This window comes from Tauraco erythrolophus, chromosome 2 (genome assembly GCF_009769465.1).
Source record: "Tauraco erythrolophus isolate bTauEry1 chromosome 2, bTauEry1.pri, whole genome shotgun sequence".
Taxonomy (NCBI): domain Eukaryota; kingdom Metazoa; phylum Chordata; class Aves; order Musophagiformes; family Musophagidae; genus Tauraco; species Tauraco erythrolophus.
The window spans coordinates 91,653,612-91,725,700 of NC_141466.1; the positions used below are offsets into that span (position 1 = coordinate 91,653,612).

At 39.5% G+C, this 72,089-nt stretch overlaps 1 protein-coding gene across 1 annotated transcript; it reads right to left on the reverse strand.

The window, feature by feature from the left end:
• Nucleotides 1–19,752: 19,752 nt before the first annotated feature.
• ADSS2 (adenylosuccinate synthase 2) lies at nucleotides 19,753–56,484 on the reverse strand. The gene is made up of 13 exons (XM_086627934.1): nucleotides 56,317–56,484; nucleotides 41,780–41,882; nucleotides 39,182–39,250; nucleotides 38,367–38,417; nucleotides 36,086–36,152; nucleotides 32,833–32,940; nucleotides 32,462–32,543; nucleotides 30,551–30,677; nucleotides 27,390–27,544; nucleotides 26,837–26,961; nucleotides 26,269–26,366; nucleotides 21,302–21,451; nucleotides 19,753–20,533 (listed from the first exon to the last, which is right to left on the reverse strand). Exons 1-13 carry the CDS (start codon nucleotides 56,482–56,484, stop codon nucleotides 20,481–20,483), a joined length of 1,356 nt encoding a protein of 451 aa, XP_086484060.1. The 3' UTR covers nucleotides 19,753–20,480.
• Between the last annotated feature and the right edge of the window lie 15,605 nt (nucleotides 56,485–72,089).

Sequence of the window (72,089 nt, forward strand, 5' to 3'; positions counted from 1 at the left end):
GAGGAGAGGCAGAATTGTGCGTGCCAATGCCATTGCACCCCGATCAATCTCCTCACAATATACAGAAAGGTGCAGACATGCACACGTGGCCACCTCTGAGCCGAGCTGTACAGTCTAAGTTATGCAGAGTCCTTATGTCCTCCCTGCCATGGCAGCCATGCTGGACCCACAGTCCTCACAGCCTGAAAAACATCATCTTAAACACAGGCAGCATGACGGCTTCCAGGGCTGAAAGCTGCTGGAGACTCTTTGGGGATGCTGGTGGTTCTGGGGCAATGTCCAGCAGCTTCTGCGATGAGGCCCTGTGGGACCAGCAAGGGACAGGCAGGGGGACAGGCAGGGGGACTGTGTGCAGGGCCGTACTTGTGGTGGAGCTAATAGACCATCCCCAAATCAACAATGCCAAAAACTGGGAGGCCCCATCAGCTGAGCGGTGGAGGAGGCACAAGCAAGAAGGCAGAAGTGTGGGAGGGGCACGGATTGGATCATGGCACCAATGCCATGATCCAAAAAGTTTGCATGGGAGACTGGGTGAATTGGGAGAACAAAATAAGTCACTGAAGGGTTGATCTATGCAAAGTAACCACCTCTGGCGCCTTCCCCGAGCTGCCAAGGAGTGTGCTTAGGGGAAGCATTGCATAGAATCATAGAATCATACAATCTTAGAGTGGTTTGGGTTGGAAGGGACCTTAAAGATCATCTAGTTCCAATCTCCCTGCCATGGGCAGGGACACCCTCCACTAGACCAGATTGCTTAAAGCCTCATTCAACCTGGCCTTGAACACTTCCAGGGATGGGGCAGCCACAACTTCTCTGGGCAACCTCTTCCAGTGCCTCACCACCTTCATTGTAAAAAGCAAGGCGGGTGCTTGCCACCTGTCTCCCGGCATCGGAGGGACAGGCTGGAAAGCCGGATGGACCAGCAGAGCGGCCTTCTCCTGGCTGGGTGCCACACCACCTTACAAACCCCAGGACTGTGGTCAGGAGGAGCAGGGAAACAGCGTCACTTGAGACGAGCGGAGCCAGACTGCAGGGGAAATGGCAGCGGGTGAGGCTCAGTCTGTGTCGTGAGGGGATGGTGCTGGGCTCCTCGTTAGCTCCACGTTTTCCTTTCCTCTCCCTGCTGGTGTGAGAAAACGCACGCTGCATTTGTTCGGCTGCCAGGAGTATGGCAGCTCAAGCACCATCTTGTTAGATTTGCTGTGTGTCTTTTCCCACAGCGTTGCTTTAAATAATGAAGGGAGTCATGATCCACCAGCTGGATTAGACGTTATGAACTTATCTGGCTCAAATCCAATGGTGATATATTTGGTCTCATTATTTTATGCACAAATGCCACAAAACAGCACAAGATTTTTATTTTTTTTTTCCCTAAATACTCTTTTTCTTTTAGCACTGACATTTCTCTTATTTGCATTAAGATTTGCACCGAACAGTCTGTGCCAGACCAAATTTGTCAGATACTTCTGCTTTTATGGCTGGTTTGTTCCAGGAAATCAAGGTTGGAAGTTGTATCCCCTGACCTCAGGGATGGACCAGCGAGTGCTCCCAGGGTGGGGAACATCTCCTCACTCTCAGGGACCTGCTGTGTGAAGAAATGGGAGAACCGGTGAATACATCGTGGTGCCGTGGCCAGGGCATCGGTTCAGGAAAATAGAAACCAAGGTCTTCATGCAGTGTGACTTTTAGCAAGCACCTGAGTTGTAGCTTCCCCAGCTGTATGGGGAAGACAATAATATTCAGCCTGCTTTATAAAGTACTTGGAGGTTTACAAGACTTTTACTAAATGGAGATCTAGATAGAAGCGGTGGGCAGTGCTGTCATGTGAGCTGCACCCAGCTCATGCTGTTTCCACCCAACACGGTGCATGCAGGGTGATGGATGCAATGGGGCAGGAAAGCAGCCGCGCTCGCTGGGGAGTGCAAGACTTCCCGTCCCCTGCGGTGGGAATCAGCCTCCCTGTCATCTGGGACACAGAGACCGGAAAGGTTTTGTGAGAGAGGGCAGCTCACTGCCCGCAAAAGCCAGAGGTACCAAGGGGATCAGAGGTCGGGGATGGATAAGAAATGCTTTGAGCACAGAAAGATTAGAGGGCAGAAGCCTTCACTGTGGATGCTTTGCTCTCGCAGCACCACAGATCCAACAGAGTTTGGCCCTACCTGAGAAACATGAAATTGCCTCGGACCAGGCTCTCACGTCCTGCTATTCCAACAAAGTCAAATAAAAAATTCACAAAGAGAGGTGAGCCGCCTGGGATGGTAATGCCCATCAGCTTCAAAATTATGATTTCTTAGTGATAAAAGTGCGAGAAACGAGGGTGTTGTACGGGATGCTTTACCTAGCTGTCCTGGCAAGATCATGCCGTGTTACAATTCGATTCAGCCTTCAGGCAACGCGCTCCCTCTCTTCTTCCGGAACCAGTCAATCTCCGCTCTGGGTATTTCATCTGACAGCCCAGAGAGTAAGGGAGACTAGAGAAGCAGAAACGTAAAAAAAAAAAAAAGTCTTTTTTTTTTTCTTCTCCTTTTGTTTTGTGTTTCATAGAGTCTTAGGCCAGTACATGCCGTTGTGCTGAGTCTGTTATTTCAAGTAGTTGCTGAAAAGTCAAGACCAAGTTCGGGAGCATCTGGAGGAAACGTGAACGCGATAAATCTGAAAAGCAAAATCCCCGTTATTTTTTTTCGTTAAGCAGAGAAAGGGAAGAGAATGCTCCATGTACTCAGCCGTTCAAGTGCAATGTACTTGGATACCGTCTGGGTGAGCCCAAGCATCGCTCTGCAAACATTGACAGTCTCTTCATTTAAGCAAGAGCTCTCGGAGTCTAATTTTAAGTGTTCATTTTGTGTATTCCTCAATAAAAGTCAGGTAATCAGGAGAAGAACAAGCCTGAGTGTGGTCAGTGCCTCTTCCAGACATTTCCACCTTATGCCACAAAGCACTGACTCATGACACGACTGCACCGTTGCTGTTGTCAGAGCCGAGCCTCCTCCCCAGCAGTTCAGCTCCTACATGGATGTTTTAATCTTTCATATGAATCAAATGATTTAAGGTGAAGCTTAAAAAAGCGCATTCAGTTTTTTTAGGCGGTTGGGGTTTTTTTTGGCTAATATTTTGGTCTTTAGTAGACTTGGGGATGTTTTACAGCCTCATAAAAATGCCTGCAGGACTGAAGAGCTCTGCTCAAGGCAGTAAGTGCCGTTTCCAGGCACTTCACAGACTGAAATGACACGTTTGGATCTCCTGAATTCACAGCGGAAACACTTCCAGCTCTGGGACAACATGCAGTAACTATTTGATTGCCTACAGTTTCATAACGTTACAGGAAAACTCAGGGCAGGAAGGAGATAATGCCTCTTGCAATTTAGTCAGGAAGTAGGATTTAGGAAGCTGGAGTGTATTTCCACCTGCACACATACCTCCTCTCTCCAAATGCACTCAGGACATGGCTTTTAGTCTGGCAAAAAGCACCGCTGGATCTTTAATGGCCACAGGTAGCCAGGATTTTGACTAGACATCATTCGCAGACAGTTCAATAAAAGAAAGGCTAGTGAGCTTTCTCTGCCGGGACGCTCCCTAACCCCATGGCTCCTGATGTAAATCACAGGCCATCTGTGCATTAAGATGGCCCTCTCTCTTTTCCTGGGCTATAGACATGAGAAACAATAATTGGATCCTCCAAGCTGAAAGGACACAGTGCCAGTGCTTACTCCTTAATGCAATTATATGAGGCGACAGATAAAGGTTTCAGGAGCATTTAAAAACCGTCAGATAATCAATACAGAGGCTGAGTAGCAATGATGGGATTCACAGCTAAACAGATAAGGTGTCACATCATGTTTGACCTATTTCACAGCATAAACATCACTTCTGCCCTAGTTGTCTTTTAAAAGATACTACTGGATGCTGCTACTGCTGAAGAACAAGAGGTAAGCATCACTGTCCTCCACCGAGGTGTTAAATGGGCTCCATCAAAGGTTAAATTAGCAATCCCCAGTGTAATTCTTGTGTAATATTTCTTTAACATTTAAAACAAAAATGAATGGTCCAACAATTGGGTGGGGCAGACTGTCAGTGAGATCCTGGCTTTCACATACCCATGGGTACACCCAGCCAGCATCAAGCGCATTCAGGTCCCTCTCAGGCAGCCTCACCCCTATGAGGGAACGAGGCAGCATCTCCCATTCCCACCCTTCTGCAGTTGCTACAGGCTGACTATTGCCGAATCTGGGACCCTGTCAACCTGCCAGGCTGGAGCAGGCAGGCAAAGCCAGCAGGCACAACACTAGGAGTGCAGTCATCCTAGTTCACCCTGTAAAATGAGTCCATGCTACTGGAAGAACAAAGCCATGCTGATCAGAAGCTGTTTGCATGTTAGAGGTCTTGCCCCAAAGAGGTGCATTGGCTCGCAAACCTCCCGTCCCACCACCTATGAGAGGTCAGCCCCAAATGCCGTCACATGCCGTGGGGCAGAAGTTGCTAGATGGGGAGACTCCTGCCAGTACCCTGCAAAAGCGCTGTGCTGGAGGTGTAAGGCCACTAGGTCAATGAAGGGGTAGGCAACGAGGAGCTGGTCCAGGTGGATCAGAGGAGAAGGAAACAGCAGCCCCGTAGGACATTTTTCCAGGCTGCCCCAGTACCTGAACGTCTGGCACTCCAGCATGTGACTGCCCTTGGTTTTGGATGTTTCAGTGTACAGAGCACACGGCTGCTAGATGGTTCTTGTTCCCCATGAGGGCACAGGTCTGCCTTGGATGAAATCTAGGCGCGTGCAAGAGCGGGACCATCCCTGACACAGCACAAAGTGTTTTTCACCACTGGGACTCCATACACCAAATAATTTCCTCCTCAGGAAGCTGATCTTATACTGTGCTTCCAGGATCTCTTGCTGATCATTTAGGCCTAATTTCCACATGAAATAAGGCTAAAGAAAACCCCACAAATTCAAATTTTTGGAGATCTCTTTCAGCCTTAGGAGGGTCCTTTTGCCTGTCATCCCCAATATGGCCAATTGGTGCTCTCGCCCTTCCTCTTCTTCACACAAGTGTGCCCGACACCAAGACTCTCCGAGCACCATCTCTCAGCACTAAAATAGCCTCAGTATTTAGACTTCCCCCCAGCCATCTTGTGTTCTCAAGGGGACCATCATCTTATTTTACAGTTACAGACCAATTCGATCTGGTTTTCAAGTTGCTTCCAGTTTCCTGGTCCTTTCCCCTGGCTGCCACAACCAGGAAGCCAGACAGGTTTCTCCGGGGTGGGAGCTGTCTTCTTGCACCCCTCGTTCGCTCCTGCTTCTGCCTGGCTGATCCTCCTCCAGCATGCAGCTATTATCCTAGCATTTTTCTTTTCTGTGATAAGGGCAGCATATGTCTGGATCTGTAATTACAAGTTGTATCTTTGTGAATCGCCAAGAAATGGAATACTCCTTCATCCAGCCCATGTGTTGCTTCTCCCCCCTGGTGCCAGAGCATATGATTTGAACAAGGCACCCATCCTACCTCTGCAGAGGAGAGCTCTGCTCGAAGTTACACTTGTGCACGAGCGCTCAGAGGCACGCAGCGCTGCTCCTCTTTCTCTCTCTTCGTGTTAAACAGATCCAGGCTGTCAAACTCCTGCGCGTTTTTGCTATTGCAGGGTAGCCCCCTCGCAGCAGCGGGAGCTCGTCCCGGGCGTGAGGAGAGGCTGTGGGTAGCATCATCTCCAGGTGCTGTTGGGTGGCTGCTGGTGGCAGCCGATGCAGAGCTGCGGGACCGTTCTGCCTGGGTGAGCCTGTGAGAGCAGTTTTCCCAGAGCCGCTGTTTACGTTAAACTACTCACTCTGTTATCTTTCAGGGGGAAATTATTTTCTTTTTTTCCCAGCTGAAGAACATTAATGCCATTAAAATAATAAGAGATTTAGAGCATTCCTTTGTTTATACAGTGACATGCCACAGTGACAGGCACAATATAAATAGCTAAACACTGAGATAACCACACACTTAGGCTGATGAAAAACCCCCAGCATTTTTCCCATTCCAAATACGTTAGAGTAATCTGATTTGACCTCCAGCACAATGCATGCTTTAATGATGCCTGAATAATGACTAGGCAAGGAATTAACTCCCACAGTGGGTTAACGCACTCACTTTCACCCAGAAGACCTAGGCTCAAATCCCGAATAAATCAAATGGATTTGGTGATCTCATTTCAGCTCCTCACGGCCCTTTGTTCACACCCTGCGATCCCCCCGCCTGCCTCCTGCAGAGAGGGGCTGGCGTTTGGGTAACTGAGATGGTGTGGGTCGGGGAGAAGGAGGTGCATTAGCAAAAACCAGCAAGTCTCTCTAATCCAGGGCTCTCAGCTGCTGAAACAACAGGGGAAGGGCAGGGAGGGCTTTCACAGACCGGCAGTGTTGCCACACCACCTCCCAGGTGTCGGACATTCGCTGCTGTCAAACACCTTGATGTCAGAGAAAACATTTTTAACTGTGTAACAGATGCTCAAATGTTAACTGCCTAAGTGTGACCAACCGCGGATTTGTCTCTCTGGGTTTATAAGTGGAAAAGCAAACACTATTCACTTAGCCTATGGCAAGGTCGAGGGAGGTCTTCAGCAGGTGACTGTGCTGATAGTGTTTTATGTGTCCTATGAAGATGGCGGTGTCAGTAGGGTGGGATGAAACCCTGCACCTATCAAACGGGGAACTTGGAAAAAAAATCATTCTTCCAGTGTCTCATATTTTCTGCATTTTTTTTGTGCTTGTTGCTAAGGACACTTGGACAGCAATGGGAACCTGAGTGGCGTTTCCAAATCCTGTTACCGAAAGCTAGATGCCTGACACCCATACTGGAGCCCACAAATGATGTCGGTGAAAGCTGGAGTGCTCAGCACCTGTGAAAATCACATCACTGCTGCCTAGGCGCTCCACTTCAGTTAAACAAATTGAAAGGCTGCTTTGTTTTCTTCTATTTTTTTAATTTTATTTCTCCTCCTAAGACCATACTCAAAGCACAGCCAGTAACACCACAGAGAAGTGCTGTGGAAATAACCGAGTCAGAATGTTCTATTATTTTACCTTTAAACACGTGGGCAGCAAAACACAAAGGTCAATGAAACAAAGCACATGTATTCATGCAAATATAACCGGTACTAAACACATCATGTGGGTAGAAATCAATCCCAAAGAAGACAAAGAAAAATGTACTTCTAAAGTTTTCCATGAAGCCCCATTCAGCATGTGAACCTACCAAGACTAAGTGGTTTTTAAGAGATTAGTACAGACAAGTTTTAACAAGTTTTAACTGTGTTTTTCTTTTCCTCAAAAGTGCCGTTGACTGCAATCCGGAGGCCTGCAGCGTGATGTGAAGATAGCTTGTGACAGCTGAGTAGCGGTGGTTGATGAAATTCCTGTCATGCCAGTGTCCCCGGGAGCTTGTGCCGTCATTTAAATAGCGATGGGATGTCACCCTGTATTTTCAAACCCTTGATGTGCATATTAGTAAGCTGGTATTCTTTGACATCATGCAGTACTGAAATACTTGCAAAATGGTTTAGGATTCTGCTGGGAAACCAGAGGAGTATTGCCGGTACTGCGCAGGGTATCCTTCCTGTGCTGGCTTGATAGAAAGCAGCTTTATTTCACATGTGAAACATACAGCACAAACCAACGCAGCTGAGTTACGGAGCCCAAATGATGCCAACCAACTTCAGCAGGTGCAGTCCTTAGCCTCTGCAGCATCAATCCTATTTATTAGCAGTGCTGGGGGTCTCACGGCTCCTTCCAAGCTGCAGCTCAGCAGTAAGCATGTTCTGGGCTCAGCTCAGTATTTGTGAGCTGTATGTACCTGAGGCACAGATGCTGTGTGCCTGGGTCAAGTGAATCCTCTGAGCCCATTACTGGTGGGTAAGCTGAGGCACACAGGGATAACATGGCTTCTCAACATTATCTCCAGGAGGAGTCGCTGTCAGGAAGCAGAGCTGGAAGGTCTCAGTGGACGAGCACCCTCTTCCTACCTACTAAACACCCGCAGCTCTTGCCTTGGAAGAACAGGGAACCTCATGCCGTCTCTCCAGGTATGGAAAAAACATGTCCATCCCATCACAACTCACTGCCCTAAGCCAGCACAACCAGTCACCAAGTCCTAGTTACGGGTAGGAAGCAGGATCAGGTTGGAAAGGTGGCAAAATCCAGGTGGATCTGCAAACACCACCATTTCCTTGGTGCCTCAGGAGGGAAAACTTGTCCATCTCAGAAACCCATAGCAGCTCCCAGGAGATGAGCCATGGCAGCCAGAGAAGGCTGCAGCAGCAAAACGTGCAAGAGCTTCAAAACATGGCACAGATCTGGAGTAGCTGGACGGGGTCAGCCCGCGTCCTGGCAGCGCCGCCATGGAGGGGACAGAGGGGAAAGAGGCCGGCAGAGCACGCGTGGCTGCCGTCCCTTTGCTCCGTTTGCTTCCGCCAGCCAAGAGCCATGAAGCCATGAAAGCACATGGCCAGTGACCAAGGGAAATTAATCTCGCCCCATACACCTTTCTGCCCATGTGACGGGAGCTCGCACTCCGATGGAGGCCAGGAGTCAGGAGTAAGCAGCTCCTTAAAAACGCTTCAGTGTCAGGAGGCCTTCGCGGCACGGGGCAGTGTTCAGGGATTCGCTTCAGGATTCGGGGGTGGGCGGTGTGTCGGGTTCCGCATGGCGGTCGGTTGGTATTGTTCTTGCGTTTGTACGTTTATGGTTGATTACCCTGTTCTTTCCTTTTTCCTGATACTGTTGTATTAAATTGCCCTTATCCCAACCTACTGGTTTCCCCCCTCTTGTTCTGATTTTCTCCTCCCATCCCATCGGGGGCAAGCCGAGGGGGAGGCAGAACGCCTGAAAACCCTTGGGCGATAGGTCCATAGCGGCGTTTCCAAAAGCCCTCTGCCCCACTGAGGGATTTCCAGAGGTGGCTCTGGCCAGGCAGGCCAGTGGCCAGCGTGCCCTGGCCCTGTGCCCCTGGGGCTGCCCGGCGCACCCCCGCAGTCACGCACGCCACGCTCTTTGCTCTCGCGCTGTTTACACACACGAATTTAAAGCATCTCCCCCGGTTTCTCCGCAAATTGCTGCATTCAGATGAAGTGGCAGCTGCTGTAATTAAGACACAGTTAATTACATATCCCCTTAATTGCAATGATAGGATTTTGTCAATTTGGTAAATAAGAACTGTTAGGTTTCTTCCGGCGAGCGCAGCCTCGTCACGGCTCAGACATGGCTCCTTTTGTCTCCTGGCAAACGGCGAGCTGCCCGGCACCGGTGCAGGACGGTGGCTCTCAGGTGGCAAAGGTGCTGGCTTCCAGCTTGCCGGCAAACCTCAGCTCTCCAGTTGCCTCCGACCAAAAGGCCTTTGCAGAGAGCAGCATCTGAAGGGAAACGCTTAGCGTGAGCTTCAATGCAAGTGCAGCATCGGGAAACTTCTGGTGGGGATAAGTCAACAGGAAAGAGGCAAATCTTCTCAATCGTTTCTTTTTCTTTATTAAAAAAAAAATAAAATAATGGGAATGAGTTGGATTTCTTAGAATAAGGAATGAAATCTCCCACTTGCCTGCTACCAGGCACAGATTGTGGCTGTAAGCAGGACCGATGTCACAGCCAAGGGGCTCTTAAATTCCAGCTCTGTCCTTAAGAATGACTACAAAACCAACTTTGCAGGTTTCTTTATTTGCAGTGTCCAATTTTCTCCGTTACTGACTGTGCTGAATTGGGAAATTGCTCTTTCTTCTTCTGCCAAGCGGGAGCCAGCTCGGGGACGTGCTCTCTGCCACTATCACTTTCTGCTTCTCCTCTTCTGTGCAGCCCCACTGCTTGCAGGCTGCTCTTCCAGGGTCAAGTCTCCACCTGTGCCAAGATTACCGGCTTGACATGGTTTTGTCTGAGGGGAGAAAATGGGGAGACAGGACTGAATCCGACTGTCGTTGCCTGTCTCTGGATGAGAGCTGAACTGGGCTCCCGCAGGGATGGACGGAGCCTGGAGCAAGCTAAGTGGCTGCTGTGAAGAAAACCCCTCTTTCCATCCTGCTTTAGAGGCAGCTTGATACCAAGGTGAGTGAGAGAGAACACGTGTGAGACATGTATGTCCTTTTCGGAACTGCTTTTCAGTGACTCAGTACGCAGAGCTGTCATCTATATTAATTAAGGAGTTGTGGTTGACTGAACAAGTGGCACAAAAAATCATCTGATTAAAGAAGATTACCTAAGATTCCCTTAGACTTAATCATTAGTTATGATTAAGTTACGATTAGCTAGAAATGAATGAAAATATGGTTTGCATTTGCCTCCCAATTCTCTATCCAACAGTCAAACTCAACCTTTCTCCTCACGGCAAGCAGGGAACACCACCTCCCGGCTTCGGCAAGGCCTTAACACTGGCTCAGTGTGAAGTTACGCATTGTGGTTGAGTGCCATCCCCTCCCTGGTGGCACCTCCGCTGCTGCCTGGACTCTTCGCTGGGCCAAGTCAATCTGCTGAACTTCTTCACTTATTTTTCACTACTTTGTTTTCTGCCTATTTAGCAAGGCAAACTGGTTTGGCACAAGGTGCAGCAACTACAAGGTGAAGATCAGAAAGTTTTCTTCGCAGCATTAGCAAGCTGCTGGTATCAGCCTAAAAGGTGACATGTTCAGATTCGCAGGATGCTTTCATAAGCAAATGAAGGAATGTGGTCTGGATAAAACTGCCTTGGGGTAGGTGCAGAATTGGTCAGGGGGAAAAATCACTCCCTGGAAAGTGGTTCACCATCAAAACAGCAAAACGTATTCAGTGAATGGGTCCTGCTTCCATACAATTCCGATTCTCATTGGTGAAGTCAGCAATGGGATAGTGTATTTAGTACATGTGCTGGTGATGCAAAGCTGAGAGGAACTGAAAGTACATTAGAAAACTCAAAATTATTTTAAAAAATTGGAGAAATGGTCTGAGAAAAATAGGCTGCAGTGCAGTAAGGCTGTGGGAAAGTTTCTACTTGTAGGGAAAAAAAGTATCAATAGAGCAAATGCATAATGGACCAAAACATGAATCAGCAAAGCTATGCCATTGGAAAGATGGGAAATATCATATTAGAATCCATAACTAGATTTCCTGATGCAAGATACATGATATCATCCATTCCTTCCACTCAGCACTGCGAACATCAGTGAACGAACCATGACCACTTTCAGGTCCCAACTCCCCAGTGACAGAGCAAAAAACCAGACAGCCAGCCTTGAAGATCTCTAAAAATGACCTCCAAGCAGAGCTTCAGACAATCGATCAGCCTGAGGAACAAACAACTAGGATGTAGCAAACACCCAAAATACTGCTGCATAGAAAAAGGGAATAATCTGTCCTCCCTGTCCATAGCAGACAGACCACCGAAGAGCAAGATTAAATTGCTGCAGGAGGGATCTGAGTGGATAGTAGAAGAAACTTTCTAAGGGTGAAATGTCAGAGCAGATCATCGAGGAGGGCTGTGAAGTCTCAGGGTAGGAGGTCAGACAAGTGACTGTCTGGATCAGCGAAGGTAGAGACCCTCCTCCCATTCCAGGCCCCACTGACTCGAGGCCTCTCATGGTCCCTCCTGGCTCCCGGGGTCCGCGTCTCAGAAGCAAACAAAGCTCTTCTTTCTTCCCTGCCCCACATCATCTTTCTCAAAGTCTCTCTATTTCAGTGCCAAGATGTAGGTTGTAGCTCAGATGACAGAAGGGTGTATAAAAAAATCCAGACTCAAATTACGCCTACATTTCTAATTCCAGAAAGGTTAAAGAAAGCTTTACCTTCTGTCTACAGCAAGAAAGACGTACTGGAGAGCATGTCCAATAAACCATCAGAAAAGGTTTACCCTTAAAGATCCAACCCTGGACTCCGTCCTGTGTCAGATCATCTTTTTTGTTTTCTCACCCTTTGACTTTTTTCTTTAAGCTTCGTCACTGTCAGGAGATGCTCCCACGCTCAGATCTAGGAGCAACTCGAGGAGAATGCAACCTGAGGACTAGCAGACACTACAGTCTAATTTACCAAAGTGCAGCAGCACTCAGGATGGTGGCTCGGGTGTGCAGGGGCACAAATTTCCAAGCCATTTGCTGACACGATTAGCTTTTCCCCCTCCCTTGTCTAGCTCTTAAGCCTTCTTAGATCCTCATCTTCAGCATGACACCCCTCCGTTTTGCTGTGTATATAGTCAACCGCAACACTGCTAGCAAATTGGCTCCACAGCACTCAGAAACACACTGGCAAGGCTGACACTGGTGGGACTGCTCCCATTGCCCCCAGTCTGAGGGGCACTTCCCTCCAATGCCAGTAAGGAAAGGAGGAACCCTCACAAAGCCAGGCTTAATGAGGTAGAGGGACTTGCTCACACCAGTGTAGCAAGGGAAAAGGAACTCAGGCAGATGGCCCCCATGACTGCGCCTGCAAACTTTCCTGATCTTCATTCCATGATTTATCTTAGTCTGTAAACCCGCTGCATGAACCAGGAAAGGTAAGCTCACATGGCAGCCTCAGTCTTCACCCAGTCTGTAGGCAGAAATGCCACTTAGTTAACTAAACTTTATTGGTATGGACTTTCTCGGTCTCCAAAAGCAGAATGGATTTCATCCTGGAAAAAGAATCCTTTTTCAGTGTGTTAAAACTTCAAAACCAAGATTAGGGTATTTTTAAATGGATGATTATTACCTAGCACAGGCAGGTAGGCTACAGATGGTCCTGCAATTTAAATTGTATAGCTGTAGCATTTGGACATAGTGCTTTCCCTTATCGGTCACAGACTTCCTGCAGGCCCCTACATGAACCATTTCACCTCCTTCTTAGGCTCTCTCCTTCCTATTGGGCTTTACGTCCTTTGTCCATTAAGACCAAAGCCACTTCAGTTCACAGCATGATGAGTTTTTAAATACATCAGGTCTCAAAAGCTTCTGAGACTTGTAACTAAAAGAAGTGTGAAGTTACAAGAGAAAGCTGTAACCTACACATTCAAATGGCAAATTTAAAAAATATTCCTGGATGTATCCAGGATGGAAGATAACTTCTGACATGAGGGTCTTTGAAGCGCACACCAGGAGACAGGTAAGCAACTGACGGTTTGGAATAAAGCTTGTCAATTCTATGGTAGGACACAGTCGCTATTGGCACCATCTCAGGTAGCTGGGTTGGCAACCTGAATACACGATTTCTGCTGGAGGAGGGAAGATGCAGTATCCCCCATTTCCCAAAGACGAGGAACACTTCCTGCTGAAGCCACACTAAGGGTAAAACTGGAGAAGGAGAATCACCCCAGGGAGGAGCCAGGGAGAGGAGAGGAATCTCTGTTGGTGCTGCTGACTATGATGAGGACAACAGTTGTGCAGAACTGGCTGACAGGGATATGGAAATGTTGGTAAATATAACAGTGATTCTCAACAGCTCATATTGTGTGTGAGTGTTGGAGTTGTCACTTTTGTATGTTGTATAGCTACATTTTCCAAGATTGACTGAAATTATCTAAAGCATGAAAATACATTCTTTTGTAGGCTGAATTGGATAAGGAGTTTTTACATCGTGCTCTACAACTAAGAGGAAGATGGAATGGTCTTAGTTTTAGGAAAAAAAAAAAATCGAACTGTGGATGTATTCAAGGAATTCCTAACACAGCCGTGCCACAATACTATTCAAAACAATAGTCTGACTAAGATCTCTGATGAGAACCGATTTTAACATCAGACTCCTGGAGATGCAATATTAAATCACACTCCAGAGAACTAGTTGCCATGGAGTGGCCAAAAACATAATTCACTGGCTCTGATGGGCAACAAAACACAGAAAACATCTACTTTGTTTTCCAAATACTGGTGAGTCAGTGTTTTATAGACAGCAGCCAAATTTCATTCCTCGAGAGGTAGAATAAATTATTACTTAATTGTGACAAACGAGCAGACTATCCGACCCACTGATACAACGATCAGTCTGCAAAGAAATTCTGCTGTGCGTCACAGAACAGCATGCTGCTGTCCTGAATTATAAAATACTGTTTAAATAAGTTAACTGGTTCCTGCGTTTCTTTCAACTCTAAGATCTGCCACTAATATCATGTAATTCATTTTAGAAACACCCACATCTCTGTAAAATTTAATGATGTGTAGAACCTTTACTTTTACACGCATATACTGGTTCTTTTCTTTCTGGGAGATCCCTAATAGGTATGCTATTCCATAGCTGGGATTTTGCTACCAAAACGAAGATTAAAACATTCAAGACACGTAAACAAGTTCTTTTAGGTCCATCAGAAGCTGCTTAACCAAAAAAAAAATTAACATTTTACATCATTGTTTGTAGGAATTTAGCATGCCATACTCCACAAAGAAACTAATGGAGTTTATGGATCCTGCATCCGTCTTGCTACCAGGGCAAGCCTCTCGAAGCACACAGCACACATTACGTGCACAGGCCAGGCTATCAGTTATTTGTATAAAAAAATCTGCTTAAGGCTCCCAGCATTTCAGAAGGGTACTTTGAGGGGTGCACAGAGGAAAAGAAGTCTGCTCAGCTTTTATTTCTTAAATTAGAAAAAAAAAAAAGGTGCACTCATCTGCACAAACTCACATTTTTTCAAAAGATGCAAGGTTTTGTCTTCTTATCACTGTCATTCACTTGTAAACTCTGCACTGGGACAAAAATACTATTTTTCCATAACCGCCATATAAAAAAAATTGCTTTTCCATAGCTTGGATGGGATCCCTGCTCTCTAGTCTCCTGCTTTTACCTTCACTATCTATTTGCTTGCTTCATCAGCTCAGTTGTTCATACTGGAAAGGATATCTGTGGTTTCTATACCAGGAAAATAGGATGGGTCCACATGGCACATGCATCTGCAGGAGCTCCAAGGTAAGCTTGTGCATCTAAGTAAACCCCTAAGACCTGTGGAATAAGCCTTTCCCTTTATGCCTATGGTGGGCAACGCTGCAACAACTTCTAATAATTTTTTATGACTTTGGCCTAAAAGAGGAACAACAAGAAAATCCAGGCAAAGTAAACCAAAACTACATCCAAAAGTTTTTGGCCATACCAGGAAAGCTGTATGACCTTAGTTTATTATCATAGAATCATAGAATTTCTAGGTTGGAAAAGACCTTAGAGATCATCCATTAAAACATGTCCCTAAGCAGTTCATCCACCCTTTTCTTAAACACATCCAGGGATGGGGACTCAACCACCTCCCTGGGCAGCCTATTCCAGTGGCTGACAACCCTTTCAGAGAAGAAATACTTCCTAACATCCAACCTGAACCTCCCCTGACTAAGCTTATACCCATTTCCTCTTGTTCTATCACCCATAACTAATGTAAAGAGCCCTTCCCCCACCTCCCCACCACCCCTTCTCAAGTATTTACAGGCCGTAATCAGGTCTCCCTGATTACGTTTATGTATGTGAGAGTCTAGAATAGAAATTGTTGTAAAAAAATGCTGTTTTTTTTTCCCCCCTAAGCAAATCTGTTGTATTGTGCATCAACTTCAAAATATATTTGATTTTTAAAAATTGTTAAAAATGTTTCTGTTGGGAAGCCAAGGCTTTAAAAATTCTGGTAATATTGAACTAATGCAGTTAGCTGCTCGACTGCAAGAGGCACAACCCTTATCGTGCTAATCACAAGTCAGATGGAGCCAATTGAACAATACTGAATTATTAAGGTCTTACTGTACGTTCTCAGGCTGTTAATATCTATTAGATTACAGCTGCATTATACTGAGTGCTCATTTCAGCAGGAGATTAGAAAGTACATTTATAATGCTGGCTACCCTTTGGGTGGATCATGGTATTTACATACCATATGTCAGCATGAGATTACAGAATGATTTATGCTTTTTGCCTAGACCTTTCAGTAAACTGCAACCAGCTCCAGTGAATTACGAAGCTGAAACTTCATTCTAACCTGACTTTGACAATTCAGCTCTCAGGAATTACATGCCTTTTCAAAAAATAATGAAAAAGACCACCAGCGATGGGTACAATCAAACTTCACACAAAGCAGAATTTTGACTTGCCATCTCTCAACACAATTCATTCATTCATGCTGTTTTTCCTGTTGAGAGGGACATAGAAAATGAACTAGTGAGGCTCGCTCTGCTCTAAACAAACTAGCCCTAAGTTGCATGGAGAAAAAAGTGAATAGTCATCTCGCTTTTTTCCGAAAAAGAGCTGTCACTCATTCTCCAAAGCCATATCCTCTCTCCACTACTAACACTCAGGTAGCCCAGTTCCCTCTGCGATATACAGAAGACAACTGATGAGCAAGAACAACTATTTGTACTTGTGCAGATTGTTATCTAAAAACAGATAATGCCAGTGGAGTGTATTGAAAGAGCTAAAGAGTAAGTACCTGGACATATGCACAAATTGATTCATCACTAAAAAAAACTAAAACAGTGTAAGAAAATACATTGCTTTGATACACTTAATAGTTCTAAAGTGGCAATGAAGAACATCAGGATTTAACTCAACATTATCTGTTTAAAGTTAAATGGAAGATATTTGAATGTGTATTTATTGCAAAGTATTTTGAAGATGACATGTCAAATCAGTTGTAACACTGAGACTAACAAAGAATGGTGCAAAATTTTAGGCCTGCAAATAATGCATCATACGTGTGTATGCACTGCAGTCTGCCTTAAGTAGGTAAAGCTCTCATGCACCAAAAGAAGCGTGCTTGACTCTATCACTACGTTTATTAAGTTTCATGGTTTCAGAGACTAGGAACAGTACAGGTGGGAGAAAACTCATTCCCAGCTACTTTGCCTTTTACTTTTTCTAAGCCAGCCAAACCTTTGATTATGTTTCATTAAGGGAGCTGGCTGTGACAGCAAAAGGAAACTATAATCTTCTATTAGAAAGCAGATTTCAAGGATGATGATAGACGAAAGCAGCTGTCATGCATTACCTCAACATTATCTGTCTGCCACTTTATCTGAAGGTTTTGTCCATTAGCTACATGCCAAAACCCAATTACATGTGGAATACAAATGGAAAGGCTAAGCAGCAGCAGCATCCCTCACTTTCCCTCCTATTAGTTAGTAAAGGAGGCTCACTAAACCGTAGGGACATAAGGGCTATTAAAAGCTGCAGTACAGCACAAGCCTAGGAGAACCAACCTCATAAATATTTCAGCAGCAGCAAGAATGGCATGAGATCAAAATACCTTGTCTGTCATCAGCCTTGTCAGGTCTAACAGGTATCCATGCCTCCTGAAAACACCGCATTAGCAAGAGGAGACGCTTGGAGAAGAATCAATTTCAACTACTATCCTATGCAGCCATCATCTCTTCTTACATGCCAGCAACAGAAGAGACTCCACAGAGGAAGCCACTATACAGGAAGGGCCTGAGAAGTACATGCTTGTCACTGAAGTCCCAAGATTTTTCCTTTTATTAGAGTTTACTACTAAGCCTGTGGCAGACAACCAAAAGCCTTTTGCCAACGAGTGTGGCAATTCCTTTGAGGCCAAAGAGCTCTTGACTAATGAAGGGGGGAAAAAAGCAGAACAGTGAATTTTGCCTAGAGAAAAAGCTACAAGAGCCTTCAAAGACATGCAACTTTGCCCCTGCTAAACACATTGCTGGTGGTAGAGTACTAGGCTGCTCTGCTCTTCTTTCTCCTTGCTTCCACAGTTGAACACGGCACAGTTTAAAGAGCAGAGCATGCAGCACTTGAAATGATCTCTGTAACTTGTAACGTTTGTTTCCACAACATTCAGGTTGGTGATAACACATCCCGGCCTATTTCCCTGTACGTCCAAATAAGTAACATTGTGGGAGGGGAGAATGTGGTAGAATGTAACCACTCTATAACCATTCTTTGACACCAGGTAAGTGTTTGTGCACCACTCCAAGAATTCACTCTAGCAAAGCTTATCTGAAACTGGCACTCAGAGACAACATAATAAGCTTATAGATGTCACATTTAACCACCTCAAATTTAAAGAGAAAAATTCTTTGTTCCAGGTCATGAGAGTAAATATACACCAACAGATCCTGGACCACGTATTACCTGGACAAGTACTGGCAGGAGGGTGTTTTCAACTTTCCAGGCCTGCACTTCAGTGGAAGAATCAAAGAAAAATCTCAGCTGAACTTAAAACAAAAAACCATAAATCAACTCTTGCCTTCAAGACAATTCTGTTTTGTTTCTTCAACTGCACAAATACTTTGTATCATTTTAGGCTACAGCTATATTGCTTAGAAATCCTGCTGCATCTGAGAATGTGAATCCCTCAACTGAAAAACAAGGCTAGTTTGTACAGTTTAGTTACAGAAGTGTAAGAACTGAAACAAGCCTTGAACTTGAAGGTCTCTCCTTGACAGAAGTGAAACACAGCTATATAGTAAGCCCTCATTTATTCCATTACTGTAGAACGAAAGCATGCCCTCATTTAATTTACTCACTCCTTGAACCAGCTAGGCTCCCAGTCCTTGGCTGGTAGTTTCACTGACAGCACAAATCCCCTTGGTGCCTCCTACAGCTACAGGAAGACAAGAACACTTACTACCTATTGTTCACACTGCAAGGTCCATTCCCTCCATCACCTAGAAAATAGTAATCTTGTTTTTTTTCCTTCTAAATGAACACTGGAATTTTTGTTTCACACAGTTATATCCCTCTTTCTCTTGATGAGGGAATTAGGAAGAGATTTTTAGTTCAATATGTCCCTTAGCCAGGGAGGGATGGTATGGTTCTCTCCTGGAGTGTGAGACTGACAGCAAAACCAGACTCATCCCCTCCAGAAAAAACTGAGTATGAAGTTGTTTGATTTTTAATGCTGAGGAGAATGATCTTTACACGCAATGCTGATACAAAGATCACAATGTATTTGTCAGTTTTCCAGCATTCTGTGTTATCCTCCTCTTTCCACATATTACACAAGTAAAATATACAACCTGCTAAGTCCTTTGTCACATGCAAAGAGTTCAATAGGAAATTCTCCTTAAATGTCAGCAGTTTTATCCTTCAACTCTCCTGTTTCTCCCCTTGTGATAAGCAGTTTTATTTTATGTCAATTGAGAACATAAACATCGTGCTGAACACCTCAACAGCAGCATCAATCCAACAAATCTATTCCATTTTGGTCAACATCTGGGTACCCAAGACATAATCTCAAAGGCTTTGTATCTTTTATTTTGCATTAAAAGTTTCTTATATTCACCTGCATAGCTGAAATCTACTAAACTAAATCTAAAACTATTTCCCCACCCTGATACAAACTTGGTTTTAAGAAACAAAGTAAGTTTTATTTGAAGAGAAAAGGAAGCACACGAATACCATAGTATAGTGTGTAAAAAACAAAAGCAATTCTCAAAAAAATCTGGAAAAGGAATATGTAATTATTGGCTTGTTGTCAAAAGAAATCAGACTCTTTGGAATATGTAATAATGGTTATAAATTAAAATAATTCTAGAACATTTCCCAACACTAGTAAGAGAAAATATGTCAGATGTCATGAGGTGAATACTTGTTATTTTCCCTACATCTAAAACAAATACGTTGCATACTTATTAATTCTAAAGCATCCTCAATTTATAATTACAAAAGTGTTTGTGCTTTGCCAGTTCTCCAGAGAAAGATCTTCTATTGCCTATGTAGAAAGGAATTTAAAAGGGCACTGAAATGTTAGACTTCTCACCAAATATAAATATAACCTCATTTAATTAGGGAAACAGTTTGAGATGTGCGCGTTGGAAGTAGAGGAGTGCAGGGTTTTTAAAAATACCACAAAAAAAAAAAGTAACATTATAAAACACTTAACTCAAAATCAGAATGGTTCTTTAATAATCGCAAATGAACTTTTTACAATATCAGTTTTCTAACTTTCTGGGCACACTTCCTGGTAAACATTTGAGTGTCCTCTGCAAGTTACAAAGAGTAAGTTTTCTGTGTCACACAGCTAAAAAAACCTGGACATTCTTAACAACTTGGCATCACATCTTTTTTTAAAAAACAGATCACACAATAATTTAGACAGCATTTATAGCATTATAAAACCAGAATTCCCCTCTTTAATCACTCACAAGAGCCGCGCCATTAGAATACAACAGCTTTAGGAATACAAATAATGAGGATGTAAAACTATCTGTGCAAAACTGCATTATTTTTACTGTCTAAAATTTCAGGGAAGTAACACCGCCAAAAGCAGAGAGAGGATAACAAGGACAAACAGTCATGAAAGTAACGCTACCTTAGATTTTCAAACAGGAATTACATTATGAAGTAAATATTAGAAAAAAAAATAATCTGATGGCACCTTGAACAACAATGACAAGTGTCCTGGAAATTGCAGTTGAACAAGAACTGATATAGGTTCATGTTAAAGTCTCTTTCAGGAGTAGCAATTGATTTGGGGTTATCAACTCTAGCATTTCTTTCCATGCAAAAATCTATCTTTCCAGCATCTTTGCTTTGTGGGCTACTAATGCATTTAAGAATGAGCAGTCTTTTGAGGAGTGTGCTTTCTTCCATGCATCTGAAATCTTTAAAACAGCTGGATCATTGATTCCCTGGATTTCCCTACTCCAATCCATTTAACTGCAGGAGAGAAAAGCAAACTTTTGTTACAAATAATACAAAGCAAGATTGGATTGTATCTTAAGACAAGATACAAACTTATCTTCTTAAGTGCTTAAGATCTTAAGTACCCCAGTCTGAAGAAGAAACCAGCATATACTATTAGTACGTTAAGAAACTACAATTATGTCTATTGTTCTCAAAGTAAGAATGCATTGTTAACTTAGAAAAGCAGGAACAGCCTTGACGCTGCCATAATAAATAAATGAGTTTGCCAGATCATATGAAAAGAGATACATAGAAACTGTCAGAAATGTAAAGAATTGCATCATCTCCTAATTCCCAGCTTTGGATGAAACCACAGGATCATCTTTATTAGGGAGTGTAAGACAAATTGTTTAGTTTAGAACCCCTTACTCTCACATATGTTGAATCACATTAATATACCAGTAGTCCCACTGACTTCATAAGGGCAGTAGAACTAAACTCCTATTATAATCAATCCGAAAAACACTTAAGCAAGTTATAAAAATCTCAGTTGAACAAGAACTATAGTATAAGCCAAAGAAAGAATGCATATTAAAACTTCGGAAAATTTTCAATTCAACAGCTAAATAGACAGGTAAAAAGAAGTAAAACAATAATTACGAGTATCACCAGGTACATCAGAATAAGGACAGCTACAAACTAGTTTTCAATATTTTGAATGTTCGTTAAAGCAAAGTACAAAATAGGTTTCAAGGAGCAGGAAAAAAACCAAAACAACAACAATAAATCTGTTTTACTTACCAGGAACACCCAACTCCATTTCTATAAAGCGAACATAATTTTGTGCATTTACAGGCAGCTCATCGAATGTCCTTGCATTTGATATGTCTGTATCCCATCCTGGGAGTGTCTCATACTGAACCTCTACTTTATTTAAGACTTCATGGTTGGCTAAGAAGCAAACAGGAACAAAAATATTATGTTCTCAAAGACTATATATTCTCTATCACTAAACACATAACTGTAAAGCTTTTTATTCTTTTCTTATACAAAGAGGTTTACTCATAAGGTAATGCCAGCACTGAAGGTGCTGAAGTGTCCTTTTTCGTTAATATAAGCAGGAGGAAAAAAAAAAATAATCCAGTTACTATCAGGACTCAGAATTTAGGAATTCCAGTATTCAGAGTCACATGCATCTATTTTGCTTTTCAGTTCAGAAAACAACTTTTCAAGAGAAGTGATTCCCTAAAATGTTGTGGTTTTTTTTTTTTTCTGAACAAATACCAAGACCCAGCTCCCCTTTCATGAGGGAATTTGGTGATGCAAAAGCAAAATTAAGTACCAGCTTGTAAGCATCAGGCAGTTAAAACATATTTTACAATGGCATTGGAGTGTACTTTTTACTAAACATAGTCATAAGATGTAGTTTATACATAATAAGACTTCTGATGCCCACAGACCCTTTGCCCCAAAACTGTACAACAAATTTGTCAACCAGTGTGGAGTCCCACATGATGCATGAACAGTAACTGTCCCAAGTACTTCTCGGAATAGAAGCAATAAGTATACTCCATTTTGTCCTTCATTCAGTAACTTGCTACAATGTTGTCCATTAACTCTGAAGCCTGCGATGATTTCAAGTACTGGACAAGACGCTAAGCACATTGTTCTGGAGTCACATAATTCCAGTAACTATCTGAACATTAGTCTTGGAATGACTGGGGAAGTGAAACAAAAGCCTTAAGCCTGAAAATGGTCAAAATACACTGAGCTAAATAAATAAAAAAGACAGGTGTCAAGCATTCTTGCCTTCTTGAAAAAGACAGGGTTCTGCCAAAGGCACTGTAATTAACGTTACGTAGGCTCTGTGTCTCAGATCAAGTCACTCCTGCAGAGACAGCCAGTCAGCCCAGGAAAGGGTTTTACATGCAAGAGGCACAGTAAAGGTGCAAACACAAACCCATAGTTAATCCCCTCCAGTGTCTGTGCAGCTGACAAACTCAGGCTCAGCATACTGAATAATTTGTCCTGGTGCCAGTAAGAGTTCAATAGTAGCAACGTTGTAAGGATAGTCTTTCTGAACCAGGCAATTTGAGTAAGGATTTAAGAGGATTACGCTCCACTGATTTCAAAGCCCACGGCAGTGAAGAAATGCGCAATTTTGGGACCAAGGTGTTCACAGGTTAAGGCAAATGATCCTGAATCACTACTTGAAATCAGGACAAAAGGACAGACACATTAAGGATGTTGGGTTGCAGAGGCCAAGGATAAGCACGTTCTTTAATGTCATCGGCAGCAGCAACTGAGGTGCTGTGTGTTGTCCAGGTGATCTGTGAAACAGAATAGCTATATGCAAAGTGCAAAACCACAAACTAATCTCTGGGCATTGCAGATGATCTAGAATAAGACACTGGCCTCCCTTCTTCTGAAGGGGGAAAGCAACTGAACACCTAATCTTGGAGGCCCACAAGCATTTTTGCTTTGAAGCGTCTCTGATGAGGCTGACTGGCAGAAAGCTGAAAGCACTTACAAGTGAGTGGTCTAATCTTGTCTACATAGTCTTCCATTACTCTATATTAGTTCAATTCCTTACTTCTCAAAAAAAAAAAAAAGGAAGAAAAAGAAGGGATAAAATTCTTGATATTTCAAATTATTTTCTTGTTTTGCTCCAGCAGGTGTGATAAAAGATGATGTGTGGTAAAGATAAGCCATAAACAGAGCTCAGTGCAGTAACTGATGTAGTCACCATCTAGATTTCTCTCAGCTCTTCCCTTACGGTATTTATCTTTTAGGCTTTCTGGAATATTTCTTATTAACAGCTGAATTAGATAACAGAGGGAAGATATAATGATATCTGGTAGCCTGGTACTATAATTTGGAGAAGGAATGATGTGATGTTATTTCCAGCTCAAACACAATAGCTGAAATTTGAGATCCTGGCATCAATGTAAGAGAAAGCTCCTCCAGCAATTTCCAGAAATTAAACATAAAAACAGTCATATAGTTCAGGCCAAAGGTGCATCTAGCACAGTGTCCTAGCTCTTTAACCTACAGTAGATGCCCAGGGAAAGAGCACAAGAAAAAAAAAAGCAAGCATGAAGTAAAACTACTCCAAAATAACCTCCCAATTTCCTAAGGATCTGTTTTCTCAAAGTCTCCTGAGCTAGAGGTTGTGTCTGTGTCTGCTGAGATCAAATGACACTTGCACTTGGGCAGGAGGCACTAGCAGGACTTAAATCATGGTTTTCACATTCCTTTCAAACTGATCAGCTCAGAGCTAGAAGGGAGTTCTATCTTTCCTTCACCACCTCCTATGACTGAATAGAAACAGAGATACTGGCCAGCTCCATAGCAAAAGACTACAGCTTCAATGATACCAACTGAAGTCAGCTGTAAATTTACACATTTTCAGTTCGTTCTTAACAGGAGATCATGAAATGCTCACAGAAATCTAAGCTAAAAAAAACTGAGTAAGACTCGTATGATTCTCTGATCCAGCTGGAAAAAGGAACAATATATGAAATACAGCATGTTTTTCTTGAGATGGTGAACACTGTGTGTGCTTCTAAATTAGAGACAGTCATTTCACAAGAAGAGTAAATCACTAACATCTCCAAGAGAGTGGGAGGGTAGGGAGGGGAGAGAAAGAAATACCCTGCCAGCGAGAGTTTCCCAGACTAGATCTCTTCTAAATTAAATTCAAAATGTCAAAGTGGCAAGTTTAAAAAAAAAAAATAAATATATACATAAGTGCACCCCATGCAGAGATGTTGACACCAGAAATAATCTAATGGTCTGTAAAACACAAACTGGGGAGAAAGTTACCTTTCAGTTTTTATGCTGGGGCAAGGGGTAACAAGTAACCTGCAGCATATGTGCTGAAAATGCTGCCAAACGTTGAGGAGTGTAGCAAAGAGAGAGGTGTGGAACGCAGAGGCGCTGTGAGAGACAGCATCTTCCAGCTTACCAGAAGTTCAGCTCAAACTCCTTCCTGACACTTAAGGAAGACCGCACGTCAACAGCAAAGACAACGGCTTCTACTAAATTTCTACCAGAATCCTTAATTGTTCATACAGTAAAGAAAAATACAGTTAGGCAGATGAGCCACATTATGTTGCTATGACCGAAGGTCAGCCATCTGTTACCTGGGCATACACAGGGAGCAAAGTCTGCCCTCAGGAGCTGTAACGAGATTCTAGTACCATCTGAGGGACACAATGAACGGAAAAAAAAAAGAGTAATCACTGAAGTCTTAGTACTGGAAAACATGGCCACCTGCTTACGTCATCCTTAATGATGGACTGCCAGAGAAGGTCCTCCTGGCTTGAGCACAAGGCAGTCCAGACAGTCCCAAGGTTAGACAGACGACAGGGCTACAGACAAAGCATTTACTGAGTAGTTCTCAATTCGAACGCGCAATCTCCATTACATTCAAAGGCCATCTAAAGTACACACAAATTTCCTTAATATTTTGATAAGGTTATCAATCAGGGAATATCTGAATCTTAAAAAGGGAAAAGCATTCCCAGGTTTAGTGCAAGATGACTACTAAATTTCCTCAATAAAAGTGCACGCCATGTCATTCAGTACGCATTCAGATTGTAACTGGCACTTTTGTTTGAAGATACTGGAAGGCAAATTCATTCGAGAACTCTCCCAAGCACACCGAGAAACAGAAGCTTTTTTTGTTAGGTCCTTATGAATTTCCCTAACACATATGTGCTATTTTCAAGGACTACTGGCAGATCATCACTTCTTCCTTTATACATAATTACACTTTCGTACCACATAAATCCTGCTGTGAGCTGTATCTGATTACTACAGTTGATCTCCTCACCCATAAAAAGTTCTCTGCTGATGATATCATATGAAAAATGCAACCTTTGACCAGCCTCAAACCCTGAGGTAGCAATTAGAATGGAAACAGGCATCAACGTGCACATTAGAAGACCAGAAAGCCCAATCTTTACTACTGGTAAATGTTCTTCCTTTTTCCTAACTACCTCTACTACAGCAAACTGAAAAAGATGCATTATTCATGAAAACAAATGTTTTGTGATATCTGAATATTTTTAACATGCAGATACTTCTTTCAGGTAAAAAAGATCACTAAATTGACAACTGTCCTCCTCAGGAGCTATAGTTTCTATCATGCTAAACTGATGTCTGTTGGTCCTGCATTAGAAAGTAAGTTTTGCTCTCACCTAAACTAATTGGTCATTTTCTCCCTCATCCCTTTTTCCTCTTTTCCATTGCATAGGTGTGACAGGTTTTTGGGTGCTCTGTGAACCATTAAAGGGAACTGAACTGTTAGAAAAATAACACAGGGAGAGAAAAATCTGGCTTTTCAACCGGATCAGTTCTCTCAAGTGGTTCACCGCATGCTTAGATGAAAACTTGTCCTGCTAGAAGAGCGGATGAATACAGCGGTGGGAACGAGACACTGGGTTTAGAGTGTGAAACGAGCTTCTATTTTAGCTTGAAGGTAATGCAGGCTGTATTAAAGGAAAGGGATAAAGCAGTAACAACATTTACATTTAAGAAGCTTTATGTAGCACTTTACATCTTCGACTAGACAAATAATTCATAATAACAATAATAATTCATACAGGTGTTTTTAGGGTATCTCTGGTGCATCTGGGAAGACATTAATAGCTTTATATGAAGTAACACCTTCCTGTCATAAATTTTACAAGTAAAAGTCAGATGCATTTTAGTATCAGATTACACTTGACCAAAATCTAAAATTGTTAAACGAGCAATCTTACCAGGAAAATGAGGTATGATTTCACCATCTAGTTTGTATGCAACACCAACTTTGATTTCCGGAAATACATCCAAGATATCCAATTTGGTAAGCGCCAATCTAGAAAGAAGCATTACTCTGGTTAAACAAGTATAACAACTCTCATCGCATTGTAAAAATACCTGCATATTGCAATTAATTGTCTTTCCTTAGAAAAATAAGCTTGTATGACACTAATATATTTATCTGGTGTGACTTAAAAAAAAAAAAAGAAAACTTAAACAGTCTTTTTATTGTGTCCTTAGATCTAGGACTGTAAGAAGATATATAAGTGCTTCTTGGATCATTTCAAATGATAAATAATGATGCACTACAAGTAAAGAAAAACTTACGAGGATGAAAACATCAAATATAAAAACATTTAATGCTAGAAAAATGAGGGACAGTTAATTTATCAAAATATCAAAACAATCAACACATCAACACTAACAATCTGAATGTTACTGACTAGTATATGTACAATTCACAGTAATCTGTAGCATTTCATGCTTTTATGTCAAATTGCCAGCAAACCTGTCAAAATAACTCACGCAGTAAATCCGTTAATCATGTAGGCATATCGGAGTAACACGAGGTCCAGCCAGCCACATCTTCGCTTTCTACCAGTGGTAACACCAAACTCTTTACCTCTCGTTTGCAGCAATTCTCCAATTTCCTAACAAAGAGTAATACTATTACGTGAGCTTTTTTCTTTTTTTTCCATGTGCAATACCTGATGCAGGTGTATACTTAACAACATTTTACAGTATTATAAGTTACCTTAACAGTTCTCTCTCTAATTTTTCACAAAGTTGTCCATTGGGATGAAAACAGAAATACAAAATGCTATTTCTAATTCAAGAGAAAGCTATTTGAACAAATATCTCAAAATTTGTTCCTGCTCTAGCCTTCTATTCCATAGGAAGGTCTGAGAAACTGACAATGAGATTTGGTAGTTCTGTAAGTCTAGGATCAGAAGAATGAGACATCCGAACACACCATCATCTTACTTATGTTAAATCAGTGTTACTGGTTAAATGCAAGACAGACACATTAAGTTATTTTACCCAGTTACAGGTGACATCTAGGGCTGATAATACTCACATTATTTTGTTCTGTAGGAAAGGGGCCGATTCCAACTCTCGTCGTATATACTTTCACAACTCCGTACACTTCCCCGACATTCTGTGGTGGCATTCCCAGACCTGTACACACACCTCCAACTGTGCAGTTTGATGAAGTCACAAAAGGATATGTGCCTATTAAATAAATAGTCGTAAAAACTTATTACAAGACTGGTTTTAAACTATTAAAAAAAAAAATCTAACCTGGTGAGGAATAGTATTTGTATTGCCCTCACCTAGGTTTTACAACACTAAAAAAACCAAAACAAAGCACACAATAAATGTATTTTGCAGTCAAGCACATATTTAATGAGCTCTTAGCTTTGTATGTACATTGTCTGATCCTTCTTTATTGAAAAATGTAGAAATCTTACCAGTTAGTTCAACTCACAGAGAGGCAAAAGTTGACTACGTAACAATTCCGAATGATGATACAAGTCAAAAATTGTAATACGACACCAGAAAACCATGCCTTGCTATCTTACATAAAACATACTCACTAATAGAACAATGTGAAAATTTGAAGAGAGACTCTTAAGAAAATGTTACTAAAAGGTTAGAAAATACGCATTTACCGTTTTTCATTTTGGGATAAAAAAATAAAATACAAGCTCTACAAACTGGTCAGCACCTTATAAGGATAAGAAACTGCAAATAAATGTAGAATTGTGGGAAAAAAAACATTTTGCTTACATAATCAAATGAAAAAAAACTATTTCCACAGTTAAAGGAAAAAAAAAAAAAGACTCTTGGAATATAGTCTAGTTCATTAGTGATGAGAGTTTGTCTCCAGTTAAATATTCAGCCCTCATTTAAAAAGCAGACTGGACAGCAAAGATAAAAGAGTTCAATATCTCAAAATCTTTAGGTTTACAACTTCTTTTTTTCTTTTTTTTTTTTTTTTTAAGTAATGGAAGATGAAACAGAGCCTGCTAGTTCTTAGCTGGTTTGAATTGTGAACAAACGCTTCAGCCACCCAGTAACTACATACAAGTGAGAGACTTCTATCTCGTCCTTCAGACTTCTTTTTCTTCTTTTGGGGATAAGAGTCAGAGATGGGTAAGAGAGGAACAGCCAATACAAAAGGAACCAAAAGCAATACTGACACCTTTAAGAAGTCAAAATCCTTCAGAGACTGTTCAGTCTGAACAGCCTGAGGTTTTGCAGACTATCAGGTATCTCTAGCTTCTTTTGCTTAACTCAAATCTCTCAAGAGAAAGACACAGGCTTACAGGTGATATGTAATAACAGTTTGCAAGCACTAACTAGTCTTTATCTTTCTTAGGACACGGTACTTGAGTTTTTCTTTACTGACAGGTGAATATAGAATCATAGAATCGTTAGGGCTGGAAGGGACCTTCAAAGGTCATCTAGTCCAACCCCCCTGCAAGGAACAGGGATATCTCCAACTAGATCAGGTTGCTCAGGGCCTCATCCAACCTGGCCTTGAACGTCTCCAGGGATGGAGCATGTGAGTGAAATGGAATATAGCTAGTGGATGTCACAGACAGAGTCAATGAGACAGTTCTTACTCATTTTCAGCTCCCAGGCTGGTATATTGACGTTGATTTATTCTCAGTGTTAAAAACACTGAAGACCACACATCTCTACCCTCACCCCCAGACACATGCAAACGTGAGCTTCATTACACACTCCAGAAAATCGGGATGGACTGCAAGGCTGGGGATTTACCATCCTCACTACCAACAGACACATATTCATGAAACTCACTTCAGTATTAAGACTTCTGCGCACCAAGGCACAGATATTAGCCTCATTCAGAATGCTCAATAATCAATAGTTTGGCTTTAACAAAACTTTTGACTAGGACTTGTCATTGTTAACTTAAGTGTCTGGTCCACCGATGGTATCTACCCAAGGAGAGTAGATATTCCCTCTGTGTGTGGGTCTCATAGAACCAGCAGGAGAAAAATCTAAGTGATCCAAACAACTCTGTAAATATTATAGACATACCTGATGAGTTTCAGACTATTTGCATTTCCCATACTTATATAAAATCTAAAATACTCACTACTTACAAAAAAACAACCCCTTCTAGAGTTTCCTGCAAATATCTCAGTTTTGCATCAAACACTTCCTTGTGACAAGTGTATTTGAAGACTTCTCTCTTTTTTTTTTTTTGACTTGTTAAGAAAGGAAGGTTCTTCCAATATTCAGATTATCATGAGAAAACTTGGTGCTTAGCTTACACTTATAGTAACTATCTTAGATATATCTTGCTCTCAAAAGAAGAGGTTTTCGAACTCAGTATGTTTGAAAATATCCACTATCAGTTGGAAGCAGAATGCATGTCAATTTTATATTTGTTTGACAGTAGTCCTTACAAGCTTCAATTTTAGGCTTACCCATCTTCCAACAATAAAAATAATGCAGTTACAAGGCCAGTGAGACTGAAGAAAAATGTGACAAAACGCAGGAGCCAATCATATATCACTAAGCTTATACAGAAGTATAGTAATTTGTCTATCTATCCTTACAATATAATGATAACAAACATAATAATCTCATTTTCAAAAAAAGATGCTTCTGTCAAGAAGCTTTTTATTTTATTAGCAAAATTACAGTGTTCTAAGAAAAACTGCACCATTTAGAATTTCAAATGGATTGGGATAATCTTTTCACTCTTGCTTCATTAGCTATCCAGATTCCCAACATCTTTCCTTACGTCATGTGACAGTAGAAACATAAGTGTTACATAAAGGGTATAAAAAAAACCACACAAGCCAATTCTTCGAAAGTCAACAATTATTTTGTGTATATACTTTGCCTCTCAAAGCTATCCATTCTTCAAGTGTTTTCCATAGATGTATACGACTGCGAGTTATCTCACGTGAAATTTATAGACACTGAAGTAACAGCTACACTCTTTTTAAGAAAAGTCACCTGATCTTTACTGTCATTCAAATACTTAATCTTAGGAGAGTCTAAAGCTTTTTGAAAGAACTTAATTAAAAATTTCCCCCCTGCCTAATTATTTGCAAGTCATAGAGAGTACTGTTCTTCCAAAATAAAAAACACTTCTGCTGTAAGAACAGCTAAGCACGGAAGAGTTTATACTTAGTGCTCGTCTTTCACAACGTAAGTATACAGCAACGTGTGTCTCAAAACCATTATACTTACCAAAATCTATGTCCAGCAGTGCTGCATTTGCACCTTCTACTAAGATCTTCTTTGGTGGTCCATGTAAAGCCTCATACATGAAATAAACACCATCCTTTACCATTGGTTTTACTTTTTCCATGTAGCCCTGAATAATACACAAGACTACTGTTATAATTTCATTTCATATAATTTCAGTACAAGTGCTATTGCTCCCTCATAACAATGCTCTTATTCCTTTTGAAAAGGAAAAGCAAATATAAAAAAATGCTAAATATGCCATAATATGTGAACAAGGAAAGGAAGAACATTAGACTCAGATTTACACACTAGACATATATGCTCTTCCTAGGAGGAAAGAGGTAAAAAAGGGGGGGGGGGGGGGGGGGGGGGGGCAGGGAAGAGGAAGAAAAAGAAAAACGAAATAAAATCTAAACTTTTGAAATGCTTTAGAAAGATTCAAGCTTGAGTATTATCACAATACTTTATTGTATTTGGTATTTCATTTCCAAGTGTTCAAAATTTCTCCCCCAGAACCAGCATGTAGAGTTCCACTTCTGGCCATCTGAAGCCAACAAATGCACACAACTGTAATGCAGCATTAATTTGTTTTATATATATATATGGATATGTTTGTAAGTAAACGTAAAAAGTTATTTATTGGAATTAAGGGTCAAGTGCCAGAATGCCACTGAGCAGCTGGATACAAGAAGCCAGTAACATTCAGATTAACACTTGTTAAACAGCCTTTTTCCCCCCATGAGAACATTTGGAAATTCTCATTCTAATGACTCACTTCACATGAAATATAATACTTTGTCTTTCAGAAATTAATTAAGTGCATTAGCATAAAACAAACATTAAGTGCAAGTAATTTCCCTCGAGCTACAAATACACATTATGTTTCCACACTAACAATGAGTTTCATATATTCTATAATCCTAATGTGTATTAATTAAACTATAAAGCATTACAAAACATTAAATTGTAACTGATTTTTAGGTCTACATATTGATAAAAATACTACAACTCAACATGTGTAACAGATATTATTTAAAGTAAGACAAACAGAAGTGCTAAGAACTCCCATATACGCCCTTCTAGAGCTGGTAAACTGAGTTTAGTGGCAACTAAAGACACAAGAAGGATGATTTCTCTGGCCTGATTTTCTGAAAGAATTAAACAGGTAACTGTGCACACCCTCACCTCTTCCACACATACCTCAATGGTTTTAAACAATTTGTCAAATTTTGTTCAAGTTTTCTACGGGACAAAAATAAACCTCATACAGTTAAGTTTCTATAAAATGCATGAACAAAAATGCTGGTAAGGGTAAGATACCTGATATTTTTTTCCAAACAAGGACTTGGGTGCACTGCATAAAAAATCTCCCTATTAGGCGTAAGAGAATTAATACTAGTGAGAAATCTCACAATTGTCCCAACTGCTGGGAAAATATCGAATCAAAATTTCTAATTAACCACAAGACTAGTTTGCTGGTAATCAGGCTTCATTAATTCTGCTGCTATCAACTTACATTCTTCTATGTTGTTAGACAGTATTTTTTTTCCTTAAGGCTTTTTACCTAGAATTATATACCTTCCCCAACTACAATCTTGGTTTTTTTTTTTCTCCTAGACAATAAGTTTGAGCAAGTGGAAGTCAAAAATAATTCTCCCTAGACAAGCCTTTTCCTTCAAGTTTACAATATTTCTTTCTTCTCAAAACTAAGTTTTGAAATACTGCATAAAATGGGGTCAAAGTGTCTTTAAGGATGCTAGCAGACTCTTTAAATTTGATGCATACCAGTTTCCCACGATATATATTATGTTTTAACTTCTCACACAAGCATGAGCATCAGTCAACAAGAGATTTACATATCAGTAACTGCACACAGTGATTACATCATTTAACACACAGAAGCTGGCTTACCTTGAGCTTTTTCAATTCCTCTTCAATGTCTATCTCTAAGGTGGGATATATCGCTTTGTACTGATTGGCTAACACTTTGAACCTAGAAGGCAAAAACGCTTCACTAAGGTTTCTGTTATGTTTGTTGTCTTTCCTGTGCCCCCACCAACATTAGGTTTTACTGGTTACACATCTGCAATTATTTGGTGATTAAACCATTTTAAACAATAAAATATTTTAATAGTTATAAATATTATAAATAAAATTATTTTCATATTTTAAAATAATTTTAATTAAATAAGTAACATCAACCAGATGTAGTCGCTTACACAGGGTACTACCTAGAAACTGAAAACTGTGCTTACAACTTTGCATTAAAATACAGAAATTACCTTTCAGAAAATTCATCAAAATCAGAAACAAGGTCACACATTCTGAGTCCACTTCGAGCTGCTTTGGAAGAATATACTGGACCAATTCCTTTTTTGGTAGTTCCCAAACTTTCAAAAGATAACAACAGGAGTTATTCTTGATATAAAACCAAGGTGTTTTTTCTTTAAAGCTAATACATTCTTAGCATCAAAAGAAATGCTGTTAATTGTGACCATTTAGAACCTTGTTTAAAACATTTAAAACACAAGATACTTAAGCATGCAACTTAATTTCAGAATATCACTGTTTATAGACATAAACATATACATTTTCTACGTACTTCTGTTTCTAAAGCAATAACTTTTCATATTTTAGTGAACTCCTACGTATTTATTTGTACACAGTTCCCAACTTTTATACTTAAGGAACCGAATGTCAAGACAACATCCTTCAGTACAATGAACTGAAACTAACTAAACAACTTCCTAAAAAACCATCCTGAAGACTTAAAGAAAGTCCTCCATAAAGCAACAGCACAAACAGTATAGATTTCGAGTTTCCATGTAAGAAATATTTCATTTAATTCTAAATGCCTCAGTTGGAGCCAGAGAAACAGAAGACACGGATGTCCATTAAGAGTGACAATGACGCTCAATGCTGTATGTTACAGAGAGTTCAGGACTAGATTTTCCACTGTAGCTGACTCTGAAAACCTGAATTCTTTTTCTTACCCTTACCTATCCACTCTGCCTGAAAAGCTTTTTTGAGCTTAAGTCAGTGGTATTATAAGATACAACTTGCTTGCACTGACTTTACTGTTAGAGAAATACAGGTAGGTCAGAAAGTGTCTTCGGCCAGAGTCTTGCTAAACAGCTATCAAAATGGAGCCAAACTGCACTCATCATAGGCAGATTACCAAACGTCTTCCTCATCATTCTCAAAAGATTAACCTTCTCAGGAGAAGTGAACAGGTGTGCAGCATTTTCAGATATCACTGAGCTTAGTTTAGCACTTTTAACTGTTTTGTGGTTTGTTAATTTTTTTTTTCCTTAAGCAGACACACAAAGCCTTATCTTCTTCATAAATTCTGCATGTGCAGAGTGGCCCAGATTTCTTCAAACTGCCTTAAAGGTACTACCATAGCTCAGTCCAAGAGAGACTCCATTTCGAGTAGAAGGTACAGGTCATATCTAAACTTTATGATAAAGGGTATCCATTGATAGGCAAGTGAACTGAAATACAGTTCATAATCAGTACATAATTCATTTTAGTTAGGTCATTAGTAATTTGGAGTAGATTCAAAACAGTCATCTTGGGAAAAAAATAGTTATTCCCATTAGACTCAATATTGAGTAACCTCAGGGAGTGATGTGTTTGCCTTCAGTTCAAAAAGAAAGAGATTCTAATCAACTTTGCATCCCATAGTTTCATTTAATCAGACCAGGACATCGTGGCTTAAATAACCGACCCTAGCCTCCACCCCAATTCATACCCTCCACAGAGAAGTTTTTTTAAGGAGGAGTTGGTTTCCATTTATTTTGTTTCATTAGGACATGCCAATTCATAAAAGAGTTAAGCTGTCAGAAGACTGTATTTATATATGTTAAAACAACTGTGTAAGCATAACATACTTCAATAGATTACCTTTTCTATAACCTTTCTGCAAGCGAAGCTACATGAGCCTTACTTGTGACTGTTTTTGAGCTACATTTGAACAGATAAAAACATTCCGTTAAAAAATAAATTTACTATCTGTAATTATCAACTTTGAAGTGTTAGACATAAAACAATTTCAATACTAAATATGCTACCCAGTCAATTCTACAGTTAGACATCCTAGCAGGCTATTTTAGTTCTCCATCCTCAACAAACAGGAGACAATCAGTTTATGATAGCCTGTTTTTAGTCAGCCTGTGGTAATACTTCCCTCACTACAGTCACTTAGCCTTAACATTCAGGAGGAAATAGATAGCTTAGTACTTTCAATCCATCAGCAGTTCTAACGAGCTTGAAAATTGTATGATTATTGCAGAATTTCAAGAACTCCACAGAGAGAATAAATACTTTTAAGAGTGATCTAAGCTGTTTTAGCTTTGGATGTAAATTTTTTCCCCTGGATTTCTTTAAAACAAATTAATTGGAGAAAAGCAGTTATTTCCTCACTGGACTTTCCTTTACGATAACAATAAAGCGGTTATTATAGACAACAATAACTAATAAAGCGGTTCCTTCTCACAAGTAGTTGAGTGATAGACAGTGTTTTTAATTTTATCTTGCTAAACATAAAACATTCCATACACATTCAAGGATAGCTGATATATGCACACTGGCTCATAAAAAAAAAAATTCTCTTCTTCCATAGATAGATATGTATGTTCTTCCTGTTTACTTTTTCAACTCTTAAAATAACAGGTAACAAGACAGCTGGTACAGCACAGTCAAGTGTGAAAATGACCCAGTGTAAGAACAATTGACAAGTTATCACGCAATATAGCAACCTGTGTGAAGCAAGATATGCCCAATTCAGACACTCTTAAAACTTATTGTCATAGAAGCATAGAATGGTTTGGGTTGGAAGGGATCTTAAAAATCATCTAGTTCCAATGCCTCCGCCACGGGCAGGGACAGCTCTTACAGGTCTCAGTAAGGAAGACTGATTTACTTTTCATCCACACAGACAAACTTCCAAGAAGAGAGACTAAGTTTACTGGTATTTCAGAAGTCTATAGTGCTGCATTACTTTCCAGCTGTGGACATGTCACAGTTAACTCTGCCAGCTTTTTCCCCAGCCCAAAGAACTAGTGAGCTACTTGGAAATCACAAGTTAAAAACATAGCAGCTAGTTTCTAAAAGTTTCAAAAGCTTCAGAAAGTCAGTAGCAGCATGTAGTAGTCAATGTTTCAGTAATTTGGAGATGACAAAAGGGTCCTTCAATCTTCATAAACAGAAATATATTTTTACAGAAACAAATATCCCCAGTAAACAATTAAAACATTAGGAAGCAGGAACCCTTTGCATAAAGCAAATTAGGAACTAAGAAATTTTCACAAGGCAAAATATCAAGATACAACCCTTTCATTAAGAATATAATCTTTTGCTAGCCACTGGAGGACAGAAGTGTAAGAAATGATCCCTGCATACTCCACATTGAAGAGTTACAAGTATAATTAATACTTTTTTAAAACTCAACAACAAACAGTAACACAAAATCAACGTACTAAGTCATATGTTTATACTAAGTCATCTTACGTCTGACAAAATAAAACTACCTACTTCTTTCCCGCTTGTTCTTGCCTCTGTTGTTCTTGGATGCCATCAGCAGCTTGGTGGAAATCAAATACTAAGGAAACAAAAATAACTTAAGTAGAAAATTTATATGAAACAAATTACCATATCAGTAATAATTTCTTCAAACCAACTCTAACCCTGTTTATCAATGTGGAAAACACAAATATACACACTGAAGAAAGCCAATAAAATGACCAGAGTTTATCACCTTTTACAAGTTACATTCTTTCACAGGGAAGCATTCTGAAGTTTTTCAGAGACATTTTTTTTTCTTTCAAAGTATTTGTTTTGTAGAATTCTTGCAGACTGTGTATACACCTCCCACAGAATAACTAAGCCATTTCAGCTTTTTAGTGGCCCAAAAGAATGTATGGACAACAAACAAAGAAAACATGAAGTTGAAAAAAAAGCCTAGAAAACAGGTTATAGTAAAAAGTCATACTGCTGAAATTTAAGGTAATTTAAGTAAACATTCTCATTCATTCTAAAGATTTCTTAAACTATTTTATTTTAATGTTTTAGACAACATCAATTAAAATACATTTGGAAACACAAAAGCTCCTATCAACATCTGTTATGCAAACAGAAGTCATCTTCACAAGCCCTGATTATTTTTTTTTAAAGTGTTACATATTATTAATGACAAAGATTTTGCAAAGTATTCCTTGCATCAATTCTTTGTCTACCATAAAAGCACACCAAAAAAAACCCCAAAAAACAACAACAAAACAACTGACAAGACTCATATCAAATACAAGCAGTGGTACAACAGTTTGCAGAAGTTTATTTTTCTTGAGTGCTACTTCCTGAAAGTTTAACAACTAATCTACACACTACACACAAAAGACTGAAAGCTTGCAAGAAACTGACTCATGTAATTAATAGTCTAGTCTCTTTAGAACAAGAGTGGTTTTCCTTGTTTGCCTTACCAATTTATTTTTGTGTTTATTTCCACACATCCCATAATTTAAAGGATTAGATTGTCCCCAGCAGCTTGAATCTATTTTTGGTTCATCTTATGTTATAGACTAAACATTCATAAATCGTCAATATCCCTTTTAGAGAAAGCATATTTATCATGGCAACAGATCTTCAAACTGTTATCAAAACTTTCTAGAACAAAACATTCTGAAACTTCGTTTATGTTAAGAGGTTGAATGGTTACAAGCGACAGTCAATAACTGGTACTTTTTACCTGTTCAGCTTTGAAAACTTGACAGTATTGCCATTGCAATATAATCATCGCAAAACAGTTTTTCTGATAATCTAGTAATTTCTAAGTAATTCAGCTACAGTGATTCTACCCTCAGAAAGGATTTTAGTAACTTAGGAACAGTTACTTAACTATTTCAAACTCAGTAGTTACTCCACAGTAAAAATATATTTATTCTGAAATAACATGTTCACTCACTAAGCTATACTAGATAATTTTTTTCTTAAACAAAACAAAACCAAACACAAAACCCTTTTTCCGCTGTTACAAGCTTTCATCTGATAAAGACTGAAAAGTTTCCATCTTCAGAAGACGACTACCAGCGCAGCAATAAGCCAATTTCCTAATACATTATGTTACAACATCTAAAGATCTTATTTAAAGGATGAATTTATGTACTAAAGATGTCCTAGGAGTGATACAGGAAGAGCCTCTGAAGCTGTGCTGGTGGTTTGGACTAAACACTATTTTACCCCAGGCTCTGAACTGCAGAGTTGTCTGGAACATCGGCCGGAATCAATGCTTGACTGATGAGATCCCTGTGAGGAGGGCAGCCATTCTCTCCAGTCCTTGAGAGTCCTTCCCATAAAGTCTCCTTTCTGAAGTACCTGCCAATTTACTTGGTAGGGAGCCCATTAGTTTGGAAGTCACACCCAGTCATGTGGTTTCCCAGCAGAAAAGTTGCTACAAGCAACACTGCTTTTACATCAAAGGGGTAAATGAATCCTTCAGTCAATTAACTTCTGAACAGCTTTTTGACTGCTTCCCATCTCTAATCTTTGGCGTGGAAGGTGAACTTGCTTTCCTGACTAGGTTATATTTATGGAACAGGATTAATGAGTCACTAGAATATAAACCTGGGAGGGTCCTGAGTGGTGAACAATTTTTTCCTAGGATCTTCAATAAATCAAAGCAGCATACAGAGACAATCCAAAGAAAAGTACATACCTATATAAAGAGATGGCTAAAAATTGTTATGCTCTTACTGCCATGGAAAGTTCAGAGAAAATAAAGATTAACAAAAAAAAAAACAAACCACAAACAGGAACTTACCAATATGAGCCCTGTCAGAAATTATTAGTCTTTTTTCCCAGCCTTCTAGATCTTAAAAGACAAAATGAAACAGTTCAAATTACGTTTTGTACAGCATTTTTGTCTTCTGATGTATAAAAGATAAATACTTTTCATGTTCAGTCTTCAATCCATCTATTTAAAGACTGAGCAATCACGTTCCAGAGGAAAAAAAAAAACTTAGATTTCAGTAACTAAAACTTGGCATCAGTCTATAAAGCTGAGAAAGTCAGGCTTATTCTGAGGAAGAATTCTAGCTATTCCACTAGTTCCTCAATTTCAGCAATCAATTAGTAGCTTTTTGGTTTTGAATCCTCTAGACCATTGATTTCCTTCATTTAAAGTAGACTACTGCCAAGCATGGCCATAGACACAACAGAAAGTATCCAAAAACTGAGTTCTGAATCAAGAAGTGACTACCACAGCATTATTTTACATTAACACATAACATCAAACCATACACTAATATTGTAAGAGGTAAAACCACTATGAACAGGTAACATAATTTAACAAGTTGTTTCACTTCTTAAATTCACTGCTTTAAGCAAAGAAAAATGTCTGCAGGTAATTCATATTTAGAACATGTTCTCTTCTGAAACTGTACAGAGAATCCTTCTTTCTGTCTTCCCATGAGGGCCCTGGGACTTGTAGTGAGACTCCTGTCAGAAACTAGCAGCTAAAAGGCATTCTGAAAAAAATACATCGTACATAACATCTACAGAGGCAACCTCTTATCTAAATCTTTTGAGAAGGGCCCCACAAACTCTTCTAAAAGTAGTATCTTAAAATTTTCTCACCTTTGCCTTTTTTCAAGTTTTTTTCAGCTTCTTCAAAGAGTCCTGGCAAATGAATTACAACGCCATTTCCTAAAGAACACCATTACACAAAATTTAATGAATTATGTTGAGCATGGAAAAAAACATTCCCAACACTTCAAAAACACTTCATGTTTTGTATGCAGAGTATTTTATTTAAGTTTTTAAACTTTCAAGACATTGCAACTTGTATTCTTAGGAATTCGTCTGTAGAGACTGATTTACACCTAAAGTATGCGTTTCTAACTACATGCATTGAATATTTTTAATAAACTCAACAAATTTTCAATGTAGATCAGGACAAACAGTAACAGCATCATGGGACAGTCCAGAATCCAACTTCCTCTTCCTTGTAGCTAAAATTAACAACCCTCTTTGTACTTCATTTTAATAACCCTATTGTTTTTTTTAAAAGCTTAGCACATTTCTACCATCATTATAAACACTAGCATCCCCTCAAGCATTCTTCTGCTGTAAATAGACACAGAATATTCTGTATATAGAGTCTGAGTTGTTAATAGACTAGCAAAAATAACAGAGGAAAAAGGTCTACCAAAAGCAAACTTGCTTTCCTACAGCTATCACATTGCTCAGAAAGACTACAGCTCATACAATTAACCAGCATTGCTGAATGCCTAAGAAGGAGCATTTGCATATAGCAAAACTGAACCATCTTGAAGTCATACCAAACTCAGTAGATCAGTACATCCAAAGCTATCAGTATGACGACATCAAGCTAAAGAATGAAGCAACCCGCCATTTGAAAATATTTGCATATCACCTAATTTCACATACATAAAAGCATTCCAAACACTAGAGTACAATGTATTTAAGACTTCTTCGCTATAACCTTCATGGTACAGTCCTAATCAATAATAATAATCTATTATAACACTCTAGTCCTTTTGCCTTCGCTTTTTTTTTAACCTAAAAGCCCTTTCAGTGGCATCCTAAGCAGATAACTTCTTTTTTCCAAAAGAGATTTTAAACACAAGGCAGACCTAAAAAGTCAGAACAACAAACTTCAGAACAGACAAGACCAAGAGATAGCAGATACAGAGAAGAGGATTTGTAAAAATCTCTCTCCTGCCTACTGTATTTTTAAAGGATGGGGTCCTTCCTACTCAACTCTGGGTCCATCAAACAAAACATGGCAAACAGGCATCCTTTTTTACTGTTTTCAAGAAATAACCTTTTAAAGAAACATAATATGGTAACACATCAAAACAGAATAAAAGTAATATCATCTGCCACAGCCCTCAAAACTAGAAGCAGTTAACATCCCAACCTCCCCTTCATCAGAGGGAATCTATTTCCATGCCCCTTGGCTCAATTTCTATAAAAGTATTAGGCAGGGCAAGCTGACCCAAAACTATCCCACTATTAAGTCACAATATAACAGCTGAAAAGAGGCAATAATCACCAATTCCCATCAAGTAAAGAGTTAATGCTGACTGCGCGTATACAGTCATTACAAGCTGAACCCAAGAATTCGGCAAGTACTGCTTACAAATCAAGTGACAGAGGCTTTTTAGTGGCTGCACTGTTTAGCCAACTGTCAATGACCACTTACTCTTGGCACGTTCCAAGCTGAGAGGCAAGACTACAGGCTCAAAGCAATGAGATACACAGGAAGAAGTGATAAGAAGAGCATGGCAATAGAGTCCTGATTTGGAGAAGTACACTCTGTAAGGGACAGGAGTTCTGGGAATCAAAAAAGCAGGACTGAAGTGTTGATAGGTCACAGCCTTTAGTGACCCAAAGACTCACCCGATTTGTGAATCGGTACACAAGCACACGCACAGCTGCAAAGCTGTGTAGGTATGTTTTATATCTGCCGTCATTTTTAGAAGGAAATTTTAAGGACTACACAGCATTATTAAGCAGGATGGTTATGGAAGCAATCCGAAGAAAAAAAAAACACAACAAAACATGTAGGATTGGAAACAGGATTCCAAGAGAGAGAGAGGGAGAGAGGTAAGTAGGCTTGTAGGGACAACAATCAGGATAATCTAAACGCCTGTTCAGGAAGCAAACAGATCATAAATCCTGACATCACATAGTACTGTCACTGCCCTAAATCTTCTAATGTACTCTCCTGAAAGGACTTCTTGGTAAGAACTACATAGTGCAGAAGTCTTTTGAAGTCAGCATTGATTTTGCAATCCAATGGAAAAAGGAGGAAAGATCTATGTTTCAAAAGGTACTAGTAGTTACTTAGCAGGCCTGAAGATTAATACAGAGAGGAGGAATTCTGAGAACAAAAGAAATAATTGGTAGAGAAAATAAGAGGGAATAGGAGAATGACGATATGCTGGGCAGCTACCTGTTTGCATTGACAGGACAGATAAGAACAAAGATGAACTATCCAAGACAATAAAAGAAACCTCCATAATCCAAACTTCGCAATTGACTTAAGACGATACTAAGAAGGCAGTAGAGCAGTTCAGGACTATAAAAATTTGAGGAAGAAAAATTCTGATCCTGTATGTTCTCAGATATATTTTGTTATTTTAATAACAAAATGTCAGAGGCCTGTAACTACAGTATTACCTATTTATTTAGAGATGTTTCACTTACCAATGAATGCAGTGACTTTTGGATTGATGATCCCACTTGGCAGAAGATGAAAGTCATACTCCACAGAATCCACAACAACTGTATGCCCTGCATTATTGCCTCCCTAGGTGGGGAGGGACAGGAGGGAAAGAAAAAAGAACTGTTAAGTTTTTGATACTAAAGACAAATTAACACACAGTATAGAGATGGAATAAACTGGTTCCAGCTCTAATTCTGCAGCTTTCATTTCTCTTACTGACAAAAGATCTTTCAGAGATCTTTTCCCAGGAAATCAGCCGAACATGTTTTGTCAAACTTGACAATTTCAACATCAGTATTATCTGTCATACAGATTTTTGACAGTATTTTGGTTCATCAAAAGTACAAGTGCTTGGAATAAGATTAAAACGTTTCTAAAAATTGTTGGACAGAAGCATAAACATTCCAGAACATGCAAACATTTCTAAAACCCATCAAAGTTTTATTAGATTTCTAATATAGTTATGGAGAGTAAGTATTACAAGTGGGGAAAAAAAAAATCACCAGTTAAATTGAGTACATAAAACCATAGTTATTGGGAAGGATAAATCTAGCTGTTTGGCAACGTGCAGGCTTGTTCAGAATTTTGGTTTCATTTTTTTGACTGTTTTCTTATGAACAGTAACCAGAAAAGTTAACTTGTTCATTCTATACCTCCTTATCAATAAGAGAAGTCTATAACAGTACAAGTCATCTATATCTGAAACGTGCTGTTAAGGAGTTAATCTAGAGGCAAGTAGGACGATTGTGGTTTCGTAAGTTACCGGAAACCATTTACATCAAACTAGCATTTCTAGCTTTTTCATTACCACAAAGAAGAGTATTAAGAGATTTGTTAAACTGTGAAATATGTCTAAAACACAAAAAGAAGCCTGTGACCAAGTCTTAAAGAGGGTCAAGACAGGCTTATGAAACTAAAAAGATTACAAAATAGTTACCAAATATCCCCAGATCTTGTTTGTTGAACTTTTGAAAGTAAGCTTACACTTTCTTGTGACTGAGTCATTTACATACAAAATGGTTCTGTTTGTCCTAACTACAGGAACATCCTCTACACCCACCTTGTACCAGAAACAAACAAACTGCTGAACAGAAAGAAAGTGTTAAAGGAAACACTTCTAATCCAAACCTTCAGCTCAAGACAAACTGAAGAAAGGCATTATATGAAAAGAAGAAGAAAAAAGACACTATATGAAATATTAATCTATGGAATTATAAATCTGAAATATTTTAGAATAATGTATCACAGAATATCTTTTTCTAAGCAACGGACTCAACAGCTATTCACCATTTCTACAGCAATTACAAAGCATGAAAGCAATACATAAAGCATATATCTGACATTACAAATAAAGAATATTCTTAGATATCAAAACATTTGTGCCCGTATATACACACACATGCCACAGGTAAAAGGCTAATCTCAGTGAAGTTAGCAATGAAAATTCTCGTAATTTCAGCATTATTTATTTGAGGACTTACAGCCATTCCACCTCCTTTGGAAACAGAAGGAAGATTTACCCAACAAAGGCAATGTCTGAATTGACAAAAAGTTTAAATGATTTAGTAATATAATGTAGAGTTTTTCCATGTAGTGAACAGTACTTTGAAGAAGTTGTAAAGATTTCTGGGTGCAGATGGTTTTCACTGCAAATGATCTGACTTAATCAGAGAATGCCAAATTTTTGAATCACAGCATGTGAAACACATTGAATGAATAAATAAAGCAAGTCTTTCAAGTTTGTTCTATTAAGAAAATAATAAATGTTCAGGAATAACCTTCCTCCTCCTCCCATCCATTCTACTCAACAGTACCTGTCAAGTAAGATTATTTAGTACTCTACTAACTCTACAGTTGTGTCTTTGATTTAAAACGCTCTTAACTAGCTACATTAGCAGACAGATCATTTACAACTACTTTTGAAATGCAATGCTGATATCCCTGAGCTACCACAAGTTACACCAAAACTAGATAATATTTTAAGAACTATTAAGTTACATACATACATAAAATATACAAGCTTTTTTTAGTAAGAAAAGACATTGGTTTTCTCCTCAGTGTTTGAGAATCTAAGCAAAACCTTTCTTGAGGAAGAGAGAACAGTTATGTACTATAGTAGTATTTACAGTCAAGAACATCTGCTGAAAGTACCAGCTTTCTTCCTCATCACATTCCTTCACATTATTCCTTTCTGTGAGATCCACTGGTAATATCAGTCTAGAAAAATTTAACATGAGCACTGAAGTGCTTCAAATGAAAATTCTATAAATAGGTCTAAGTACAACACTTAAGTACTGAGGTAGTAGTAATTTACAAATGGGAAGACAAGTTCAAACTCTCCCACTGAAGCAAAAATAAACTGGAGTAAACCATAAGCAACACTAAAATTACTGAATTACTATTCATTTGCAAGCCTCTACTAACTGGATGATTTAATTTCATGTTTTGCTTCTTGTTTTAAAAAGTTTTCTAGCATCATGAACATCGAATAAAGAGAAAGAAAAATTTGTCATTGCAGAGATTAGATCATGATTAACAATAAATTCTTAAGTCTCCTAAAGTTTGCCAAGCTACTGGTGCCATTCAGACATGGGAACTTAAAAGTTCTGCTTAGGTAAGGCGTATGCAGATTCAGACTCTGTTAATCATGAGAACTTAGCTGCTGGGTTTCAGTGGTGCCAAGATTTATCCTTTGCACTGCCGAGTGATGCCAAGGTGTGTTGGTTCTCTGCTCATTGAAAAATACCCCATGGCTGACAGAATAAAAATAGCATGTTACCTTTTAAACTTTGAACTACACGCACAGCTCATACCTCACCTAGAAGCAAGCTAGTTATATACACTTCTCCATGTTTACTGTGAGCAGTCATACCTTAAGGGATTTTGCTAGAGACTAAAGTAGAAAACTTGACATTATGTCTGATGAATCTCCATCTGAACACACTCTTAGGCCATGCTAATACCTCAAGGTTTCCAAATGCCTGTTTTCAGACTAGACTCAAATATGAATCTCAGAATTTAGTTGTTTATAGTATTATGATGCCTACAAAAAGATTCAATCCCAAAAGTGCTATTGATAGCAGCCGTCTGGTAGAACGTTAAGTCAGTCCTCGTCCTGCTTTGGATGTCATTCTGTCAAAATGTGTCAGTTTGAAAAATATTTTTAATTTCAAACCATATTTTACAAGAGTATTAAAACAACAGTATTTCCTGAATTTGTTTTTCGAAATTCTGCTGTCGATTTACAGGCAAGCTCTACTCTAACTGCAGAAGTGCAAGCGTATAGTTCCACAGTTGGGAACTGTAACATATTAAAAGAATGGTTCACACTGTCCACTTAAGTGAACTAGCAGTAAAGTGTACACATGTTGTGTGCTTAGACATTGCACAACATGGATTTGGTAAACAATTCTAATTACAGAAACCTGAACTCGAAGTTTTACTGGTGGCAGGGTGGAGAGGTGGGTGGTTGTTAGGTTACGGGGTTTGGTTTGTTTTTTTCTTTCCTCCTCCAGAAACTCATGATAATGCCAACATCTTCGTAACATAGGCAACTATTGCCTCTGGGAATCATTCAAGGTATAAACCGATGAAGTCAGTCCTGGCTGAAATCCATCTAGATTTCTCGCTCCTCCTCCCTCATCACACTAAACCAAATGGGACGAGTTAGGTCATTCGAGCTAACACTCCTTTGATTCAAATGTTTAAACATTATTAATGGAGAACTAACTGTGGAATTTATTTTCACTACTAGTTAAACAAAGTTCATGCTCAAATGATCTTCAATACATTGCATAAAGCTTTTGCCAGAGGGAAATTACAAAGCATTTCTTGAGGCTGGCAATACTGCCTAGTTAACTAAATACAGTAATCAGTCCAGAGTACCTCGGTAACCTTCTAGGTACCCAGACTACAGGAGTTTTCTCCCAGCCACGTGAAAACTGAAGTACCTCCCTTGGGCCAACTCAGCCAAAGAGGCCAAACACACAGCAAGACCAAAAGATGCTCTTGCTCAGTCCAGAATACTCTACGTGCATGTAGCAGTGGCTCCTTTTCCCCTTCTCCCTGCACAACCACAAGGTTTCCTTTGACTGAACCAAGCAGCATACCATAGCCAACACACTCACTCAATGCAACTTTGGATTCAGCTACAAGCAGATGGATTACATAAAAGGATTGAAGGTTGAAAGAGGACTTCTAATACACAAGAGGTACAAGAAGGCACCAGTGGCACTCTGAACAAAGAAATTCTTCACTGGGACGCTTTCTTCCCATTCTGCAGAGCGGTAGCAGGGGAAGTCTCTCTCCAGAAGTCTGAATGCAGGCTGTGGAGGAGGTCAGGCAGCCAAGGTAGAGCTGGCTTTGCCAGAGTAAGAGAAATAATTTTGTGAAGATTTAAAAAAAAAAAAAAAAAAAAAAAAAAAAGAAAGGTAATTATTAAGACAAAATAGCATGACATAGTCAGGAATGTCTAACAGGCTCAAGACATTACTTGCTTGGTATTGCAATGCAATATTTTATTCCAAAATTATGCAAAAGAGGCTTTCTGAAAGACAGCAAAGACACAAATACCTAATGCAAAAGACAAACAAGAAAGTCCTTTCATGAAAAAAAAAAAAAAATCATTTTAGCAATTTTTAGGTTAAGTTAAACTTGCAGAAGACAAAAAAAAAAAAGAACAGTTCAGGATAGGCAGTATCATGGGACCAGAAGAGAATTTCAAGGTCCAAGCACCTGCTAAACACAAACCACTGAGCCTTCATCATAAAGCTTTGTGTTCTCTCCCTCTGCTTCCAGTTTCCATGCTCTGATAAAGCGGGCTTAAGTTGTCTAAGCCCACTTATCTAACATATTAAGAAGGAAAAAGAAACACTAAAACAAACCAACAACACACACACAGAAACCCACTTGCTTAAGTGCTTCCTAAAAACATTTTTGTGAAATTTTTTCTTTTTTCACTGCTGCATCTCAGAGGATGTTACCAGTATCAGATACAGTATTGTAAACCCTCAGATCATCTGCCAGAGCAGCAGAATCAAAACGTTGAACCTTAAATGAGACTGTCTCTCTTGAAAACTGGAGATTGGGTCTAACCATGAAACCAACCACCCTAACTTTGATGTGTAGTTTCAAAGTCTTAAGCAGCAACAGTGGGCCTAGGTATGCTTAAATCACTTCCTTGAAAAAGTATATGATCCCTGACCACTAGCTGGTAATCTTGAAACATTCAAGCTATTCAACATGTAGAACAGCTAAGTACACAGGACTCTAATAGAAAGGTGCATACTAATAGACAAATTATCACACCAGTACTGTTAGAATGACAGCAATCCTGGTAACAAAATCCCAAATTTACCCGCTTTCTAGAAGCTTCATTCCAAAATACATTCCCTATGAAATACCACTCTTGAAATACTCCTTTTACTTTGGTAAACTGCTCAGAAATACATTTTTTTTAAAGCAAACAAAAAAAAAAAGGTTTTTTTCTTCAGCTCGCTAAAGAAGATTAGCCCAAAATCCTTCTCAGTGTAAGCACCACACCCAAGAATCTGCATCCATATATTGAATTTAGATAGGCTGGTGAGTACTGCACACAAAACAAGATACTATTCTAAAACATACCTATCCCGGCAAATGTGAACAGAATCAGTTACACGTGCACAGCGGGGGCATAAGATAGTAAAGGCAGCTGCAAGTATTGCACATCTGGGGGACATTTGATAAATATTCTTAGGAAACACCCTTTTTGCAATAGTTTTGAGTGCCTGAAAATACTAATTTGGAAGGAAAAAAAGTCATTACCCGCTGGTTGACATATTACTGAAAACAAGCTTGAAATTTCAGTACATCAAAAAAGTGACTCCTGCTAGCCAAAAAACACTATCAAAGCACTAGAACGCAATACTTGCCACACAACACACTCATGCACACGACACAAACACACCAGTTACCACAATACTGTACCATGTTTCCAGGCAGCAACACCGGAAAATATATTGAAGACTACTCAATAGTATCAGAGGACTACATTTTAAACATATTGACTGAACAGTATTTGTAAGAGAAGATCTACAGTAATTTTAAGGTAAATAATTTCAGCACTTCCTTATCTGTACAAAATGGCTTATTTTCTCTCGCATTCTATAGCTTTTAAGTATCTTAACTGTCAGCTAAAGTACTTTGGGTAAAGACCTGAATAGAACTAGCAACAATATTTATGCAAGTTATTGACCATAGTTTTATGATTTTTCTTCTGTGTAGCTCTGAAGACTGAAAACAATTTTTAGAAGTATAACTCTTAGAAAGGTGTATTCTGGAGCCAAAAGGGTAAATTCAAAAGAATGTACGAACCACCTCGAAGCAAGACAAGTTTTCTCACTTTGAATCTTGTCATAGCACAAGAGCTCTTTAGCTTGTACTACAGTCCATCCATGCAGAAGAGCTTCCAAATCACATGTACAAAGCATGCACAAGGAGCATTCATAATAATATTTAACAGCAACTTTTCTTTTGGAACTGCATTGCTGCACTAGTCAAAAGGCCCAAAGGAACATTCATGCATTGAGCTGATTCACTGGACAAATAAGAACCAATCTTTTCTGGATTTATGGCAGAGTCTTGATAATTTAATGAAGTTCATTTGACAAAATCCTAATGACTCATGCGTGCGTATCTTCAGAAAGTCTAATTGATGACTACTTCAACAACCTTTTTGCATCATGACCTTTATTGTCAGAATTAAAAACAGATGCTCTTTTTTTGACAAAAATATTATTTTCTCGCTGAATTAAAACAGTGCAGGAAAGTTTATGAGGCAAGACTTCAGGTTTATAGTGCTTAACCAGCCACTACCAAAACTCAGCTAACAGAACACTGAAGTTGAAGTAACCACCACTCGGAGTTTTGCTTTGGGTTTTGCTAAAGATGAAGGTAAAACCAGAATGCTTCCTAAGAAGTCAGTTATTCAAGAATAACTTACTTGGCTTTCCATAAACATACTTCAACAATATTAATGTTTACCAAGGACACAAAAATTTTAAATTAAAAAAAAAATTTAATCAAACCGGGAGCTACACATTCCAGTACAGTTTATATACAACGCCTGCTAACTTAAGAGCTCATCCAAAGCTAAGTGAAGCCAACGATTGAGGAAGCATGGAATCTCATTTTCCAAAAAGATTCTCAAAATGACACAAAGCCATACTCAAATGCTTAGAGAAAAATCCTGAACCAGAACTTTTTCCTCTGGCTCAGAAAAGTTCCATGCTCCTGGGTTTGCAGCCAGCATCACTGATTTACCTGAACAGTATGCAAAGGACTTGACTGCTTGTCCTTCCAGTTTAAGGGAGAAGGATTTGTAGTTCTTCCATTTTCCTGGCACATAGGACCCTTCCAGGAAAAACATACTTAATATATCCATCATTCACTGAAAAATCCTCACTCTTAATCTTCAGTTCATTCTAGCTTCCAACTTTGTCTTCCCTTTCTTTTTTTTGAAGAAAGTGCAAGTAGTCTAATAGGAAACAGTAATGTACCAACTTGGATAATCAGTAAAACCAAAAAGGAAAGCAGAGTTGCTTGTTCATAGACTGAAACTAAAAATGCTACTCCTCTTAAAAAAAAAAAAGGAAGACATTCTCTGCTTTTTAAAACCTTTGTGTAGAGCACAAAGAACAAGAGCAAACGTGCCGTGTGTGCTAGCCAAGGAAGTGTATGCTTAAGTATGAGATGTGTACATATGTAAGTAGAACATGCAAGTAAGAAATCACTGCAGGAACACATAAAAAAACACAACTCATTTGAAACTAAGATGGAGGAACAACAGCACATTATTTTCCGTACTAGATCTACACAAGTTGAAAATATGCATTCTATTTCCAGAGCACATCTTCATTAGTCAAGGGCAGACTAGACGTTAGTGTAGTAACCAGAACAGTTAAACCCGTTTTGAACACATCGAGACAAGACAGCAGCTCAAGCCCTGGTGCCTCACCTACGGCAGCACTCTCGAAACTGCTAAAACCGGTCTCCGCTACTGCAACTTCGCCTAACAGTGGAGGTGCACAGGGAAAAAAAGATTGATTAGGAAAGCAGACTGAAATTATTATTAAAAGCATATTGTGAATGGTTCTCTATACTGATACTACATACAAAAGTATTTAAAGCAGTTCTGAAATACTGACATATGCATTTAAGAGAACTATGTACCCAAAAAGTCTACTATGACAATCACTGCCTTTTCTTATGACGTGATCATGCCAAGTTGTCTATCTCAAAAATACGATGCCTCAGGGTAGAGCAAAGTAGTCTTTCAAGTTATCGCCTCTAGAATAGAAATTAGTTGTCTAGTTTAAAGAGATGTTATCTCCTGCTACGTTAAGGAAGGAGCCATACACTCCTTCCAACTCTCCCCATCAGATGTGTGTGTGCATAATTTTTTCTACAGTTTACTTTTATTGCTACCACATTCCAGCATTCATTTCTAGCTCAGGGCAACCACTGTTGTTTTTGAGCTAGCTATACAAGAGACTGCCAAGTTGGGCAAGAAGCAAGTCAATGTTGCTTTGGCATCATACGGTTGTAAACATTTTCATTTAACTCTTAGATGAAAAGTCAAAAATACATCAAGAAAGCTGGATAGTAACATTACTTACAAGAAACGTAAGAAAGGCTCTTTCTTGCCACAATCAGATTCTGTGAATCCTGAACACATTTTTAAAAAATTGATCAGTCTAGCAGAGAGACCTATCTGGACTTCTGTCATGCACCCTAACTAGACATAGTTCTGCAATTACTAGGGTATTTGCTTCTCGTTTCAATACCCACTGCCAAAAATCTATTTTGAATTTCAGATTGCAAACCAACTCTCTTTAAAAAAAAAATAAAAAATCAAGGTTTTGATAACTAATTCATTCCCTCACATCCCAGATTTTGTGATTAATTTCTTGCTTTCTCCTCCCTCCACCCCTGATGAATTTGCAGCTAACAAACTCTATGGTATAGCTTACTTTTGGATTTCCGTATAAACAACATCCAGCAACTAGCAATTTTCTTTCTTGACAATCCACTCCTGTTTGTAAGGTCAAAATCTAGTTCAAGGAGCCATCACGTTACTTAATAAAAGTTTCTAAAACTTTGTCTAGACTTTAGAAATTTCTGAATGTGTAGCACAAGAACCGTTGCATCAGAACAAGATCAAGAGCGTGGTTTGAGACAAAATATAACAGAATAAGCACAAAATTTTTCACACATTCACCTGTTTTCTCCTAACAAATGAAACATTAACTTTACTTAAGCCTATTAATCTCAAAAAAACTTCATGCATTTCTCTATACTGATAGAGCTTGCTCTGTGAAACTGCTATTGAGAGACAATATTGAGAAATACTCTTTAGAGCTGGTTTTGGCTTAGTTTCACCTGATCTGCAAAACCTTATACTGTGGCAATGCCTACATATGTTACGTAGGGAACAGAACTCATTATCCAAGTCCAGAATAAAGACCAATCTATCCCTAAGAGACAAAAGAAATCAAGTGAGGCAGGCAGATAAGGAACTAGAAAAACGTTGAAAGCACAGACTGGTACAGCACTACATTGCTTCAGTGCACAAAACCCCACCAATGTTTGCTACATTTCACAAGAATATTTAAGAAAGGATATGAAAAACAAAAAGTGACTTTGGGAATGTCTACAGAGAATATCTTCCAAATGTGTGAGGTAGTACAGTGGAAATAAAAAATGGTTTTGAAATCTTAATAAGCTGCAGTAGAGTACCGCATGTTAACCAACCAACCAACCACAGTAAGCTTTTGTAATAACAGTAAGACTGAAAGAACAGTAAGAAACCAGTAGATCAAGGTGTCATTTGCTTTTCTGGGCTTTTAAGATCTCGTTTGTTAATGGTACAAACTTTAAGCTGGAAGATCAGATTTCAACTGTTCTTCTGCTTGAAATAATTTAGATAATGTGTGATTGTTTACAACAACAAGAGATCACCTGTCAGTGATGCTCTAAAGCAGGTCTGTAAAGCACATGACTCACTGACAGGGCAGGCCAAAGAACTCATTTTACTGACCTCTCTTTCCTCACCAGAGCACATTATGGGCATGCTGCCAGCCACTACAAGGTCCAAAAGTGCACCCAGCACTTTAAAAAAAAAAAAAAAAAAAAAAAAAAAAAAAAAAAGAGAGAGCTCTAGCTAGACATCACGTATCGAATGCCTGAGCAGCTAAAAAAGCACTGATGGCTATAGCTACTGATTCCACTATTCCCAATTCTGCATGGCCTGCAAAGGCTCTAGACTAAAACACCTTTTCAGAGGAGAATATTTAGAAAAAGAAAAAAAGTGGGCTTGGTGAATGGAAGATAAGAAAATTTCAGTTTTTTAAAAAAAGTTGCCATATACAGACTAGTGATGTGGAGGTATTAGGCAGCACTGGTCTGAGGACTTCAGTCGGCAGTTACCAGCTGATCAACAGTAACTGCTTAACCCCAAGAATCTGCACACTGAAAACCTCTCTACTAATTGTTGCACTGTAATTGCCACGTATCAAGCGATCAGTGGTGGCGTCACTATAGACACTGCTGTTTGGGAGGAAGAAGAAGAAAAGGGAGTACGAAGAATCCACACATTGCAACTACCGTGCGTGAGCAGTTCAGGAGTAGGAACGGTGTGAGCCCACAGCAGGCAGAGCAGTAATGGCAAGTTGCAGGCAGACCATACTGAAATCAGGTGAGAAGATTCGGCAAGAAGTGCAATTCTGTTTTGAACTAGTAACAAGATGTACAATAGAACTGAAGAAGCAGGGAAATAGGATTCTTTAGCATAAGGAGCATGGCTTACAAATAATTTGTATACTTAGTAATCTTAACTCACCTCTGTGAACTACATACTCCAAATAAATCAGCTTCCTCCAACAGTAAGAACAAGAAGTGACCAAAAATTTGCTAATGAAATGAGTAAATGAGAACAGAATCATGCAGTGCAGACACTACATTTTTTTGCTGTACCGCACACACTGGTAGATTGGGTGGAGAGGATGGTGGTACAATATGAGATACACATAGCATATTCTAGTGTTGTATTTATTTTGATAAAATTATTATCTAAAATAATTTGCTTGCATTAATTTGCCATTCCTATATCCACTAATAAATTAAACTCTGATAATTAAATTCCCTAATTTGTTTGCATTCTGCAATGGTAGGAAGTCTCTTTATCAGAACAAGAAATGTTTTCCTTTAACTTTCCATTACCTGTGAAATTGATAAAAATACAACAGATGCTTTTAAAAATTGCCCGGTTTGATGGCAGTAAGGCTAGCTGCTTACTAAGGGGCAACTATGTCAATTAAAACACAGAAAAGCACAGTTTTTCTGGCAACTACTCCTGGATCTCAAACTAATTCTTGCTCTATTTTACTGTCTGGACTATGATTTATGTGATAGCAGGTAAACAGACTTTGCTCCGTAAGCCACTCAAGACCAAATGCAGGTTTAAGTGCAAAAGTCTCCCCAATGCATCTATTTTATCAATGGTATCATTTTACCAGATATTGCCTAGAAGTAAATGAAGACCAATTCAAATTTAACAGTGGAAGAACAAGCACATACTTTGCTTGTCATGTAGATATGTTTGTATTAACTATCTGAACACCCATGAGCAGTGTCCTCATGAAACTATCATAGTTGCCAGTGCAAGTTGCATTAGCAACTACACGCATGCAGCCCCTGGATGTATTTTAATTTTAGTTTAGTCTCTACAAACAGTTTTGGGTTTTCATTAACCATAATACTACTACTGATAAATGTGAATCTGTCTTCTGAAAATAAGATATCATTCTCTTGCTCTGAGCACAAGACTCCTTTCAACAACCTCTAAACCTAAGATAAAATACTTTGGAGGGTGCTATTTAGAAGAAGTAGAGCCATAATACAACTCATTTCCTGACACACTTGTTCATCTAATCGTACCAAAGCAAGCGGCTCCTTCCAGATGCCATAGCCAGCTCGTCAAACAAGTGACTGAAGTCATTAGCACACCTGCTACCTAGGAGACAAGAAGGTATGGCCATAGATTTCAGAGTACAACTTCTTGCAAGGCCTTTACAGGCATTGTAAAAGCAAGCGATTGTCAGTTCTCGCTTCTGGGACAGGACCATTTTTATGCTCTGCATCTGCACAGAACCAGGGACAGTGATTGCAAAGCCACACTAGTGTGCTTCACTGCAAATGTAACGCAAGCTTCCAAGACTTCTTACACCTGCCACAACAACTTCTCAAGTTCTCAGCAAGAAAACAGTTTTACTAATACGTTTTTCACAAGAACATGCTAGAAATATTTGATCTCATCCACAGGCATTCTAGCAACTCTGTGGCATGATGAACACCAAGAACCATCCTAGAATGAATAAGAGTATAACGGTGAAATAAGAATCAGAAGCTCCAATTACAGAAAGCTGGTATTTGCAAGGGGCAGACTAAGTGTGTTACAGTCTTTCTTTCTGGACTTGTACGACTACAAAAAGCACAAGGGTCATACTCTAATTCACCAGCAGTAACAAAATCGTCAAGAATATGCTTGCATACATAGCAAGATGATTTAATAGCTCAGTACCACTGAAAGAGAATACTCCTATTTTCCCCTCTCGTTCTGAGAAATTGTTCTTTGTGCTTACCCTGTCCTGGGCTCCTTTTTTCATCAAGGTCCTCTGAGCCAATTACATTGAGTTTTATTTAGTAAAACAGTAGAAAGTAAATTCAATGAAAAATGGCTTCCTGCCATTTTGGTGAGTTAAATCAACTTAGAGAAGTGTTTAAGTGCCAGAGTCAGTGCATGGGAGGAGACCCAGACAGCACAGCCATCAACAGGAAAGGGAAGAAAAAAGGAAGAAAACCTCCTTCCTTCAGCACGAGCAACCAGCTGTTAGAAGTGGCAGAACTGGCCATGAAATTCAAGCCTGAGATAGCATCGTAATTTTTCCCTTTTCTTGATCCTTTATCTAGCTGATTTGAAAAAAGTAACAAATACATTAAAACACGCACATGCAAAAATTCACTGTCTGCCTCTCTCTTCCCAACAAAACTTCTTGGCATTAAACATAACATGCTCACCTAGATGCCCTTCAAGTTTCAAGAACAAAGTTGTAAAGGACAAACTGAGTCACTGTGTTCTATAACCCATAAAGCCAGGCAACCATGCCACAGGCACCACATCAGATTTTTTTTTTTTAAAAAAGATACATAGGAAAAAAAATCAATTATAAAAACAGCTATTTATTAATATCTTTCTTTACTTCAAAATTAAACTCTCTGAAGTTCAAGTTTTTGTTTTGTCAGCTTTGCAACTGTCTTGGCTTTGAAAACCTCAGTTTTATGAGCAGTTCTCGCTAGATAACTCAATGATTCAGTGTTTGTACTCTCAGGGAGACGCTACACTCTTCCAAAATATATTTATTTAAGAGCAAATTTAATCTGTGCATTCAACAAAAGCATACAGATAACAACAATTACATGACGTCTGCACACGCCGTACGCATTTTAAGCTATCGTTATCTTAACTTCAAGGAAAAAAAAGCTTTAGTCGATTATGTTGTGCTCTATAGAATTACTATACTAAAAACGTTAAAAAAAAAAACAAAACACATCTCCTCGGATCCGTGTTAACTCAGGCATTTATGAGTATAATGCTTTCAGGCTAGACTCGGGTTTTTTTGCTCTTTTGCTGGAATAAATCTTCCATAGAGCAACAGAGAAGAAAAAGAAAAAAACTGCACAGAGAAAACTGGGATTCCATTGAGACAACAGTGATCTTGAAGCAAGGGCAGGCGAGTCTTTCCAAAAAGCCAGTTTTATCTGAGGACGACTAAGTTGTGGCGGACTACATCCACACCCCCACGTGCATCCTGTATCCGACTGCCGGTTCCGCGCCGGGGGGCAGCGTTACTCCTCCAGGAGCGGAAGGCGACCGCGGTGGCGGGCGGTGCGGCTCAGGCCACGCCGCCGCCAAGGAGGGCTTCTTGCCCCGCTCCCATCCCGGCGGCGATGCTGCGGGAACCGCCGAGCGCGGCCCCTTCCCGGCGCCCCCAGACAAAGAGTGCAGCGGCGGCGGCGGGCCTGAGGGGGAGGACGCGACCCCGGGCGCGTTTCTCCTGCTGGAGGCCGGCTCTCGGCGGCGAGGAGGGCGCCTTCCTCCTCCTCCTCCTCCTCCCCCTGACGCCGGGACGGGGACAAAGGAGGAGCGGGAGGGCTGCAGAGCCCGGCCGCGAGGCTCTCGGCAGGCGCTCCTGCCCCGCCGGGGAAGGCTCCGCTGCCCCGCAGCCCGCCCTGCGCCGCGGGAGCCGCGCCGCCCCGCCGGGCACCGCCGCCCGGCCCTGCGCTGAGGCGAGCGCTCGAGGGAGAAGAGGGGCAAGCACAAGCGCCCGCGCGGAGCCGGGCGGCGGGGCGGGCGGCCGGTGGCGGGAACGCCTGCCTCAAGGTGACACCCGCGGCCTCCCCCGCGCCCCGGCTGCCTCCTCACCTGGCACCTGCAGACGATGTCGGCGTCCTGCGCCAGCAGGTCCACCACCTTGCCTTTGCCTTCGTCGCCCCACTGGGCCCCCAGCACGACGGTCACCTTGTTGCCGGGGAGGCGGGCGGCGCACTCGCCGTTGGGGATGGCGGGCGCCGGGGCGCCATGCTCCGCCATGGCTCGCGCTGCCCGCTCCGGCTCCGCTCCAGGCACATGCGGCAGCGCGCGGCGGCTCCGCTCCCCCCGCTTCCTCCTCCCAGCCGGGCGGGCGGGCGGGAGTGCCGCTGCCGCGTCCAGGTGCCGCCGCCTACCGGCCCCGCTAGCGCGACCTCCCCCGCCCCTCCCCGCCAGACAGACCCCTGCCCTCAGGCGGAGCTCCGCCCCACTCCCCCACCAAAAACCGCAGCCGCCGCCGTTGTTCCCGACGGCTTTTTTCCTTCCTCGCTCCTGCGCCGCTTCCCCGCGCCTCGCAGCCTGGACTACATTACCCAGCGAGCTGCGCGGCCACCCCCGCGCAGAGCGCCGCGCGGAGCTGGGCGCGGTGCATGCTGGGGCGCGTAGTCCTTCGGGGCCGCACCTGTGGCAGGACGGGTTCCGTGTCGGTGGTCCCGTGCGCCCCCGCGGCGGCGCGAGGCCGCGGCGGGCGAGGAGCGGCGGTGGCTCTACACCGGGCACTGCCGGCCCTGCTGGGGCTCGATGGCGGCTGCGCCTTGTGGAGTTGGAAGGGAGAGGGCGAGGGGCGCTGCGGGGAGCCGTGGGCGGAGGGAGGCCTTTGTGCGTCGGGTCTGGCCTCGGCTCAGAACGTGCTCAAGCTGCGGCCTTGGCTCTGGCGGCCGCAGACGCTGTGTCCGTCCCTCAGAGCTGGCTCTCTCGGGCGCAGCACCCGTGGCCTGACGTGCCGCAGGTGTCCCCGCACCGCTCCTGAACCACCCCGGGGGGCTCAGCGCTGGTGTGGCTCCCCGGCGCCCCTCGGGTTACCTCTGCTGCGGGAAGCATACCTGTGGCTCGTCACGGATGTCCAGCCTGCAAACGGGTGTTTGCAGTACGTCACAGCTTTACCGGTGTGGTTAGTTTTGCTGACTTAATGACAATGTAAATTAGTATTTGTAGAACCAGGGGCTAAATGCAAGAGGCCATTTTCGCGAGAGACATCGGAACATGGCCCCAAGCTTATTCATGAGGAAAAAAAGATAATGGAAAAAACCCATAGCAGAGAAATGCCTTCATCATGCATACTTGACGGTTTAGAAGTGGAACTGATGTCTCAGTGGCTGTTTTCATTCTTTCCTGCTTCACAGAATCAACACCCCTGGGGGAAGATTTTTTTTTTTTTTGTAAAGTAGCTATTAAAAAGACATGAATCTGAATGATGTAATTATTGCTAAGACGGCTATTCAAAAACCTGAGTCACTGAGCAGTCACAATTTGCAGCTGTCTGACAGGTTGTAGAGTTTGATTTTAGTTGCTTCTTTGCTCCTTCAGGTTTACTTTAACCAAGAATTTGAGGATCTATAAAAGCCACTGGAGAAAAGTTTAGCTGTGTCTTGTAAAGCTAGGGAGATATGAAACAGAAAATTAAATACAATGTTGACAGAGAACATTTTTTTTAAAGAACAACTGAAAATATCTGAATCTTGAATGTCAGTGCTAAGAGATGCTATGACAAGGTAGTCAGTTCGGTACAAAGATGTTGAGCAATTGCGAATGTTATGAGGCAATTGTGTGTATACACTTCAAAGAGCAAATAGTTCCTTAAACATACCCTATAGTCCATAGTATTCATATTTTTGTCTGCTGGTGCTAAAAAAACACATAGCCATGATTTCTGTATCACTACACAGAGCTTGTGGGAAAAGCCACAAGGAGCTACTGAAGTCAACTCCTCCAGTCTTGCCCCCACAATGGCAAACTTTGTATTAGTGCACTCACTTCTGAGGCCGTAGATCATCTTATGACTCCTCAAACAATGGTCTAGATTAATGTTTCGGGATATGATTTTCCAGTATAACTGAATCATATTATCACCTCACCAGTGCCAATACAAATATTCCCTCAAATCTCAAAATAAATTTGAGCCTGTCATGGTAGTGTCCTGGCAATGTACTAGTGTAATGCCACTTTCCGACGAGGTCTCAGGCACACAAATCCATTGTTCTGCTATTTTTATTTGGTGTAGAAGAGTTTTGAGATTTACGTTTTGGTATGTTTTCTTGGTAGGTATAGAACCAGTGAAGCAAACTGTGAACTCTTCACGTCCAGAAAACCTGTAAGTATTTAATGAAGATCAGGCTAATCAATACGGATTGGTACTGCAAGGGTTAGAATTTTTATTTAATATATGGTATTATGGATCTGTCATTCTTCCATCCCGTTTTCTTTGCAAACTAAACGAAGGCTTTCATTCTAATACTGTAAAATATGTTAAATACTCTTTATTGACATGATTCACTAACTGTATTTATAGTATGGTTCTAAAACGTGCTAACTCTTGACCAAAGTACAAACACAACTGGTGTCTAATGACTCTTGTCAAAAACAGGCATTTGCTGTAGTATAAATAAGAGTTTAGAATAAAACTGTGCAGAACCTCCCAATTGCACTTATTTTGGTTCATTTACTATAAGCAAGAACACCAGCAAAAGCACGTGATGTTACAGTACTGGTTTTTCCCCTCTAACATGTGTGGACTGTATTATTTTGCTGTTTGAGCAAGCTGAATCTGCTCTGTGGGAGGTCAGGTGGGCATTTAAAGGTGATACAAAGTGACAAGAGTTTATGTTCAAGGACTGAAGGAATGTGACTGCCTTTTCTGGCATTAGCAGGTGGTATATGGGATTAACTTTGGAAAACTGAACCCATGGTAGAAGTGTAAAAGTTTAAATTGTATTATCTTCTGAATTGTTCAGTGTTATTGACTGCATATCAAGAACTGAGGCAGTTACATTTACCAGAATTTTCACTCTAATTTGAGTATATTCAGGCTTTTTATATGACTGCATTTCCTGCCTCCCAGTAAATTGCAAGAGACTCAGACAGGACTTTTTAATAGATAAACACTGAACGGAAGCAGTGTGGGATCTGCATTTCATTCAGGTGTGTTGAAGAGATATGTGGAATTGTTACCTCTGGATGTTTTCAATTATTCTGATGAAGCATCCCACATATTTTGATAATGTATTTTTAAAAAATTGACACACAAAGCAGTTTAGAGGAGAATTTAGGTAAGAACTTCAGTAGTTCCAAAAATCAAGGGTGAACATGAATGAAGTGAAAGTGCTGTAACAAATAATCAGGTCAACTGGACTCAACATGGCTGATGGGTCATAGAGTGCTATTTCTTTCTCCTTATTAATACTTCTTGTGTTGAAGGACCACTGAACAACGTTAATACTCTTCTGGTACTGTTTTTCCTAATGTAAACAATTTCTGAGTTTCAGGAAAAGTACAGATTGAAGAAAGAGCCCTTGGCAATTAAAATGTCAAGGCACATGGTCCATGATATGAGTTTTCTGTTAAAATTGGTTCTCCCTATAACAGTGATGTAATACTCAGATATTTTACACTGAGATCTTATCTACAGTAGAACAGTGGTTGCAAAAAAGTGGTCTGTGGACCATGGTTAGCTAACCTACAGGTGTTAAACAATAAAATATTGAAATTTGTCACATTAATCTAATTAAAACAAATCTCTTAAATTCAATAAAAGGTAAGTTAATTTTACTTCCTGATTATTTACAGCATATTTAAAGCATTTTCCTGTTTTAATTTGATGTTAAGATTTACAGTGGATCACAAAAAATATTGGGTGTTGATAGTGCTATAGTAAAAAAAGTCTTAGAATCACTGTGCCAGACACAATTGGCATCTGTAGCACTTCAGACTCTCCAGAATGCTGTCATCTTGGCTTAGGAGGAAGAGAAATCATTATACAGTTAGGACATACGTAATTTTATTTTAACAGTGTGCTAATGTAATTGGTCCCTGCTTCTTTCTCATTATTACTGTTTTTAAATTAGTTTTTCCAGGTAAAATTTCCCTTAATTATTTTTGTTACATTCATTCATCTTTTTATCATGATAAAAATGAGACTAAGAACATTATAATGTAATATTTGTATATGTTGTCACAATTGATACATTTGTGCACACACTAGCAAGTGTTTTCAACTCTTTGGTTAGATAAATCTGGAATATGAAGGAACTTCATTTATTGAGTGGGAATTTCCTGATGTGTGTGCTGCAAAGGACAAAAGGTAAGAACTTAAAAAATCATAATCATCACCTCAATAGCAAGATTTTGAATTCAGTGGGAGAATAGTTAAGATAATACAGGATACTTTTGAAATTTCATTGGCAGTCTACAAAAGTGTGGGTTTTACATGCAAGCGTAAATAAGGTAGCAGCTAAAAAGACTGGAGATACACAGGAAAATAAAATTCTGTATTCGAAAAGTTGTAAAGTTAAATCCTTTGTTTTGAAATGAGATTTGTAAATTATGATTTGCAAAGACAACTATTTTATATAATAACGCTTTTTCAAAAAAGTAAAAAAAATTTAAGTGAGTTCTTAAGATCTGCATATTCTGTTCTTCTCTAAAAGAACAGCAAACAAATTGATGTCTTTACAGAGCAGAAATGAAATGGAGTTTTCTGTAGGTATGATACTGTAATTTAAATATTTACCTACAATATGTTAAATATAAAAATGGAGGTATATGATATAAGTTAGATTTTATTGCAGGGTTCCCCCTAGAATTTCATTTCTTCTTGTGATTTGAGCAGTAGCTTACACTCCAGGACAGGCGTAAATAAGTTCCCTGTTCCTGAGTGTTACAACATGTTTTGTGTGCAAAGATAATGTGTTCTGTCTCTGTCTTATCCTTTGACAGCATCAAACACTAAAGGTTTGATAGAGTCCATGTGTGATAGATATTGGGTGATTAATTTTTTGCAGGGCTTTATAGATTTATAAATTTCTCAGAGTATGTCTCTCTGTGTCAGGGAGAATGAAGAATTGTGTAAGGGAAAGAAACAAAAAAAATCCCTAATGAATGTATGAATCCTTTTTGTTTTTTTCATTCATTAAAACAGGATGCCAAATATTGCACACGATTTGACTAAGAAAGATCTTGAATTTGCTGAAAGCTTTTCCTTTTTCCTAGGTCCGTTTTTTGGTTAGAATAGTTCTCTTATCTGGGTCTTTGCAAAAGTGTCAGCTCAAGGGAGGGGAGTAGCCCCAGTTTACATGAGCTTTTTCGGTTTGAAAACAGCACCCTGAGTTCACCATCTCTTGGAAGTGCCACAAGGGCTGAGGGTCAGAGCTACTGCATCAGCCAAGATTGTATTTGGTTGTTGTCCTGGTTTCAGCAGACAGTTGTTAAATATAGGTTAGAATAAAGATTTTTGTCTATGTTAATCTGTAACCCATAATACCTGAGTTCCTGATAAATCCTTAATTTCTTTTGCTACTAAACCTAGCTGATGTTTGGGATAAGATAGGATGAGACTAAACTGGTGAATGGGGTGAAGTGTGACCTTAAAGGCAGGTGATCAGGATGTGCAGGCCTCTAGAATGGCCCCTGCCGCATCCTTAGGGAGCTCAGGGATTGGAAAATGTGCCCTGCCAGTTGTTGTCATTAAGGGGCTTGTTTACATAGCTGTTCAGAGACAGTCATCTTGGCATTCCCCAAAGTGTCACTGATGCTGTACAGTAGCTAGGTTGTCTCACATACATGTGTCATGGTTTGATGGAGGGGGGAGGTTCTGGTGGCAGAAGCTTGAGCCAAAAGCTTAATGAATTTTTTACGTGCTTTTAGGATCAAGTTTCTCTCACATTCTTCATTTTTTTTTTTTTAAATTTGGTCCAATGTTCTTATAAATAATGCCCTAAAACTATAATCATTTAGTCTTAGTCACTGGAGTGCTGAACTGCTAGATTGTATTCTCTGTTTAATAGAAATGTGAGGTTTTTCTCCTGCACAAACTTACGAAGAGGACTCTGAAGTCTTAAATTTTCAAGATTTAATCTAAATAGATTCTCAGATGCACATATCTTGTGTTAACTATTGTTAAACATTTGTGTTATGCAAGGTGTTTATTTTTTAAATAATTTTAGTTCGCCAGAAACAACACTAAACTGTCCATTTGCTGGGACTTACAGAGTAAAACTAAAAGTAAAGACTGAGGTAAAATGTGAAAATAAATTCTGAGAAAATTAATTGTGATCTAATCATTGTGTACTTGGTGATGGTTTGGTTGTAGATGTCTCTCATAGCATCCATAGTCTGTTGTGAAATGGAGCTCCAGAATTGAATGTACTATTTACAAAATAACCTATCTTTATCTCTAAAAGTTATGAAAGAAAGCTTCCAAGAAAGAATAGAGTTTAGCTAGTGTAGAGATGGTTTGTTTGCTTGCAAGATGAATCACTGAATTCAGAGATTTCTGATAGCCTCTTTTATTTTATTGAAATATTAAATATTTTACGCTGATCCCTTTAACATCCAGTTACTCTGCTTGCTCTGCAGACCTGTCTGCATCCCCCATCTTCTCTGGGGACAAAAGGCAGCTGCTTATCATATATAGCTGCAAAAAACCTCAGCTTTCTCACAGAAATGACCATTGGGTGGCTTTATATGAAATTCTGTAGTATGATTAAAGCTTAAAAAAAGTGTGAGACAATCTTAACAGATGTTAATCTTACATTAAATGAGAGATAAGAAACCGTTGTGCAGATGTTACTCATTTTCTTATTAAGTTCATCAGAACTCTTGAGTCTTAAATGGGTTTGTGATAATGATATTTCCTGCCTGTTACTCTGGAAGGGCCCAGATTATGTGAATATTGTCACAGATTCCCACCGTGTTTACCACAAAAAACTTGAGATTTGACTAATTATGATTTTTTCAGTATTTTGTAAAGAATGTAAGTGGCGTTTTGGGATCTGAATTGTAACTGGTTGTGGATCTGAAGAAGCTCATGCTGAATCTTTATTGTAATCACTGACCAGAAGGAACTATGTTATCTTTTAAAGGGATTAAGGAAGTTTGCAATATCATGTTGAATCCCTGTTGCTCCGTGTTACAAAGAAGTGAATAGTATTGGGTCTGTGTCCCCATTTACACCTCCATTTAAGGTGGCACAGGAACGTGTATAAATTGGATAAATGCAGTGCATTCCATTCAGAAAGGATCTAATATACAGGCATTTAAAAAAATCCCAAACATGTTTCATGTAAGAAATCTCTTTTAATTTCATATTTTCTCTTAACAGATGGGATTGCTGCAACGTAATTCATTAACATAAAAATAATTCTTGCCTATTTGTTTGTGTTCTCTAACTCTCTCCTTCTGCTATGACACTTTGCCAGTGCAAAACCTTAGTTCTCTCCCATTTATGTTTCACCTCACCCTTTCTATCTAAATAATCCTAAATCCTGCCCATGTGTTGACCCTCTCTTGTCACCTTTAATATTTCGATTTCCTACCAGTATCTCCTGAGCCATTCCAGAAGAGCTTCAGCTGTTCAAGCTTTCAACTACTGGTTGAACAAGAGGTAGCAAGTGCTGTGATGAGGCCTAATCTGGGTGTGTGATTATTGACAAGGCTTTAGGACCTTGAGTTTCCAAGCATGCTTGTGTGTTCGTAAGTAGTCGCACTGAATTCAACGGAACTATTCATAAATCAAAGGTTTTTCTGTAAGTAATAAAGCGTTCTGTAGATGTATGTATTGATACAAGTCAAACATAAACCAATAGCACTAGGAAGACAGTATATGAAAGCAAAACATGTTTCTGTCTTCCAGGCATTTGAGGATAAAGAACGGAATTTGCCTGCTTTTGATTATTCTAATTATTTCATGTGTTATATGACAGCAGCTTCACAAACAGACAGGTAAAGGTTTTTTTTTCTGTGTAAATATTTTTTGAAATAAATAACAGTAACATTTTTTTAACAGATAATAATGACCTGTTTGAATAAAGGAAAAACCTGGCAGTTTGGAATTTATGAATTTTGGATAATGTTAGGTATTGTCTCTGTATATATGTATGGGTCAAATTGAGAACCCTTTTGTTTCCATATTGAATTAAAATCCATAGAAGGTGAAAAGAGCTTTTTTACTTGGTACATATCCAAAAATGAAGGATATTGACGTGTGGATTCAGATGTAGCACTGAAAAAAACCACAGCCAGCTATTGGCCAAGGTAAATCAGTGTTTCAAGATGGAATTGCAGAAGGCAGCTTGTGAGCAACAGACTACAAAGAAAAGGGTGTTTTATTCCTCTAAAGAGATGGACTTGGGAGGACATACGTCTAGCAGGTCTAAAGGTTATTGAAGAACCTCCTATCTAGAGGAGAAAGCAGAGGGATTTTGATTGCAGGGGCCAGAAGGAAGTGGGTGTTTTTTGAGAGGAGTCAATTGTAGAAATAAAAATATTTTGGATGCTGTTGCAGGATTCCAAAGAATGCTCAAAAGAAGCAAGGAAAATGAGTCATAGACTTTATTCTTGTGTCTATGTATGTGTATTTATCCTGCTCATTAAAGTAATGATTTTTAAACCTTAGAACATGTCTGCCTGCACACTCTAACATCTCTGAAGAAGGCTACGTCAGAGTGAAGTTGCAGCTAAAATGCGTGTGCTCAAACAAACAGGAATTAAAACTAATTGAAGAAAAGGTGCCACTTGTGTGGAGGGAGAGTGCATGCTTTTGAAGTATGCTAGGCAGATCAAGAAAAAAAAATCATAGTGAAGCTGAAGACCACGTATTTTAACATAGTAAGACCAGACAGGAACCCTGGTGGTTGTCAGTCTGGGAAGCCCTACTGAAGTTACGATCACCTTATACTTGGTAGCACTAGGAAAAAAGAAACAAAAAGTCTGATGGTCGTGACACTACTGAAAAAGTTCCATAGATTTCCTGAATAAAACCGGTGGTTTTTAGGCAAAAACAGTAACTTGTGTTCTGCTCCTATCATCCACAGCATTTGCTAGTATTTGGCTTGTTTTACTTAGGAGGAAAACATCTATAATGCTAGTCAGGAATATTTTTAATGGCATCCTTCTGCTTATGAAATATGTATACAAAGTCCTGTTTCTCTAAACATAGTCGAAATAAATAGCAGTAGCTTTATTTTTCACAGTTTTCGAACCCCTCTGGTAACTCTTGTGTAACGTGAAGCATCCTGTGCCTGCCCTCAAGGCCATGTCACTGTTTTGTCTGTTTGTTTGTATATTAGACTAGTAAGCCTCTTACTCAGATTTTTTTTCTGTCAGCCCCAGAGTAAACTTTCTTGCATGTTTTCTGTTTTGATTAGTGTTAATGTTGCCTGAGAATGTCTTCCTACATTTCCCAGATATTACTGCAGAAAGGAGCAATTAATTGTTTTTTTGTTTTGTTTTGTTTTGCTGGAAGGAATGCACTGAGTTTGGTTACCAAGCTTAAACAAAACGTGATTGACAATAAGCCAAGGACAGCCTTAACAGCAGCAATCTCTTATCCTAGAGTAACCATAGATCAGACCTTTTTCTTCCACTTCAGTCACACTAGTTAGAATTACTTGTGTCTTTGCCTGAAAACTGCAGATTTAGTTGTGGTCCTATGAAATTTTTTCAGCAAATTGAAGATAATTGTTAGATTTTTAACATTTTACTTGAGTGATGTTTAAAACGTGCTTCCGTATTGCAAAGTTGTGTCCTTGTCTACAGCTGCTTTTTTCCGCTTAAACTGATGGATGCAGTCTTGACCTCTTTTGAAGGCAGTGGATGTTTTAGCATTGACTTCATCAGAATGAACATTTCATCCAGGATGTTTAGTGGAGTTTGATTTCATTAAATCTTTATTCTATTGTATTTCTGACGTCCAAAATACAGTGGTTTTCCTGCCTTTCCTTTGCCCTTGGACCTTACCCATTCCAGCTGCAGCAGGAGAGCAGAAGTCTTGGAGGCCCTAACTCTAACACGAGCAGCACTTTGCTCCCCATCATGTCGTTACAGAGAGGAACACATCTCCCTTATTGGAGAGGTGAGTCTTCTTTTCATATAGGGCACAACACAGGGTCCCTATTGTGCACTCTGATACAGCAGGTGAACTTCCTCGCAAACTGATCTTTTTAAACTGTGACTTTAAATATGGTGAACTTTTCAGAAGACGTGTTTTGTTTAAATAGCACATATTTTTGGTAAGAGAGAAGCTACGTTACAAGAAAGCCTTTGAAAGATGCTTAGAGTATGTTTTTAAATAAGGAACATCAGCAAATATGGATCTCTCTTTAAATATTAAAATATTTATGTAGTGGAACAACAAAAGCCAGTATGTTAAAAACATTATTTTAGACACTGTATACACATCTCATGCAAGCAGATTGATTTAAATAATGTAAAATAATTTTATTCAATAGCAAGCTTTTTAATGATAATTTAAAGTAATATGTAATTTATTGGTTTTGCAGAGCAGATCCATTCTCCATAAGTGAAAGCTGGGTAAATTTAAGTTTGAACATGTTCTTTGGCTTTATATCTTAATCTATCTCTTCTCCAATTTTTTTACCTCATTTTAATGGAATACAATTTTGACACAAATTTAGGCTGATTATTGGCAGACTTTGGCAGACCAACCTATTATTCAGGTCTTTGAATTTGTGTACTTGTTTGAGATTTTTAGAATGTGTGTGGCATACAATGAATCTGATCAAACATTCCATAGGTACAGTAAACTGGTATCATCTTGTTTGTAAAATTCCTTATTTTGTAACATCTGCCAAATTTAATATAAAGAGATGAAAACATAAATTATTTCCTACCTCACCCCCTCTTTGACTATGAGTGAGATTGTGATGATGTGTGGAAATATGAAAACTTTAAATAATCAAAAAAGTGTCCTTGCTAACAAACTGAATTCAGAAGTAGTTTACAGTCTGCTGAAAATGATGGAACTTCACAGCTGTGGAAGCAAGCTTATGTTCTCCCTGTGCAAGTTCTTGTACTCAGCCACCTCTGAGCAAGCAGCTGTATGATTACTCAGCTTGCCCTATTCTAAGGACGGATTGCAAGAGTTGGCATTTTGATTTGAGGAGATGAATAGGAAACTGCAGGGTGCGAACTGTAGGATGTAAACTTGCAGCATGTCAGCTGTTTTATGATAACTGCCTCTGTGCACATCCTTACGCTGCTAGACTCTCTGGTGAAGGTGGTGAGTCTGCCTCACTGAATGAGTATTCCCCTTGCATGTACCACAAGATGGAAATACCAGGTATTTGCCTTCTTCCTGACTGAAAAAGCAGTATGTCAGCCCTGTGCCAGTCATGGAAGCATACATGATGCACAATTGCAGTTATAGTATATTAGTATTTGGTTAAAAAAAAATCAAATTTTGTGTCTTTTTTACTTGTTAGAAGTTGATTTTGTGGATATATGATCCTGAAAGTGCAGGTGCTTCAGAACTGAACGACACTGCAATTATTCCATCACAAGTACGTTGAAATGATGCTGCTTCAGAAAGAGGTTAAAATGCATGACTTGTGAAAATTTACCAGTTGAAAGTGGAAATGTCTTATTGAAATATGCTGCCTGCATGCATCTTTACTTACTTCCTTTTACTGTGTTAGAAATAATAAATATGCAAGTTTTTCTCTCCTGTTAATACTGCAGGAGTAGCACAGGTATAATGAGTGAGGTGAATATACACAGGTATAATGAGTGATTGTCTGTTTCCTAGAGATAGAGTAATTAGCAAGTTTTAGTGATTCAGTCAAGTTTTAGCATTTTTGAAAATTATATTCAGAAATTGTAACTGGCAGCAACCTGTGACAGTTACAGTTAAACAGAAGTCTCTTTCCAGATTTCCTCATGTACCTGCATAGCAAACTGTTGGAAAAAAGTTCAAGCAAAAGCATTGTGGAAGTCATGATGTGTGATAAACAGGGATGTCAATTTGCTGGTTTAATTTTGACCTAAAATTTGACAACCTATTGTACAAGCTGAAGAGAGATTCATTCAAGAAATTATCCCACATGGATTAGTTGTAGAGATTAATAATGTACAATAAATTTTGTTAGGAGTAGTTTTCTGATCTAAAAGAATGGCAGAAAGCAATCAGTCATTGGTATAGTACCTGATGTGAGGTACGCATGCATGGCACCACAATTTATTTTAGGGTTTTTTATTATTAAGTTGCCATCATTTTATCTTCTAAATTTTTAACATTTGTTTAATAATTGACATTACTATCTTTAAATTGAAACAGAAGAAAAAGGTAGCAATATTAATTGCATTATGAAGGCATTTTTGTTATTAGATAACTAGATGTTAGGAAAGTGATTTTGTTTTCTGTGTACTGCTACAGAAAGAGTGCAGAAAAAACTGAACTTGGCTCTGAGCATTGTGTATTCTGTAATGAATAGATGGAGTAAATACGATTTTAATAGTGTGTCATTGTTTGGAAATGTATTTTATAATATCAAAGCTTATTCCAACTTCATAATTTCAAAAGAGAAATGTTGTCATAAACTGCCTTATACTAGTTGTATACAAAAATATAATTAATAATAACCTTTATTTTACTTAAACAGATTTCTCAGATACTCGGAAGGCTGTTTTGGAATTTGGGACAGGAGCCTGTTGTCCATACCTGTTTGGAAAAAAAAAAGGTACTATTCTCAGAAGCAGAAGCATCCAAATATAGGGTACGATATTTTGTTTATATTTTTAAAATGGAATCCTATTTAAAATTGCTATACTTGCTACTCTACAAACAGCTGTTGATGAGTAGAGCCATGATGAGAGCAGTTGATGAGAGGCCCATATCTGGGCCTCTTTTTTCCACTTTGAGATAACTTTGTGTCTGTGTCTAGGGCTAAACAATAGCCAGCTGTTCTGTTACCCAATGACCCTCCCCACTTGAGGAGGGGAATCAGGAAAGGAAGGAAGACCTGTGGGTTGAGATAAGAACAATTTAATAATTGAAATAAAATAAAAATAAAATACAACAAAATATACAATAGTGATAATAATATGTACAGATAAGTAATGTATGGTGCAATAGCTCACCACCTCTTGACCAATGTCCAGCTCGTTCCGGGCTAATAATCCTGGAGCAGGAAAATCCCAAAACTGCAATCCCAGAAGAGAGAGTAGGCCTCAGAAGCAGAATGATGATCAGGACCCTCCAGGGATGGTGACCATTCAGAAAGAGAGACTGTCCCCAACAAACTTTCCAGTTTATAGTAAGCATGACGTTACGTGGTATGGAATACCATTTTATGAATTACCTATTTAGGTGTCCATTGCCCTGGCCACACTACCCCCAGGTTCTTGGGCATCTGGGTCATTAGCAAAAACGAGTTGAAGAGTCCTTGATCACTGTGGATACCTGCATACCATGGCTGGCTACAAACTGAAACAAGTGTCTTATCAACTTTGTTGTCATCAAATGGGGTACTGCAGTCTTCTTAAAAATGCAGCTTACTTTAGAAATGTAGCTTTTCTGAACAGAAAATTGATTCTATGATTCTATCCCAGCAAAATCAGGACACTTTGTGCTTCAGTAATAATTTTGCCATTCTTCCTTTTCTTTGAAGACAGGTTGTCATCTACTAGGCAGGCTTAGCTACCCTTCGTTTCATTCACCATAGTACTTAAACTTACATAGGCCTTTCTCTCAGTCCTAAAAAAATTCACTGCATGTGATTCTTCTACTTCATATGTATAGAAGCTCATGGAGCAGAAAGCAAGACTGGACTCAAAAACCGCTTAACAATTTTACTGTAATGAATGATCTTTGATCTTTAATTGCCAAGTTATAGGTATCAGCTTGAAGTTAAACATACCTCCCCACTCAGGCATGCCGTTCCTGGAAGTTCAGAATGTGTGTGAAGTATTGTATCAAACAGCTCATCCTCATTTAGGACAAAATCTTGGACAGATACTCTTCTTCACCATTCTCTAGACTTCTAAGTGAGGGTTGCACGTTTTTACTTTATGTGCTGATATTTCAGGCACACCTTTCAAAAAGGAAGTAAGGTAGCTCAGGCAGAATATCATTCAGGTTAAATTAAACTGCTTCCAGTGTCTGTGCTAGCTTGTTTATGTTGAAGTTCAGGTATTTGTGCAAAGTACCACATCTTAGACGTTTTCTTTCACCTGTGGCTGAAGAATTCAGCATTTTCTGTGAATCAATAGTTAACTATACCCTTGATGAGCCATAATAGGGCAATGGCCATAGTAATATGGTTCTAAACATAGGTGATAAAATAATAACCAAAGTATTAATCCTTCTTTTAATGCTTGCTTATATTACAGTCGTGCTTTGACTGTGGGTTTGCACGTTCTGGATAGGAAATACAATAGCAAGGAAGTGGTTGGAAGGTGAGGGAAAAGGATCCCGGAACCTCCTCGTTCTACATCATTCACCATCAGGTGGCGTTCATAGGAGCTTTTTACTTTGGAACGTTGTATAAGATTCCAAAGGATGAGTGAGTTTCTGTCTTTTCACAAGCCACTATTGTCAATTTTCTTAAAAATTAAAAAAAAAAAAGGGTTATGGTAAGATTTTGGTGAGTCTAGACAGTCTCAAAAAGGCAATTCATTAATCCAGACAAACCTGACATTAGAAGAGCTTCCTGAGGCAGTGCCATCCTCTTCAATTCCTATTTTTTTCTGTGCTAGAGCCCCTGATGAAACTCTTCTGCACTGTTATTTCTAATATTTTTGATCAATAAATATTAGAACTAATATAAGGACTCTCATACTATCAGTTGCTCTGCTTTTATCACTGCTTACTGCATTTGAGAGCAATCACTTCTTTTCCTTTCCAAGAGTATGTGGTATTCACCATATTTTGCAGTGTCATGTGAAAACACAACAGGTCAGCAGTTGCAAAAATTCACAGTTTGTATTTGATTGTGAGTTCGTGAGAAAATAGAACAATGACCAGTAAATAATGGCGATGTGAACATACCAGGAGTTATGTGTAGCAAAGGTATTTGTCACAAGTTTTGTAATCTGTACAATTTTATCCTATGTAGGCTTTCAGAGAAGCTAATCCAAATACATCAGAGCTAAATTTTGTCATGAGATTGTGAGGATGTCTCCAAGTTTAGATTTTACAAGGGGTTCTCAATTGCAGATGTTTCCTGCAGCATATTTGCCATCTTTGACTCTGTCCCATTTTACAAACTCTCTTAATGCATATTATAAGTAGTTCACTACTATTTTGTGACTTTACCTTCTTTTTTAAAGAGTTTACTGTCAGCATGTAATTAATGCTATGTATTATACTGCAAGAAACGAGTATGACTTCTAATGGAGTAGGTAGTACTGTTCATGTAGGTTTGTCGTTATCTATTGCACCTTTCTATTTTATCACTAGATGGCAACATAGCAACACTCCAGATCAAAAGTTGCTCTAACCAGAGATGGGCTATTTCCGTCATATTTTTCACAGCAGAGCTTAAATAATTCACCCCACCCCTCGAAATGGGAACATATGCATTCTGGAAATTTCAGTAAATTGTTTCGTAATGGTGGGAGTTCTGGTATTACTTTTTTCTATCTTATTAACTGCTGCTTTTTTAGACAACTGAAGTGCAGAATAATCAAGTAAGAGAAAATAAAATTGCTTTATAAATTAACAGTCTTTTTTCTTCTAAATAAGGAAGAGAGTCTATTGATTCATCTGAATCATCTCACATATGCTTGGTTATTTTGTGGAAACACCTTTTACTAACGCCAGTGGCACTTGTGTTCTCATCAACAAGAACAGAATTTGCATCATTTTTGCTTTTCCA

Coding starts and splice junctions, on each gene's coding strand:
- ADSS2 (XM_086627934.1), bottom strand. CDS start 56,484: ATGGCGGAGCATGGCGCCCCGGCGCCCGCCATCCCCAACGGCGAGTGC. Junction 32,544..32,832: donor TTTGATGAATTTTCTGAAAG/GTAATTTCTGTA, acceptor TTTGCCTTCTAG/GTTCAAAGTGTTAGCCAATC. Junction 21,452..26,268: donor AATCATACCTCATTTTCCTG/GTAAGATTGCTC, acceptor TTTGCTTCTTAG/CCAACCATGAAGTCTTAAAT.